The 72,089-nt window shown below is 48.0% G+C and overlaps 1 protein-coding gene across 1 annotated transcript; it reads left to right on the top strand.

Moving 5' to 3' along the window:
* The first annotated feature begins 22,173 nt into the window (after window positions 1–22,173).
* On the top strand, window positions 22,174–52,262 carry LOC119388201 (AP2-associated protein kinase 1). Its single transcript, XM_037655863.2, has 2 exons — window positions 22,174–22,359; window positions 48,598–52,262. The coding sequence occupies exons 1-2, from the start codon at window positions 22,349–22,351 to the stop codon at window positions 51,026–51,028; spliced, it is 2,442 nt and encodes an 813-aa protein (XP_037511791.1). The 5' UTR covers window positions 22,174–22,348; the 3' UTR covers window positions 51,029–52,262.
* Window positions 52,263–72,089: the final 19,827 nt, after the last annotated feature.

Here is a 72,089-nt window from a genome sequence, read left to right as displayed (position 1 = left end):
CCGCATATATCTGCCAGTCGCTGTATATCATCTTGACTGTCCGCAAATAAGACAATATCATCAGCATAAAATAGACCTGGAAGCTTCTGCTCAACCATCGCTCCGACCTGTTTGTGTGACAAATTAAATCCAATGTTGCTACCTTCTAGCGCTTTTTCCATCCTCGCCATGTACAGCATGAATAACAGCGGGGACAAAGGGCATCCCTGTCTCAGCCCCTTGCTAATTTCAACGCTGTCCTTGCTACTTATTCCTTCCCATTCTATACAAACTGTATTTCCTCGGTATATTTCCCTCAAAAGCTGTACACAGTCGTCACCTATGCCCACTTCCTTCAATATATCCCACAAAATTTCCTGATTAACGTTGTCATACGCCCCGGTGATATCTAGATAAGCTACGTATAAGGGCCTGTTTTCTATTTTAGATATTTCTATACACTGGGTAAGAACAAACAGATTATCGTCTAACCGCCTGTCGATTCGAAATCCATTCTGAAGTTCTCCCAAAATATCATTTTGTTCTACCCACGCTTCTATTTTTAATTTTACTGCCTGCATCGCCAACCTGTATAGCACCGATGTAATTGTTAGCGGTCTATACGAGCGAATGTTATCCTTTTCTCCCTTGCCTTTATAGATTAAGTTCATTCTACTTTTTCTCCAACTGTCTGGTATTTCCCTCTCCTGTAAGCACTTTTCTACGGCTTTCAGCAGTGCTTCTTTAGTGTTATGTCCGAGTTCGTTAATGAGGCTGACGGGAACCCCATCTAAGCCCGGAGTAGTGCGCTTAGGAATTGTATCACATGATGAGCGCCACGAGTGGGACATTTTCGAAGTGATCCCGATGACGTAGGGAAGTCGGCCTACAATAAAACACTAGTAATCAAACTAGCAGCAGTAAAAAAAGAACATTCCGAGCATCAAAACACGTAATAAAATGCTGTTTGTTCGTTTCCGCTTGATTCATGGAAAACAAAACCTCCGTGGCGTTGCCATGGGGAACGGCGCGCGTGGTTCAAAGGTTCCGTTTTCGCCGAACTGTGCCTCGCCCGTCTCAGTGGTAGTTTCGGGATCGCGTACTGCCGTGCGTGTTTTGCGCGCTCGCGAAAGTCGCTCTGACAGAAAGTTCGACAAAATGCCGCATGCGTGTGATATTGCCGGATGCCCGAATGGTGCACAACGCCAGTGCTGCAGCAAGGAAACCGGTGTGTCTTTTCACTGGGTGCCGCGGAATGAACCCTTACGCTCGAAGTGGCTTAGTGTCATGCCATTGCGCCAGTGTGCTAAACAGTCAAAACCTCTGCGTGTGTGCTCGCTGCACTTTCGTACTGAGGATTACGAGACCAACCGCAACTTGGGGACGGCTTTGAATGTGCCTATCCGAGCAAGTCTTTGCTGCCGCGCCGTTGTTGCTGCGGTGGGTCCCGCTACTTCCGCTCGGCTGCTACTAGTGTCGGCGGCCGCGCAGTAAAAGCGGGCAACGTTGGGCACGGCAGCAGTGACGTATGAGAGTCGTATTTTCAGGCGGGAGATTTGAAGCGCGCTAACGCGATGCGGACCACTGAAAACGTGATTTTATTTCAAAATAAGCACTTCCTTGGCACAAAAGCAGCGCTACGAGGTTTCTGGACCGCTATTTCAACAATCAACGTCGACTTAATATTTGCCTTTAGTGTCGGCAATCCATCCTCATTATCTATGGGGAGAAATCTGATACCATATGTTTTCTTTTGTTGTGTATTTACGTTGTCCTCGTCTGCGTGATGTACAATCAGAGCCATGCCGGTGCTTGAAGCTACTTTGCAAGAAGTATATATATATATATATATATATATATATATATATATATATATATATATATATATATATATATATATATATATATATATATATATATATATATATATATAGCGTGGCAAAAGAGTAAAATAACAACCAGGCGTCACACAATGCGTCACACAATGCGAATCAGCCACAGCGTCAACAAAGTGCACCTAATGCCTTACAGGTGTTTAGCGGGTACCACGGTTCTGCGCAGAATTACGGAAAATGGCAGAGCGGCTGCTTCCCTACTTCACAAAAATTATGACGATTTATAGCGTAGTGGGTTTCTCGCAAGTGGACTTTTAGTGGTTGCCAATGAAGCCCATAAGGCCCCCATGATCCATTTCCTCATGGTCTCAATAAAGTTCCTTCGCCATCTCTCTCTCTCTGTCTCAGGTTAACATATGTTATAAAGCGTGGTGGGAGAGCTAAATAATGAGTGGGCGTCACACAATGCGAATTACGTAACTAGCAGGTCGTTTAAACATTCCAACCCATTACAAAGGGCTTAGCCATAATTCTTCATCGTCATCAGCCGTCGCATCACTAGAGTGCACATAATTCCGTACAGATATGCAGCTGGTACCTCGCTTCTCCGCAAAATGACGAATTATGGCGTAGCGGGTGCTTCCCAAGTTCACAAAAATTATTATTTATGGCGTAGTGGATACCTTGCTAGTGTACTTGTATTAGTAGCCACAATAGAGTTTATAACGGGCTCTAGAAATGCCGCTCTTCCAGCTTTCGCTGTGACTGTGCTGCGCTTTCCACGCAGACCTGGAGTTTTCTTTTTATTTCTTTCTTTCTTTCTCTACCTATTACTTTCTCTCTCTTTCTATCTTTCTGTCTATTTCCCTCTCTCTCTCTATCGCTTCCTCTTTCTTTCTCTCTCTTTATTTGTTTCTCTCTATTTCTGTCTTGCTGTCTGTTTCTTCTATCTCTTTTCCGTGCCTGTGTCTTTTCTGTCTCTTTCTCCGTCTTTCTATCTTTTTATGCCTTTATTTCCTTTATACCTCTCTATTTTTCTATTTCCTTCAATCGCTTTCTTTCTCTGTCTATTTTCTGTTTCTCTTTCCCTCTCTCTTTTACTTATAGATTACAAGGGCTATGACCACAGGGTCAAGAAAGGCACAGCACTCGCTCTTTCACGTGCTCCACTTGGCCGAGCAGAGTTTTCGTTTAACGCTCGCACCTGCTGTACTCGATAGTGGGGCTTGACCAATTCCTGTGGCGCATGCCCACCTGAAGAGCTTTGTACGACAGAGCACAGGTTACCGATAGCTTAAAAAGCAAAATTCGCAAAGAATAAGTAGGACGTTCACGCTAGTGCTGTGTGGAAGGCCAAAATTTTGTTATGTAGAAAAAAATTTTTGCTCACTGATATTCACTATGTCCACACGTGTAAGCTTATAGTAAAAAGCACGTTCAGAATATTATGTCAACAAATATTCAAATTCAAGCTCTATGTCATTCAATAACACTGCTGTTCTCCGCGCACACACCTGCAGTTTGGTTTACATTTGGTTAACAGACAGTGGAGGCACATGCGGGGACTTTACAAGCGTTAGCCGGAGGCACTCGGGACTGACGGGCGCTTCGAAAACGCTGGAAAAAGAAATCGCTTAGATCAACTCAGCGCGAATACGCCATTGCGCCAGAGTTTTTTTATGGCGGCGCGAATACGTTCACGAGAAAGGCTTTGCCTGGCTGCATAATTCGACGGGGATATCGGATTGAGCACAATCAGATGGGGAGATCCACTTCCGTGTTTTGCGGCTGATCTCACCTGTTACGTGCAGCGCCGCAAAAGCCAAACTGGTTTACCGAGTTCAGCAGCATACTATGCGGTCTATACTAGAGGCGTATATCTTGGAATATTCTTTACCACAGCAGTTTCTGCGGCCAATGAGAGAATATTTTCCAAATACGATGGCTCTTTTTTCCGGCATCGGCCCGTTTATCGGATATGTCGTGCTTAGTTTTGGAAAGATAATTCGGCGCCGGCCGCTCTTTTCTCTTCTTTCTCCGCAGGCTATACTCTGTCTTTAAAATTTGAGGTGCCCGAACATACAGGTGGTGCCGCTCTGTACAAGGTTCTCCAACTTACAGGGTGAGGAGGTCAGAAGGTAACTTTACCGAACACTTTGAAGAACGTAAACAGTACGGACGACAAGGAAAGAAGACACGGCGAGCGTTGACACGCAAATGGAATTTCGGGGGTGTGAAATGACGCAATATATGCATGTTGGGAGCTAAATATTCAGAAAGCAGAATAAGGCAAACAATACCAAATAAACGAAAGTGCGCGGAATGAGAAGCACTGTCTGGAGATATATAATTTAAAAGATCCGAACACTACAATTTTCCGGACACGCTCAAGCGCCGCCATCTTGGACTGATAACGTTGCAGTTTTGTATCCGTATCAAATAAACAGTGCTACGGTGAACTCGCACGCACGAAAACGCTTGGGCCGGTACATTAAACGTTTCATGACCATGATCATATTATATTACCACAAAGAAAACAGGCAGAACAATCGCTTATCAGTCCAAGATGGCGGCGCCCATGAATAGAAAATAAAATCGTGTTTGCGTCGGTCCTTGATGTCTGTGTTGCGAAATGACGTCGTGACGAAAGTCATTTCAAGGGTTACTAAGGCCAGCTTGCTCATTATTTTTTGTGTGGTATGCCTTCATGACAAGGCGTGCACTGTTAGCCTTGTGGTTAATGGATTTCTTCCATTTGGCCGAGCGCAACCGCTTCGAGGCGGGCGGAGAGCATGCGAAAGGCACGCTTTGCGGAAACAAGATCAGAACACTTTTGTGCTGTGGAAAAGGCGAAGAGGCGACAGCGAGGAAGGTTTTAAAAGAACTCACAGAGTCATCTTATGAATTCGCCTAAGACGACTCGAAGGCGAAAGCCATCTTCTTCTCAGCCGATGTGTTGATCTTCCACCGTCACCCTCCTGCACTTAACGTGATTTTGCACCGCCTCCGGGATCATTGCAAACTTCCTGCACCCCACCTGGTTTTGCACTGCCTCCGTGATCGGCCCACTTTTGACCAAGCGACGATGTCACTGTGACGTTATGCGACGTCGCAGATTTTGGCAATCTATGACGTCACTTGGTGACGCCATCGTGTGATTTCTTGCGTCACTCGTGTTGACGCCTACGCCGTGGGACGCCGCCGACGGTAAATTTTCGCGTTTGATAAGGCATCTAAGGCTTTCGCCTTAATGCATTGATGACAAAGAAATGCGTGGTTGACAGGACAAATTGTTAGGAGCTCCCCACACGCACACGTGCAGGGCATGGATGGCATCCCGGTGACTCATAAAGAATATTTTTGGCCCGGTTGAAAAAGGGCTCGCCTTCGAACACTTCCTTATGCATGCTCGTAGAGTGTCCAGCACGAGGCGGGTTTAGCGCGCCGCGAATGCTCCTCGCAGCAGAAAAGAAGAACGCACAAACATTCGAGGCTTTATTTATGTCGAAAAACTCGCAAGCAATACCCTTTCTTAAGCGCGACCAGTGTGGGCGGTAATATAAGCAGATGGCATCCGTCTGCCTCAACCACTGGTTGGCTCCCTTCTACCGTGACTTATTGCCAGCCAAGCGATGACTAAAGCGCCGGAGTACCTTTGCGGACGCTGTCAGCTGCTGCGAGGGATCGCAAGTATCCACAATGTGAAGATGAATGGTCTGCGTTTTTATATTCTTGGACAGGAAGCGGCAGCCTTTGAACCCTATCTGTTCGCGCAGCGATGAAAAACGCGCAGTTCGCATGCCTCCATATTTCTTCAAGTCGTGCCGGTGTAAGCGCTTGGTAAAAAAGTTCTCGCTGAAAAGTTCCAGCGCATCAAGTAATAATAAAAAAAAGGTTTGCCACCATTTTCTCCGCTCTATCTTAGTCTTTCTGTAAATAAATAAATAAATAAATAAATAAATAAATAAATAAATAAATAAATAAATAAATTAAGATTTTTTATAGAAATAGTTATTTATTTACTTAAACATACTGAGGACCAACACTTTGATACAAGCAGGAGAGGCAAAACAAACATCAAGTTACTGGTGACAGCAAGAACACGAGTACCTATTAGAATGCGAGCGGCGGTGGACATCGACGGCGCCAAAAACGGCCGTTGTTGTGATCTCATAACAGCTATCGCTGTTAAAAAAAAAAGAAAAAAATGAGAGAAAAAAAAAGACACCTTAAAAGGCAGCGCGCCTAGCGTCCACAAGCCAGCAGCTGACAGCACATCACGTATACGAGCCGTCTAGTGATATCTATCGAGCTAGACTGCAGACAAGTCTAAACTACGCGAAGAGAACACGCAATAACATATAGAAACACGCACGCATACGAAGCGCATCGCGTGTGTGCCTATTTCTATGTTCTTACGTGTTGTCTTCTTCGCGCAGTTTAAACTTGTCTGCTGGACGATACTTCACTGCAAAACGCTGATGTAAGAGAATACGACCACTCCAGACAGAGAAGCGGTTTTCGAAAGTGCAGTCTGCTGTCTCAACACGAAGCGGTGACAGCACAGCACGTAGAAAGGTATACGAGGCATTTGGCGACGTTTGCCGAGATAGCGCGTGCGCCAGCGCTCGGGACCGCGCCCTTATGATCAAAGTTCGAAGTAGCTGCTCGAGCGACGCAGCCCCCTTTCCCAGCGGGGGCCCTTCAAGCTCCTTCACCCTACGAAAGACGGGCAGGGCGTTTCCTATCTGCTTGACGAGTCGTCGACGCCAGGCCTTTCACGCGGGGCATGTGCCCTTCGTACAACGGAGACGGCCGGCTCTTATCGTCTCTGCTTCAGCCGCGCTCGTCCCCAGCGCTTGCGCGCTTTTACTAGCGCGTGGAACATACGATGCGAGCAGCGATGTTATCGATTTGGACTTCATACGGAGCATGACGGCAACAGTGACGGCAAAAACCCGCCGAGAGTGTCCATATAATTGCTATCGCAAAAAAAGAGAGAGAAAAAAGAGAAACCGTCGGTGGGATCGCGCTTACAACGCCAACCGCCTCCGATTTCCTCCATGAACGCCGATCCCTCCTCGTGCTCAATGTTCATGGTAGAATTCCCAGCATGCTTCTGTTTCATTTTTTTTACAGCAGAGCTGTTATGATCGAGGTTTGCCGTGTGTCGTAGATAGAAAATTATCGCCATCATTAATCGGCACGCGCTCAATCACCGCTTAAGCATTCTGTACAGATGGTCGCGCGGCCCCGGTGTTTGAACCGTGCGGTCCCGGTAGTGGGATTTGAGATAGATAGATAGATAGATAGATAGATAGATAGATAGATAGATAGATAGATAGATAGATAGATAGATAGATAGATAGATAGATAGATAGATAGATAGATAGATAGATCCGCTTTTCGTTCGCCAAGAAATGCTTTGCCTATACATATACACATGCATGCAGCTCTTAATTCCGGAAGCACGGTGCTGCTACTCGACACCACACCTGTGCGTATCGCAAGGTATATGCCGCGATGCGATCTCGTGGCTCCAGCGTGGGACCTTAGCGACTGGGTGTGGCCCGTGTGAAGCGCGAAGGGTCGTGTCAATTTGGTCGGGCCGTCGGCAGCGCGCTGACGGCTACAGAGTGCTGCAAAGCGACGCGGCCAATTACGCACCAAGTGGGTGACACCTTCGGGGTAGCGGGTGTCGCAGCACGACATTTTCAACGAGGCTGTTGCTAGGGTTACGTCCAGACGTAACTGTAGTCACCGCTATCGTTACGTCCAGACCAAAGTCCCTAGATTTTTCCCTGTTGAAGAGCAGGGAAAATCTAGGGACTCTAGTCATGTGGCTTTCCACAAACGTGAGTACATTATTTTCCTGTTGCTCAGTGAAGGCCCTCTGCGCCCTTCGGGCGCGGCAACCTAATCGTGGCTTCGCCCTCGCTTCGCGAGTGCGGCCATTTCGCTAACGCTCAATGGCCGGTTGGCAGGATCACGGTCACGCGCTACTGGCCGCTGTCGCGGCCACGCGCTGTTTAGCCCGCGCAGCCTGCCCCTTCGGGGCAGGCGGAGGCGTACGTAACCCAAGAGCCGCGTCGCGCTTCTCTGGCAACAGACTTCAGCAATACCTAAGACAAAAAAAAAAAAAAAAAAAAAAAAAAAACAAAAAAACAGCAGCAGCGAGGTTCGAACCAACGTCCTCGCAGTTCCGAGCACGACACGCTAGCCGCTGCGCCACCGAGGCCAATCGGTTCGATAGGTCTAACGGGCTGTATTTGTATTGCCACGCTGGACGTAACTTCTAAGACTCGTTATTCTTACGTCCAGACGTAACTGCAACGGCTCCTACTGTTACGTCTAGACGTAACGCTAGACACTCCCTTTCAACGACAGCGATAAGGCACCGGCAGAGGCCGGTCCGAGGCCGAACACACACCGAGGGAGAGAGACTGGCATTTCACCGCGGAACGCTCTAGTAAGCCAGAGGTCCCATTCGCGCGTAGCCGATGTCACTTTTGGTGGAAGCCGAAGGGAGAAAGGCGACGTCGATATGAAGCTGCTGGACGTCAGCTTCTCTCTGTCAAGTGTTATTCGACGCGAGATTCGTTCTTAAATAACGTCGTACCGCGCTATTAAGACACGTCTGTCATAACTGCATTGAAGGAAAACAGGACTGCGCTGATTGGTTCAAGAATCAAGCCTGCAGCCACTTCGACTTCCTAAAGCTATATTCCCTGTGAGTCTTCAACGAAGTTTTCCATCCATCCATCCACCCTTCAGCGATGGCATATGAAAATTATTTTGAAAACGATATATGATCAAACACTTATATAGTAGACAATCCTGTAAAAAATGCAAATAATATAATCTACTTTTCTTGTTTCAATCCGCATAGAGCGGGCGTGATCTTAGGATCTACACGTGAATCTACATCAACTTCTGTAGATCATTATGCAACGGTAAATTGCTTGTTATACGTAAAGATGCAAGGGGAGAGCGGCACGTGAGTGACGCATCTCATACAGATTATCTCCTTGTTGGTAGGCGGATAGAGAAAGAGTGGGAGAGAGAAGGCGACAATAAACATATTTCTTATAAAAAAGGCTCCCGAAAGGCGTTCGCATTCCATGACGCCTTGAGTTTGGGTCGCGTCCTGGGCCCTCTCGACCAGCCGTAGGCTTGAATTACACGTCTCTGTGTCTACCTTCGGAGAACCGGGATAACCAAACAAAGGTGGCTCCATGCATTGCGCGTATTTCGGCGCATCTAATAGGGAGGATATGCCGCTACTGACGTCATTAGATAAAAGAAAGCCTGCTTGCGCGATTCCGTGCGTTTCGTCGACAAAAAAGGGAGAGATGGAGCAGAGCGAAGCTGAGGAATGCCAGCAGAGCAGTGCTTTCCCCGTAACCGGGGGGCCCACGCCGCATCGCCGTAGGGGGCCCCCCAACGAGGAACCGCAATGCGTACACTTTCCTTCCTGGCCCGCTCTTCGCAGCTGGAGGGGTGCACAACACACGGAGGAACAGCCGAGACGTGCGTGTCCACTTTCACGCCCGGCGAGCGCGTGATTGCGTGCTCCTGTTCCCGCGCCGTTCCTGTTACCCTGGCTTCCCGCCGCCGCCTGCAACGCCGAGAACGATCCGCGCTGTGCGTGAGGGATGATGGCGTCCACGCAGCCGTGGGAAGAACGACATCCGCGCACGCCGTAGACGACTGGCCGAGTTACAACACGCCACCAACTGACGACAACGCCGTAAAACACGGCCAACCAGGAATCGAACAGGCAGGCATGGAGGAGGTTAAATGTTGTGTGTAGAGTACAATTAGTATACACTGCAATTTAACACAACCTCCTGTACGCTTTCCCTGGCCTAATTGTCTGTTTGATTCATTTGGTTCTGTCTAACATATAAGCGAGCCCCTCGGAGAAATTCCCCTTTCGTTCAATTATACTACAGGAGCCGCTTAAGAATGCTGAGCACGTATATTCACTAATATTCGTCTTGTACCGAAGCGCCCTAAGGCAGGGGCGTATCCAGAAATTTATTTCGGGGGGGGGGGGGGGGGGGAGGTTGTCCGACCTTTCTTTGTGCATGTTCGTGCGTGTATAGCTGCATATATATATATATATATATATATATATATATATATATATATATATATATATATATATATATATATATATATATATATATAAACATCCCCCGAGGAAGGGCGGCCCCCTCCCGAAACTGTTGGGAAATAAATATTTATATCAGTGTTGACAACGCCTCCGTTGTATTATACCATTACCCGAGAAGAACTGGCCCATCGAAACATATCTACACTCTATATATATATATATATATATATATATATATATATATATATATATATATATATATATATATATATATAATATATATATATATATATATATATATATTATATATATATATATATATATAAGATATATATATATATATATAATATATATATATATATATATATATAGTATATATATATATATATATATATATATATATATATATATATATATATATATTATATATATACTTTGGGGAGCCCTGCGCACGCCTATGCACAGACACAGCAGGACATGGTTGATCCCAACGTAACGTTGGTGTATCCCTCCGTCATATGAGAATCGGTATAACACAAAAGTGACACATGTCTTTACAAAAGTAGTTCGATGTTCATTGTACATGCATTGATAAACGAGAGCTTGCACAATGTCTGTTGGTGTTTGGTGGCTATATAGCACCTCCTTAATCGTCAAGGGGAGCGCCAATTCTGCCCCATACCTATACCCAGTCGGACCTTTCGCGTCATTTTTTAATCCTGCGCATGTTTTTTGACGTCAATGACGACCAAGGACCACTGCTGTTGCAATCAAAGGACCGCTAACTTCCCACTCACCCGGAAAGCCAGGGACAAATGGCAGGCCTCCGTGAGAAAACCACGCCGTCGCTTCATTTTCATTTTTGCATCCATTCGGAACTTCCTTCGGACACTTGACCTGGGGGGAGGGGGGGGGGTGCTGTCAAACTTGGCCCTCCTAATGGAGAACCATGCGCACCTGCAGATACGCAGGCTACCTGTTTGTTGTCAAGCCAATCGTCGTATCACTAAGCCCGTCATCTTAACCCAGCTATCAGCACGATTGCCGCCGTGAATTCCGCGTCCTGCATATGGCCGGAATAGGCTTAAAGGAGTACTGACCAAAAGTAAAATTGCATTTTGTTTGCTCTGTTGCAGTAAGTGGCTAAATAGTAAAGACCCATAGTTATCGCGGCTGGAAACTTCATTTGCTCGAGCGCACGACGGTTAATTTTTTGGAGACGTTTTTGTAGCGCCCAGTCACACGTTCGATTTCAGACAGCGCCGAGAGAGGCTGGACCCAGCAGGGTTTTTGAGTAGACACAGCTAGCCACGTGAGTACCGCGTTAACAACTACGAGTGGGAAAGAGTGCGCGCAACGAGCATGGCAGCCATCACAAACTCGTAATGTGCATATTAGCCGCTTGCCGTAGAGTTCGTCTTCAAGCATAACAGATGCCTTACAGCCATAGCCTTATGGTTTTCGAAAGCTGCGCTTGTCAAAATATATATATATATATATATATATATATATATAATATATAATAAAATAAGCCCGGCATACATGAGCTAAGAACGGCATTCAACTGTTTACTTGTAGAGTTGATTAGTGATAAGTTCTACAGACCGGTTTTTAGGCAAACGCCTATTTTGTTCCTTGCGCTCCTACGCGCCATTTTGATCATGAGCATGAATTAGAAGTTAAGAAGGGCTTTGATAGATTTCTTATAGTGCCTATAAACGCCTATTTTTGGCGTTCGTGCCTAAATGCTTACAAATGCCTATAAATGCTTTTTTTTTTTTTTCAAAATTGGCGCTTATAAGAACACTATTAACTTAGCCTCAAGTTTCGCTCCCGGGTGCGGTTTGAGACCGTTATTCATGTTACCGCGTAACATTGACTGTTGCGGACTATGGGGTTCAACCTATAGTTCTCTAGTTCCACCAACTGCCGGAAACAACCGCTAGCGGCAGAGAAGTGGGACAGGCCGGCGAGCATTCGCCGCCACGCTCACATGATCGGCTGACGAATGCGAAACCGCGGAGAGCCGTCAGCGGGAAGGAGAGTGAAGAGCAAAAAAGAAAGAAAAATGTGATGTACACGAGCTTTTGTTTTGTTTGTAATTTGATTTTTAAGGTGTCCACTGCAGTATAGAGCGCACATATTTTTTTCCGGGGGGGGGGGGGGGGAGAATAGAAAGAAAGAGAAAAATAAATAGAAGCAAAGAAAGCCACCCAGCCCCGCACTTCCTTCAGGCTCGGTGCCACTAGTGCGAAGATGACAATGTTTTTTTAACACTGTCATTAAACAACGCTTTCACAAGAGACTGCAGCTGCTTTTTTGAATGGCAGGCTGCAGGTAAAAGAGAGAACGAGATGACATCATTACGGTGCGACATCAGACTCCGTGACGTATAACCGAGCTACCGTGATCCGTTTGGCTCGCACCAGACGGCCAACGGATGGATCATTTGATGCCGTCATCTTCTTCAATCGCCGTCGACACGAGGAAGTTTTGTCGTGTGTATACTCAATGCGAAAAAAGTAATTGGCGCACGCGATGCTGCCAGCATATAACAGGATGCCAGCGAGTTGCTGGTGTCACGTGTACATAGATGCAGCGCCCCTGCCGTGGGAACAAATTAAGCGCTCGCTCACGGGCTGTCGTCAAATTTCTACGATTTTCTTTCACTATTATTGCAAAAGCTATCGTATTTTGGCGGTTAAAAAATGGTTGAAGGCCAGTTGTTATGCGTAGTTTCCTTCTCTGAGCGTACGTGTTAACATAGTGACTACGCTGTTCTGCTACTGAGTCTGAGGTCACGGGTTCGATACTGACCGAGGAGGTCACATTCTGATGTGAATGAAATGCAAAAATGGCCGTGTACTTATATATACGCAGGTGCACGTTAAAGAACTCCGGGTGGCCGAGGTTAATCCGGAGCCCGCGTGCCTCATAAGCAGATCGTGGTTTTGGCACGTAAAAATTGAGAATTTATGTAATGTTCTTGTACCAAATTTTATTATTACACGTAAAATATACCAGTTATCGATAACGAATCATTTCAGCAATAAGGCATCGGTGACTGCCTAAATGTCCCGAACTTTCGCTCGAGTGCATTACTATATGATCAGAAACTCAACTTGCTCCTAACAGGCAGCGTCCAGCTTTAATCAGTGTCATTTACAAAGAGCTGAGGTTAGCAATGTTCTCAACCAAATATGAGGTGCTATGATTATAATCGTCAAGCAATAACGTTTACTCCGTGGTCCATTAAGTATTGCAGGGAAGTTAACCGAAATGCTCGAAAAGCTCAAAAGGGGGGCAGTTCCAGTTAGTGTGGATGAAATAGCCGGAAAAGAAGAGAGAGAAGAATATCGTAGGTTGACAGTAAAAGTAACACGAAGGACTGTTCTGCCAACGTTCTGGCACTTGAAATGCACTGGACTGCATGGGCAACGGAAAGAACAGAGACAAGTTTAGCAACAATGCGAAATTATCAGCTGCAGAACACGGTGAACATTATTTCACAGTGGTCTGGGTGATTCACATTATTATTTTATTTATTATTTCAAATCGCATCCATCCTTCATTATTGGAAATGGAATATTTGCTCCGAGAACAGCACCACAGGTGTGCGTAGCTCTATGCAGGTCCCGGAGGGATCACGTCATCGGGCGCGATAGACTTTTGCGCAGGCGCTGATGACCGTTCCGCCATTGTGTATCACGGTATATAGCGGGATCGAACACCGCGCTATCATGCCATTCCTGCATTTCACTAGAACATTCGGCCGTTTGCGTAACCTGCGTAACGAAGCGGGAACACGCGGACGCTCAGTATCGACGACCGCCTCGCTGTCCTCAAAAGCGGGCACGAGGTTGGACAATCTTCTCGGCCACGGACTATGCGCGCGTCGACCAAAAGACATGTCCTTGCCAGGCATCGCATGGCCGACCGCTGATGTTATGTATGGGGCAGTGGTAAGGACGAGATGCAAGCAACGCCCCTGCAAGAAGTCTTTCATCGTCGTCGCAATCGTCTCGCTGCACAGCTCTCCGCTTGGCGGGCAGTAAATGTGCGTCGGAGACCGTTTGCATGACGAGCTTTCTGGGTGCTTGCAGGAACCGCAAAGAAATACTGCCGCTGCGAAGGCCACGCATGCAAGATGCTGGGTACGGTTCAACCTCCGCCTCCTACGTGATGCATTCTCAAATCCACGGACGTGGGGGTATCCGGTAAAGCGCGAGAAATAATAAACAAAGCTTCTCCGTTCCCCGCCCACACTGAAGAACGTAACGTAGGGCTAGTGCGCCGCAGTTTTGTAATTCCACTTCGCTCAGTTTGTCTGAATACAGTATATTTCGCAAGAATATGGCTGGCGTCTAAACTATGACAGCGGTATTCTGAGTTAACTACATGGGGTTACCAGTGTACTTTCTTCTCAGCTTATACAAAAACGATATTAGGAAGCCCTTCTACCTCTGCAAATGGTGCATGGTTAGGTACACAAGAAGCGACCCTACTTAAATGCGCAGCGGTTTTTTTTTTTTTTAAATTTGCTCACGCACGAGTCAGCCCTTCAGCATTACAACGACACCCATGTACCGCACGTCGCTTCCGTGCTCGGTGCTAATACGACTGCGGAAGTACGCGTGCCTTCACAGTTTATTATGTTCGTGTTTGACCACTTGCCATCACTTCTCAGCATAGACCTGACGAGCTCTCCCATAGTACACAGGGCTCAAAGTTGTTTCCGTTTTGTTGAACACACCCTACGCAACTTTCAGCGCACCATGTGCTGCCCGTGGAAAGACATGCCAACACGCAAGCTTCAAGATTGGAGAAACTTGTTTCGAAGAAGTAAAGGCAAGTGGGAGGAGGGGGGGGGGTATTTGCATTGACAGTAACATGATAAAAAGGGGCTGGCATGTGCGATTACAAGTGCGTTCTTCCAGTTTACATGGACACGCTACTCGCCGATACTGCTTCAGCCCCTAAATCGCAATCAGAAAGGCTCTCGTAACGCGGGTCTGCTGTATTTTGCTACAGATATGAACTGACTTTCGGTTACGAAATTGCTTCGTCCAGGCCGCGAACGTCCAGAGATGTGGAAGCGACGCAGACTCGCTGCTTTCCTAAACAGTGGCAAGAGCTTGCCTCAGCATCACAAGATAAAAAATTCTGCAGATCCCGCGCATTGTGGGAATCGGTTTCATGCGAAGCAGCCGGCCAGTGATTGTGTATGCTGCATATTTGGGCTTTGGGCCAACCGTTACGAGGTGGATCGACGTCTTTTTGCATGTTTAGTAGTTGTGTCCATATCGTGGGCTTACCAGGAACGTCGACTGCATTGGCATTTAAAGGGTAACTTACGGTCTGACGTAACGTCAGAACTCACGTTAGAGCACAGACGTCAGCATTATCGAAACGAAGTCTACTTCACGATGCGATGATGTCACTTGATGTGAATATCATATGTAACTTTCGTTAGCGTACTCCTCCGAGGTCGAGCAACGCTTGAATATAGCTTGCTGAATCATAGGAACACAAATGCAATGTTTATTAGACTGCTATAAAAGCGAAGCCAACACTGTACCCACAATTGACGTTAACTCCAGATGACGCCTGCACGGTAGGGGTAAATATGTAATGTTTATCGCTTTGTTATGAAATTAGATAGCCAATGCTGCAACCACAATTAACGTTGCACCGACGTTACGCTTCCATAGGGTCTTTTTCCAAATCAGCTTCAAGAAATGGCGTGGCTCTGTGGTAGAATACCCGACTACCACGCAGAATGCCTGGGTTCGATTCCTGCTGGGATCCTGATTTTTATTCTTTGCATTCGTCGGGTCAACTCTGCCGAAGTCGGTTTTTCTTAACCCTCTCGCATTTAAATTACCAATGTCTGTTCTCGCCGTTCCTGGGCAGATATTGTCAATCTCCTGTGGCGCATACCCGCATACCGCGGCCCGTGGTATACGGGTATGTGCCACACGTGACTGGTTGAAAGGGTTTGCCGAGGTACGTGACAGGATTTTCACGTTATTCATGTCATGACCAGACACTCATATTCGCCAAACCCTCTTACCCTCTCATGCCAATTTTGGTCGACACCAAGTTAAGGAGGCGATCACGAGAGCACCCAGACGTCAGTCAGTCAGTCAGTCAAAAAACTTTTATTAAGGTCCAAAGGAACTACAAACTCATGGTTGCGGGCCGCGCCCACGTTGGGACCGGAAGACCATGGTCCTCCGCCCGTTCGCGGGCCCTTTGGACAGTACTTAGTTGTTCCTGGGGATCGCCGCTATTGAGGGCTTCCTCCCAGTCCTCTTGTTTATTAAAATGCGCATTTCGTAGCGCAGAACATTGCCAGAGCATGTGTGATAGCGAGCAATACTCTGCATTGCACTCAGGGCAGTGTAGGTCGATTTCCGCAGCAGACGTAGATAGATAGATACGTAGATAGAAACGCTGGAAGTGCCTTAGGTTTGCTAAGAAATGCTTCACATTTATTATACCGGCGCCGTGGATAACGTCTTAGAGACTCGGACTGCTAAATCTGGCGAGCCGGCCACTTATACAGAAAGAGTAGCGTATAGCCTGCGCCAACACCAAGTTCTTTTGCCCTTTGTTTTCGTTTCGGAGCGAGCGACGCCCACCGCGAGTAGCGCTCGTGCCAACGAGGTCTGCGATGCCGCTTCCTCCCTCCCCTTGCCGAATGCACGCGTACTGGCGCGCGCCGGAGATCTTCGCCGTTTATAACCGTGTCTGTAGCGCCACCATTACGACGTGTGGGTGCATCGCATGGCGCCGGTCGCCCGCGCAAGTGGCTGAAATGGGAAGGTGAGTGGTTCCATCCGAAACGCTTCTTCCGCATGGGCGACCTTAGCAGAAGGAAACTCAAGGCATACATTTGGACAAGAAAGGGGAAAACAGCGCCGCGTGGTCCCACACTGCCATTCCGGCAAGCGAAAGCGTGGGCTGGCCGCATACGCCTTGGATCCATGTGTGAGGCTTCCTCGGTGTCGTCGTGTTAGTCGGTGTTTAGGAGATGCTGGCATGTTACCTCGCGCGATGCCTTCCTGATAGCCATTCGCATTGTGTCGGGAATCGCGAAAACTCCGACGCGTGGTTGCTGCCGTTGTTCGCTCCTCAAAGGTCATCGAGGTGGCGCGTGAAGCCAACGACACGATGACCAAGAAAATAGTAACCACTGACGGTAATGATGAACGGGTTTACCAAGCATTTGTGGCAGGGGCAAGGAAATATCGAACGCTTATGAGTGCCGAACTGCGTAGTACATGCTCTCAAATGGCCAAGAGGAGATTGGGCAATGGAAAACATTATGCTGGACGAAACTCTCAAGGATCATGAGCCTAACGGAATCACGAGAGAGCGAGGCCTTCGAAATGAGGAAGTCGGGCCGGTTATATGCGCAAGGAGGCGTGTGTGAGACGCTGCGAACACTAAGCATCCGCCCAGCCCACGCGTTGTTGTAAGACAGTTTCAGCATGCGCCCTTGAGCAGCTCAAATAACGGAGAAGTGGCCGTTACGCAGAACGTCGCGCAGTCAGACGGGCGCCTGGCGTGGGAGGATGCGGCACAATACTTGCGGCGGTGAGAAGACGGGACGAAGAGGAGAGAGCGAGTGCCGGAAACCAAACTTGCCCCGTCGGGCAAGGCCGGATACAGCTCGACATGGTGGAACACGTTTGGCCACAATCTATGGGCGCAATCCGCACAACCAGAAGAGAGCGGGAAGAAAACACGCGCTCCACGTCATGTACAGCGTTGGCCTGTCGCAAAGAATCTGCGATGCCACACACACAGACACACCCGAAAAGAAGGTTTGTGAACGTAATGCGCGGCAGCTTTAGCGCGAAGTTTACGATGGCGACCTCACATGACCATTTCAGCAGCACTGGAAATGAATTTTGGTGCGCCGATCCCGATAGCCACACGATAAAGCACGCGTTATAATGTAGTTATTTTTGTATTAGTAGAGGTGGGGGACGCATGTGAGCCATGTAGATTAATTTTCCCACGTTTAACTCGCAGATTTAGGTTTTCTGCTTGTGCAGTCATATTCCTTCAGAAAAGTCAGGTACGTGTGCCACGTAGCCAGGGGGTGGGGGTTGCAGACTCCCCGAAAATTTGCTATGTGCGCATGTACACCACATACAAACGCACGCACGAACATACATAAAGCATGGCTGACCCCCCTCCCCCCCCCCCCCCCCCCGGAAAAAAATTTCTGGCTACGCCACTGACATGTGCACATGCTCATGTTGTTCTGTGCTAACTATTCTGCCGCTGCGTATGCCCTGCAAGCGGAGCACGATAGCACTGGAGCCGGCTTCAAGCCGCTATAGCTATATGCTTTCATCAGACGTTGACAAAAATGTTATTATAATCTGAAAACACGTGTAAATAGAAACAGCGCCTATGTACGTAAAAACCGGTATATGATAGAATTATTCGTAAGAGCCAATCCTCATACTGGACATTTTATTAGCGAAGGCGTTCGGCCAATAGCAAGTAGTGGTAACGAAGAAAGATGTTTGTGAATTGAGTCCCCAGTGTGCTTCGTTCGGATACGAATGTGCAGATTTTATATAGACATGCAGGAATAAAAGCCAGCCAAACTGGGATGTCACTAGTTTAAACAGAACGGTGCCTAAATACAGTGTACGAGCGGGCATACACAGTTACGAAAGACTTTATTTAAAATCGCGCTCCAAAGTTGGACTTCCGTGACGCCTTTTCGAATTCCGCTTTAGCTTCCGCCGCATGCAGAACGATGGCCTTAAAAGCTATATGACTTCATCACGCAAGCGCGTCGGTTATAGGATACCACCTTTGTCGAATTACATCAGTGGTCAGTGCTTTCTTCTTTTTTCTTGTGTGTTAGCGCTGTGGGGGGAGTAAATACCTTTGAAAAATAATTAGACGCTAGCGGGCACTCTTCGGGTAAGCGAACCACCCGATACATTTAGCCCTGTAATCTACTCACGTACAACAAAGCTTGGCCGACCGCTTCGAGCTATGCGCCACTTTGTGCGCGCATCGTTTTCTAGTTTCCAAGGGGATCCCTGACGTAATATTTCAACACGTCACACCGGTCTGGCAGCAGCACATGTTGTATGCCAAAATCTCTTGTAGGACGACGTTACGGACACATGTCACGCAGTGCGGCGAAACGATCGTGAATGAAGCAAGGCCAGAAAGACCCGGACGGCCGTTAAAGAATGCGGGACAGCACACGACCAGAATACGTCACCGGAATTGTGTTCAATTCCAAGCAATGGCTAAGCGCTTCAAAAGCTCCAAGAGAAGAACGCCGGTTGCGAAGACGTCGGCGTCATCTCGAAATTCGTCACTCCCACAGAGGCCAGCTGAAGTCGAGACCTTCATAAAGTGCTTTAATGGACGTTCTTTTCTGGTGGCGTCAGCCTGACGGAATGCCTGCAGCGACCGCGGACAAATTCAGTGCTCGATATATTTGAAGTAGTATTTTTTCTTTGAGCCTCGAGACTCATTTTACCTTTTCGCATATAAAGAACTTACTGCAGAAGCGTTCGGCCAGTGCATAGCTGCGTTTTTCTTTTCTCGGCTCTCCGCAGTAAGCCGTGTGCGGACTACTGACCGCTGTGCGAGGCGCTCAAGGAAAGGATGGCGTCACATCTGCGAGAGTAGAGCCGACCGGCGACGGGGTACCCTGATCCCGGGGCGAACCATCCGAACGCACGGGTGCACGCGCGGAGCAGAAGGGGAATGACCACAAAACCAGCGAGATAGCGCATTTCAGCCTCCCCGTCACACTTTTTACTTAAACAAACGTTAATGTAACTCCGCAAACACATAATATGCGGATATTCTTAATAGCTGCAAAGCCAAAACACAAAGACAATTAGCTACAGATCCTAAGACAAGTGCGTTTCAGGAGACCCGTTAATCTATGTAACCATCGTTATCTGTATTCCATGTTTCGTACTTATAATGCTATGATGAAATTATACTGATTAGCGTAAGTAAATGAATGCTTCTCGCAAAAGGATAAGACCAGACGTCGCCTCTCTTTCCAGATGTTTTAATACGAGCGGATGCCGTGCGTACGTTTACCGACCACCAGAGACCCCGTGCGAGAAATGGCTTTTCAAAAAAGCGGCACGTGAGGATATGTAAGCTCATGCTAGAGCAAAGTGAAATTGTGCAGAAATAGTTCGCGTTTGCTTCCCGTTTGCTTTCATCGGGCCTCGTGAGTCCCAGTGGAAGAAATAACATTCGTCTGCTGCCCAGGACAGTGCCGTAGGTAGCATTCTTAAATGAACGCCTTTAGGTGTGACGAAAGTAGCAACCATAAAACAAATGTATGAAGCATATTTACGTTGAAAAGACACTTGCGACTCCACGTGCGAGAGGTATCCAGGAGCTCGTGCGAGAGCTTTCTTCGAGATCCTCTGAAATTGCCCGTGTCCCTAACACTCAGCGTTGAAGTGTTCCGTCAAACGGCGGCGCTTTCTCGCTCTCTTTCGAAAATAATAAATAAATATATATATATATATATATATATATATATATATATATATATATATATATATATAATATATATATATATATATATATATATATAGTATATTGTTGTCTCCTTGCTCTTTACTACCTCGCGAGGATATATTGTAAACGACTACCTATATCTCAACAAGGAGCAAAGCACGGAAAATGCCTCAATAAACGAAGGCATGTTACCTGTCGTGCCGTGTATGGCCGTGAAAGCGGTCCATTCGGGTTAAGAATAGATCGTAACTTGAAAGCGCGTTTGCTAGGGCATGTTGGTAATTCATGTCCACTTTTTTAGCGCACTAAACGAACAAGAAAAAACGACGCGGACACAGCACTGTCCGCGTCGTTTTTTGGAAGAAAGAAAGAAAGAAAGAAAGAAAGAAAGAAAGAAAGAAAGAAAGAAAGAAAGAAAGAAAGAAAGAAAGAAAGAAAGAAAGAAAGAAAGAAAGAAAGAAAGAAAGAAAGAGAAGGGAAGAAAGTCACCGCTTCTTTTGCGTCGAACAAGTCAGCCCTGCAAAGACAGGCGAAGGTTATGCCATTATTGCTGATAAACATAGCAGACTTGACCTTCAGACCATGAGCGCAGCGTTGCCTTTCGACGTACGCGAGATCAGCGCCGCCATTCCCTTTCGACCCGGTCGGCTTACGATCGGCCAAAGCGTGCCTGAGGATACGCTCCCCGGGCAATGAAAATGGGCCACAACCAGTGAAACGTACACATAGACGCACACAGAAAAGAAAGCTCCACGCAGCCTATATGCAAACACGACAACGGGAGCTGAGAACGGTCGTATACCGTGAATCGAACGAGCGGCAAGCCGCAGACTACGCGTTCTGGATGCCTCGCCTGCGAACCTACGCTCTCCTAACTCCGACAAGAACGAGCGCGAAAAGAAGCGCGCGTGAGGCATTCCGAGAGAAAGAAGTCTTCGTACCCAAGCGTTCATAACGAGACGGACCTTTCTAGCTCGCAATAACAAACGACAAAGCGACCGCAGACGCGACGTCATCTTCAAAATTTTATTCCGAGCGAGTCCTTTTCCGCGAAGACCTTCTGCACCTTTCGTATTGCGAAGAGTTGCGGGCCTCGCTATTGCTACTCGAAGAAGAGTGGCAAAGAAAGTAGCAATGCCACGAGAAAGGGAAGTTATTTTCTCTTCACCGGCGCTGGAATTATCGAAAAGACAAGCAGCGAGGAGGGGACTGAGCGGCCACACGGAGAGGGCGAGCGATGTCGACGTCGGCGCCCCCGAAACCGGGTCAGCGCAGCGAGAGAGACTCTCGGTGGCCACCGTTACAGGCTGCGAAGCAAAATCCCGAAAGACCAGTTGTCGGCGAGCCAGTCTCGCCCGTATAAAACGCAAGCCGGTTTGCGCGGGCGTCTCTCTCCTTAGCGCTGCGCACGTCCGCGGGAGAGCGAGTGTGAAGCAGATACCGCTAGCCGACGGCCGGCGAACAACGGCATCGCCTTCGCTCGAAACCACAACTAGCCTCCGGCGAAAGGAGCCACGTTGCGACCAGATTTCTTCTCGTGTATCCGGGAAACATGGCGTCGACCTGACCGGCCGGCGTTCCGTCCCGCGTTTCTTCGCACGTAGTAACGAGAGAAGAGCCTGTGCCAGTAGTGAGAGTGAGTGAAGTGACGAGGTCTTGTGCAAGTGACACCACGACATTCGGCGCTTATCTGTCTGCGCCTGCAGGATTTTTTCGCTCCCATCTCGCTCGGCATCGCGTGCTTTTGAAGGGCGCGGGGAGGCGACACAGCCGTAACCTTGCCAGACCGTGTTCGTGTGAGAAAAAAGGATTGCATCGCTCTTCTTTCTTTTCTGCGCCGAAAACCGTCCAGGGACCGAAGAACGGCCGGATAATGCAGCTCAGGTAGGTGGCGCTGCTTAACCTCCTTCGATGGCGCTTCTCTTTGGGCACTTCCGGCCTGCTTGATTCGCTGCAAACGCTGTACCTCGGTAGCCGTCGAAATGTCGACGAACAAGGCGCAAGTTTCGTTACTGTCAGCAGCTTCCTTGTAACGTGCTGTAAAGATTACATGCGCGTCTGTTCGTAACTGTAAGAAATGGCACGGTCGCCACTTTCTTTTCCAAGCACCAACTCTGTTCCTGTTTATACATAGGCTGATTTCGTTCATTTATTTACTTTCTTTTGGTCGTGGTTGGGGGGGGGGGGGGGTCATATCTAAAATAATAAATCCCGCGGTTCGTGCTAAGATTTTGATTTTCGTACGTGCAATGATTACGCAGGCCCTTCAAGGTTGTGTCGTGCGTAATGATCGAAATAAGAGCTCTTCGAGCCAGACAAAAAATAACATAAAATGCCAATAACTGAAAGCTGTTTTTTCCTCATGTATAGTCATGATGCGGGAAAGCACCGATAACGCAAAGCGACGACCAGATACCTTCCATCTGAAGATTCTGATTTTTATACCGGGCAACCTAAAATCGTCTGTTACAGGCCTCACATACTTTGTCCTAAAGACAATTTTCTTGCCAGCAGCGTTGTCATTTCCAGACGAAGCCATGTATGAAGATTCGTGTATCTATATGAACCAATAAAACCGCGGTGCACGGTCAACTTTCGGGCTGTTTTAAATTTTACGCACTCGAACACTATGAAGAAAGTCCGAAGAGGATTACACGACGAGACCGGATTGACGAGTATTCAAATGTGCGCGGAGCCTTTGCATTTGAGATAATGCAATTACAGCGTCGTCGTCTTCGTACCGTCGTTGAGGAAGGACGGCGCAGGTGATCGCAACAGGGCACACAAATTTTTCTTACTTTTTGTCGCTTTGAATTTGTGTGACTAAGTAGCTAACAACTTCAGAAACGCATTACGACGTGTAAGTCATTTTATTAACAATGACAAATTTGCAAGGACTAGATTCTGCCAAGCGAGCTCTTAAATATATATCTATCCTCGTCTTCGGCAGAGTGTAGCTTGCACAATACTTGCTTCTGTTAGGTTTTTAAAACAGCGATAATTCTTAATGCTAATATTTTTTTTATTATTCAATACCTCGCCAACAGGCTGCAAGTCATGACTGACGTTCTGTCTTAACGCTAAAATTAAGGAGAAAACGTACACGTAACTTAGTGAATGTACTAATTAAAATACCAATCAAATACTTTAGAAATATCGAGGACAATTTGTGCCACGCGACATACAGGATGTGAGAGAGAGCAAATGGCCGTGTTGGTATTGCATGATTTGAAAAACTGTATGCAGAGGCGCCCTGTGTGTGTGTGTCTCCCTTTTCGTCCGTCGTCTTCTTTGCGCCTACTTTTTCGAATCGTGACATATAGCCACTGGAAAAATAAAGCATTGCGGCTCTAGCCAACGACTCACATGCCGGCGTACCAATTATAGTTATCATCAATAAGTAGCCATCAAAACAAAAGCAGTCATCCACAAATTTAGGTGTGTTGGTTGCTAAGGCATAACAGGCGCACAGGAACTATTTCGCTGACGTCATGACCAGGCGATGATGACAACACTGTGTGCCCCCCCCCCCCCTTTCTTTTTCTCATATGATATGGGAACTCTGCCAGCTGCATTATTATGCCAGTATACTATTTACGTTTAGAAGAAAACCTCGACAGTGCAATAAGATGTGGTCATCTCTTGTTCGCCTCCCTGGGAGAAGGCAGTGCGCGATATAGAAGTGCGGGCTCGATGGCACAGATCGCAGTGAACATCGCGGACGTTATTCCAGTGAAGGCTACGCATTCCACATTTTGCATACGGCCCATGTGCGGCTGAACTTGCTTCATTCTGTGCGTCAATGATGACTTTGTATTGACGCTCACGTGACATGAAGTGCGACGTAGTGCAGAAAACTTCACAAAACAAGACGAGCGCAGCAAGGGTTTTTCAGGGTCTGTTTGAGCTGAGGTATAGAAAGAGAGAGAGAATAAGAATGAAAGTAAGACGAGGAGGTTATAACCAGGGCTAAGCCCAGTAGGCTATCCTGCACTGGGGAAGGGGGGAGGAAAGAGGAGGAGAGAAAAGTCACTCTTTCAGCCGACGTAACAGTCCCGCGTTTGACATCACAAACGGCGAGTCAGTCCAGTATCCTTGAGAAAACGCAACAGCGCTTTCGTTGCCTTTCTGAACTGTGATGGGCAGCCCCATGGTCCCAATATCTTCTCGACAGTGAAAGCGCTTCCGTCCAGTTGATTTAGTGCAGTGCGGAGATGAAGCCTCTCGTTTGTGTGTGTCGGGCAGTAACACAGAAGGTGCTCAATAGTTTCCCCAACGGCACAGTCGTTGCACTCGGCGTTGTCGGCCATCTCAATCTTAAATGAGTCGGCGTTGGTGAATGCTACACCCAGACGCAGACGGCACAACACTGTATCTTCCTCCCGGGAAAGACCAGGTAGTAGCCGCAGTCGTAGAGATGGGTTGGGAGAATACAGTCGATGGTATGTGAACTGTGATGTTTGCCACTTTTGCAGTGTCATGCTCTGCGCCAGCTTACTTAGGTATCGAGCCGTATAATGTCGAGTACGAGGATGGGGGTCATGATGAAATGTACGGGCCGATAATGGCGCAGGCGCTTGGTTGCGGGCACCGCCGCATAAGTGAAACTTCAACAATGTCGGACGCGCAGGAACGAGATGCGAATATTTCGTGCCGTCGCAACGCCGTCTTTTGCAACAGCTGAGATGTCGTTGATGATGAGACCTCAGATGTGGCCATGCACGGATCGAGAACAAAGAAGCGATCTAGCAGAAAAATTAAGCGACTTAAGCACCCAGAAAGCGGAACAGCGCGGGCGTTTGAGAGATTGCCATTCCGCTTCCGAACTGTCCTCCTCCTTGGCTCGCTCATGGACCACCACGTCGAGTGGAGGCCAACGAAACAGCGCAGCTCCTTCCTCCTGCCATTTTTATCACTTCCCTCGACGCACAGATAATGGGAGAAAAGGAAAATAAAGGACAACGGGAGATCGAAACTAACGCCACAGAGCCCATGTCCAGTCCGCGTTATACGCACAGAGGTGAAAGCGAAAGTGGGCGAGGAGTCGTTGCCTCTCCGTTTTCTCCAGTTTGTGATGGGACTCTGGGATAGCAGCCGCCGGTGAAGGGAAAAGGCGATTACCGCCGTCGAAGAAAACAAACACGCAGCCCAGTGCCGCCAGCAGGAAACGAGACGTAAGTCTCTTTCGCGGTTCTATTTTCGGTCGACGCAACTCTTCTTTCATTCCGGCAAAGCGGGTCACACGCACACTTACGCTTCTTCGAGTATAGGCCCGGAAAGAGACCCCCCGCCGAGGCAGAAACGAGTGTGCAGCCGCTGACGCCACGGCTGATTTCCGTAACGCGGTGGGCATATTGCTGCTGCTTTCTGTACCGGGCGTCCACTTATAGCTGCCGGCACGCAGAACCAAATGCTCGGTGCATTACCACCTCTATCACTCCTTCTAGCTTCGCTCTGCGTCCGCCTCCACACTGCCCACCGAACGTTTCTTGTGCGCGTCTGTTGCTTAGCTCGATTTGCCTTGGTCAAATCTCCGGCGAAATTCTTTACTCCGTTTCTTCACTCCTTAAGACACCGAAAAAAAAAAGAAACGTTATCGGCCGTTCTTGTTCTCATCCCTGCCCTTTGCAGTTCTTTTCTCTCCGTTCCAACGCACGGCTCATAACTTCTTCCCATTCGATAGCTGCGCGCAATAAAACCCGCCACATGCGTGCACTGCTGGGATATAACACTGAGGAAACCCGGCGTCCGGATCAGCAGGAACATATCTGCGCGCCACCTCTCGCAGAATCCTGTTGCCTCCGAAGGCAACGCGTAGCGTCTCTTCGTGTTCCGTGCCACCACTTGATTGCTTTCCCAGTGGCGGCACTAACGCCGCAACACAAAACGAAGAAAGGCGGGGGATCAACGCACGCTCGGTCGGCTTTCCGAATCGTGGCCCGTAACAATAAAAGGCGATGTAGCCGTACGGGGCTGCACGCACTGCTACCGGATACGCAATATGCGACACGTGCAAGTTGTTTGTAAAAAAAGGCAATGTACGAGGAAAATATTTTCCGCCCGACCGCTTTTCATTTTCTTGCTGTATTTGCACCCCCCCCCCCTTTTTTTTTTTTTGCAAACGATGTTTCTGGCCCTTCGTTTTTGAGGAAGCGTGCACCTAGCTTCGCGCCTGGAATCTTGTTCACCCGTGTTGACCTGTGGATTGCTACTTCGGGAGTGTTGTGCCTTCCTCGCATCTGCAAATCCTTTGGCACAACCGCCCCGGATGCCATTTTAGGAGCACCGGTAAACGAGGAAGGGAAGGAATAAACATAAAAACGCTTAGAGTAGGGCCCGCACAACTTAACTAAAAGGGGGGAGAAAGCGTATTCAGTGCATGACTCCTAGTGGACGTAGGCGGAAACGTCGGTGCGTACGAGTTAACCCGCACTTCCGAAAACCTCGTGTTCATCCACTTATCTCACACGTTAAATGAGATCCATAAAGACAACTAATGAAATGGAAATTCACGCAAGCATTTGCCAGCGTACCTAGCTCTGTAAATACCTGCAAAACCTTGATCTGCGAGCCACAGGCATGCGTATGACATCCTTGGCGTTCGAGATAAACATCTTACTTTTCGCTCAGAAGTAAAGCTTTACGGCGTTCACACACGACACCGATAGTAAGATGTCCGATTTATTGGCAAGCAGAGAAATGCCTTAGTCCCGCTATTTGTACCAAACAACCTGACAGAAATATTGTGCGGGAGTTATTGCTTTTATTCGAAAGTGTAGAGACAATGTGTTCACCGAAGCCATTCATTCTGTGTTGGACGTTTATACCTTTAAAGCACTCGAAAAACAGCTGCAGGATGCCTCAGTGGAAGCTGACGCGCTGCAAACCACTCGACGGAGATCTCATTCGAGAGATTAAATATTGAGCCTGTGTAGCCGCGTGATAAACTTGGCAAGCGACATTCTTTTCTGAAACTTCTTAGTACTCGCTAGGCAACGAAATGGCCGAGTTCTAGAAACGTGATTAAAATATGTACAGCATTACTGCCTTGCAACGATTCGGCGGTAATGTAAAGGCAACCGACTAAGGAATCATCCGTACAACATTGAATTAATATGATACGTGCTTGCTTATGCGCGATTTTCCGATGAAAAGGTGTGCGCTACGCCAGACGAGAAGAGTTTTGAATTACAACAAGCGTTGGCAACTGCTTCAGCACGGAAGACTGCTGCAAATAATTCTTGACCAATTTCCATAAATACGCTATACGCTAGCACGCACGCCAGCGATTGCATTACTTAATATGTTCCTCCGCACAACTTGAGTAGTGGTGAGGCGGCATTCATATTGTATTTCTTGGACGTCTTCTACCCTATCCGGTTTTGCGCTATGCACACAAATGTACTGAAGTCCAATGAAAAATTAGGAAAAAGAAACCGCTAGCAAGCATTATGAATGTGGAATCTACTGCGCACGAATTAGCCAACGGCCTCAGCAATGGCTCGGATTCGTCCTGATGTACGAAAACTTTTGTCGACCAGCCTCCGAATCTCAATAGCACCTTGAGCGTGAAGGCGATGCCCTTGGAAGCTGTGTGGTGACGCCCGAACGGCCGAGCAGGAATAGGACTCGCCAAATATCACTGCTTTAATTTAAGCTGTGGATAATCAAGACGTCTAGAGTGTGCGTAATTAATTGTCGTATTCTATAAGCGTCAGAAGAGCTCAAACAAATGCAGAGATTTTTTTTTTTGTAATTACATGTGTGAACGTGTGGCCTTCCTCCTCACACGCCTCTACAGCTGAAAAGGTAGTCGGGGCTCTATATTCTTACATATTTATTTATTTATTTATTTATTTATTTATTTATTTATTTATTTTTTTATTTTTTTATTTATTTGGTTGCTTGTCTATATGCTTCATTGGAAGTGCTGGCAGCTTGCTTCCGAAAACACGTGCCATTTTTCCAAGCTCCTTACAAAGCAGGAAGCCACGTGACGCACCAAGGCAGCGTGGGGCTGAGCCGTGCTTTCATTGCAACGTCCACACAGCAAATTGATGGTGCCAGACAAGGAGCTATGTAGGAGCACGAGCTTTATTTTCGGCGACAACGGAGATCTTCCTCACTCTACTGCTTGACAAGGAGAGCTCTTTTGGAGCCGTTTTGCTTGTTCAACCACCATAATCGTGGTCGCTTGGCTCTTTTCGTTCTTCCCACGGGGCACGCACTCAACCGGCGCAGCCTTCACCCAGATCAGGCGAACGCTTGGGCGTCGAAGATGCGCTTCTCTCGCGCATTCCACGCGCCAGCCTTGCATGCTTCGCGCGGCATCGAAGAGTGCGCACTGATCACGAGTTCGATGCGAATCCGCCGTGCGGCAAGCAAGGTCGACCAACGACCGCCAGCCGGCCTCTTCTTTTGCTTCGTCGACGTAAACAGTTTTATGGCGCTAGCTCATAGCGACATAAGGCTCTAGCGGAGAGGTTGACCTCTATACAGATCCCGAAATAGTGCCACAGAAGGTGTAGTGTGATAAATGCAAAATAACCTTATAAAGAGAAGTAATAGTTCATGTTAATTGTTGTATAGGATAGATATTTTAATGAGGATTAAGTTGAGCGAAAAAATGTTTAGTTATCCCCGTGAATAGTTAATTGAAACCTAAATAAAAGGGCCGCTTGCACCGTGAAAGCACGGAAAAGGTCCGCCGTAGGTGAGCATAAGATACGAACTTGTCAAGCTGCCAAGAGAATCAGCTTCCCGACGCTCCTTGGAGGCCAAGGTGTGCCAGTTTTAAACATCAGGGGGGCATCTGCAAAGCGTCGGTCACGCCGAAATTGAATGTGCGGCACAAAGAGGTGCTGACTGCGATTTATCATCCACCATTTATGTGCATATGAACATCGTTACTAATGATTCCGTTTTGGTGGCGCGTTGGTGCCGTTCGCAGTATAGAGTCACTGTGTATATATATCGCTCCCTCAAGAGGAACATATAGCTCTATAGTTGGAAATGTACGGCTAAAAGCTTACTTTTCTATAGACTTATCGGCTATACACTTATTCAATAAGTGTTTGTCACGCCCTTCGGAATAGACAAATTCGAGCGGAAGGAGGCATCCACAGTCGGAGCTCTGCAAAACGGCAGCATTTTGAAACAGTCTGTAAACAGTGATTTGCAGGCTGTGGGTGAACTCACTGACAACAAGCGGCACATTTGCATCACACGACGCAAGTATCGCGGACACATATCCAGGATGTCTATCTTCTCGTCACGAGAGCGCCAATGTGTACGGCAGCCTGCGTTTAACCGTCACAACGGCACAGCCCACTCGGTGCCGGCCACATCATTCCTTGTCCGCACACTGCACAGAAAAACACGCCGAATTACAGGACTGGGCCACATTTCGCAACCATAACGCCTGGGAAGTTAGAGAAGTGCACGCTCCAAAACGCGTGTCAAGCGTGTGCGTTCAAGCAGCCCACCAGTGCGCCCCGGCTGCGTATAGGTCGGCCGCAAAAAGAAAAATGCGGCTGTGTGGCAGCGGCTACACCGGCCACGCAATCGGGTCAGCGAGCCAACACCCAGCGGCTGCGGGATCCGAATTACATGCAATAAGGCTCCGTGGGCAACGCTTTTGCAGCGACGAGAGGAGGAGGCGCGGGTGCAAAGGGGGTCGCGGGCTCAATTTCGCGGCCCTGTTGGCTGGGCTTCCACCTGCCGTGTTTACAACGAGCTTTCTTACCGCCCTCGCCTCAGAGGCCGGCAAAACACGCTCGTTGCTCACAACCACGCTGAGCTGTGTACTGGCAAGCCATGTTTGTATGCGTCAGCAGCCCAAGTTTTGCGCGCGGAGGAGGAGAGCGTCCCAGTTTGGCCAACTCTCGCCGCTGTTGCTCTCGCGCATCGCCGGTGTGTCACGCCAAGGCCACGTGCCGACGCTGGGAACGACGTCTAGGGAAACGGTGTCCACTGAGAGACGAGAATATGACGCGTGACAGCGAGAATTATGCGAAATATCAATTCCTTCGGTGCAGAGCGTCCAGGGCTTTGTCAAAGAATTCAGGAACCCGCCAAGGTGTTCTATAGTGGTTATGGTGCTCGACTGCCGACCGGAAGGTCGCGGGATCGAGTCCCGGCTGCGGCGGCCGCATTTTCATGGAGGCAAAATGCTAGAGCAGGGGTTCTCAAACTTTCTGCCCTGGGGAACCCCGAAGGCTTTTCCAGAGTGCCGTGGAACCCCCAACTTTTTCTTGAGCATGAAGGCAATTAAAAGCGAGGGGGGGGGGGGGTGATAACGCCTCTCGACGCGCGCAACCACAGTATTAACACTGCCCGCGTTGGCCTGTTCTATTTTTAACAACGACGGCCATCGCCGTTGATGTAGAACTCCCGGTAATACAGACGATAATACACAGACTTGCGATTTCCCCCCGCGCCGCTCCGCGAGTCGCGTAATGCGCCCGCTGACCATGAACTGCACGCTTCAGGCACCCCGCATCGTAGCAATGTGTTCACGCAAACGAAGCGCTGAAAGTATATTTTGCAAAATAAAAGAGGAGGCATGCCAGTCGCGCAGCAAAACGGCTGTCGACCGATGCACCGGTCGTATAAGCTAAGCCTTAATGCTCGTGTAACCCACAGCCGGCACGAAGCGACGTCTCTTACGCGTATCAGAGCGCTCGTTGCGCGTTTTGATTACAAAACCGACATAGAGCACCGACGTAAAGCCCCAACAATTATTATTATATTATGAAATTGAGGAAGAAAAAAAAAAGAAAAGGGAGCGCAGCTAGCGCAATGTGACGAAGACGAAAGAGATCTACGATAGGTCTAGCTTACGAGTACACGAAGTACATTTAACGACTCTGTGTCGCTTGCGCAATAGGATTGGCTGAGAACGGGCATGCGCGACACACGGCTCAGCTTGTCATTCATTCATTCTCTCTCGCTCATCCTCCTTGTGTACTAAGAAACACATAACACGTTGCTATTTTCTACCACCAGCCTTCACATGTATAGTGTATTCGCTATGCAGCGAAGCTCTATTGTGCGGCCCATCGACAAGCCAAGACAGAGCCAACGCAGAATGCAGTAACCAAAATAGCACCACCGACAGAATGATAATACGTTTGTATTCGCGGTACCGCTTCTTTCGGCCACTGGGTGTGTGGCGCATGCCTGTTCTATTGCGCAAGCGACACAGCGTCGTTAAATGTACCTAATGCACTCGTAAGTCCTATCGTAGGTCGCTTTCGTCTTCGTCACATCCCTGCACCTACGCCACACTGTGCAGGTGCCGGATTGCCTGTTGCCATCGAGATACAGCTTGAGACAAAGACACACCCCTAGGGGAGTGTGCGCACACCACTGTTCTAAGTGCGTAGCACTTACGAAGTGCTATACGAAGCTATACGAAGTGAGGCTCGCCAATGGATACTCTCAGTTTGAACAGCGCTCCTGTTGCAAAGGCGGCCCAGTGAAGGAAACTATATAGCGCGCTTCAAGTGTCGAGCTGTGACACCTGATAGTTCGCGCTCATCTTCTGTTTGTTCGTTTAGCGGCGTCCCTTGAGCTCGAATGACTTTCGTACGCTCCGTAACATGAGCGCGGACATCACGGTGAAAGCGTGAAACATCCCTCTTCCCCTCAGCACGAGAAAACCGCGCGAGCAGACAGCGGAAGGGCAAGGTTCTCCCTGCGCAAGCATAACAAGAAGCGAGCGCGCTCGCCGACGACTTTTAAATCCACCCGTCTAAAACGCGCATCAAGGCACCCTACACCCGTCTCACCCGTCGCGCTCTTAACGCCATCTCGCTGGTAATGAAGAAACGCTTATAAGCGCCTAGCGTCTCTGAGTCCGTCCAGCGGTAGATGGCGTGTATATAACGCTCGCCGTTAGCTACGTGGAGGATCTGCGTTTGGTGGCGTAGTGGATAGCGCCACTCGCTGCGGAGCAAGAGGTCCCTGGTTCGATTCCGCGCTTCGGAAGCATTTTCTGAATTATTTTTCTTTGGGACTTTTATATATATATATATATATATATATATATATACATACTATATACATATACGGTGCATGACGGCAAAATTCAGCCGAGACTGTCCATATAATTGCTCTCGCAATAACAATATAATTAACAGAACTAACCAAAAAGTAATCGCAATAATGAACTGAACATCGCTAAAAACGCTTCGGAAACATGCGGCGAAACCCGCGCCGCGCAACAGCGGCGCGGGTTTGCGCTAAAAGCATCGCAACGGGAATCGCTGGGTGCCCGTGCTACAAAGCCACACTTCCTCACGTTTCGCAGTACATAGTGAAGCTGCATTTAAAGCAGGATTTAGAACTGTACCAGTTGCTACACAAGAACGACAGGAGCGCTGGATGCGATTTTTTTTTAAGCCACCCCCTTAATTTGTAACAATTATTTCCTTGCGATGGGAAATTTTGTTTCGTATAGAGTGCGCGGTCCCTGTGTTGGTACATATTCGACTAATTTTTGCGTGTAGCAGCCGTAAATTAATTAATTTTAAATGTACATGATTAGTAGCCTCACGTTCTTCAGTTTTGCGTGTTCATAAGTACGGCTTTATTCCTTGCATAAAGTGAAGTAATAACTTTCCGTTGTCGCGAGTGTCGGAGTCGCAAACGTTGCCAGTCCTACGCAACCACATCGACACAAATAAAAATAAAATCGAAATAACATACCCGCCCCCCTCTCCCGCCCCTTATGTCTAGACAAACCCCCTACTTCAGTTCCCCTTGCTTGAGAACGGTGTAGTGCACAAAAGCAAACAAAACGTGAGATTACAGGTTGCATAGGATGAAAATAAGTGCAGTAGGATTTGTCACAGTGTACTCAGTGCATTCTACATGAGTGTTCCCTTTCAATAGCACGCCAGGCGCACCCGCCCATTAAAATACTCCTACCAATCTCTTGCATGTGTTTAGTGCACACAAACAAGCAAGCACGCACGCTTACACACACCAAACAAGCATTTCATGGGCTAAAGTTATTCGTAAGAACAAGCGCAAAACGAAAAGTAACGTCGGAACCGACTGCGTCGCAGAAACAGAATATGAGTAATTTCTCCTGAAACATGGACCGGCTGCTGCAAGGCTGCAAGAGGTATTTCTATAACGAGATATTTCCATCAGGCACGTTCGGTCCTTGCATTCTTTTATTCGCAAGCAAACTCTGCTTCACAAAGCGCGAAACGAATATAGCTCGCCGGTATATGAATGTTTGCTGTGACTGTACACAGTCCTATTCGTGTTGCTGGGATTCAAACAGAAACAAGGTGATATAAAGAGGGTCCCTATAGCCTTACTTTTGCCTCCCTGCTTCAATGGATTCAGAAACCTTCGAATTGCCTTCGAAGAAATGTGGGAATAGAAACTGCGCCGCGCCGTGCATTCCGTGCAGCAACGTTTCTTTGAATTGAATAGGCTTCGCTGCACGAAAATGCGTTGACGGGGGAAAAGAAAAAAAAAGAAAAAAAAAACCGAAGAGACAGCAAGCGCAGGACTATTCAATTTCCGAGTAAAGTAAGACAAGAGAGAAGGTGCGCGCTTGATGATAATTCTTCCGGGTGTGCAATTCAAACTATGTATTTATGTCTACATTCATAATGCGCGTAATTGCACAGGTTTTCGATAAGCACGACTTAGGATACTTAAGGCATCATTCACACAGAGGTCAAACGCTCCGTCGCGCCACCATCACGTCAAGAAAACGTGCAGCAGGCGCGACGGATCAGTGTACAAATAGGCGGCGGCGGTGGTAACGTCGACAGTAGCACGTTTCTGTGCATTGTTGACTGACTGGTCCCATGGTCGTCTAAACCTACACAGAAACGAAATCAGCATTATGCATTAAATAAGTTAAATGACTTCTTGTCTGTGTAATGTTTGCGTGAACTAAGAATAAACTGTTTATTAGTACACCACGAACACGACGTTGATATTATTTTAACGCACCAAATTGAAGGATATTCATCACATCGGCTGCCATGACAACCACACATCTGCTTTCGTGATGCTGAGCGGTTTTATGATTCTGTTGTTGCATTGCAAGCGGGGAGAGCGACGACCGCACGAAGCTCGGCGACGAAGAAATACGTGGTTGTGCAGGCATCGCACTGAGTGAAGACATCTGATTTGTCCATTGCGTAAGGGCGGAGCTCCGTCACCGTGCGGGCGGCGGAAACGTAGAGCACCGCTCTACGTCGTTGTCAAGCCGTTTTTGTGGAGAAAAGGAGTAGGAAATCATCTCCCCTGACGAAAAGCAGCGCCGTGACGGTGACGCGACGGAGCGTTTGACGGCTGTGTGAATGAGGCATAAGGCTCAAAGCTATTGTAAAGACTTATAGTCAACGAACACATGAACAACTCTGACACTTTAGGCTCTCGCTTGATAACGGAAGTTCGCCTCAATTGAAGCACTCACTCACCTCCACAAACGCAAAAAAGCTCGTCAGGATGCTTCCAAAATTCTTTCAGTGCTCCTAAACGAACCTTGGCGATAGGCCCCAGCAACTCGAGGGCTTCGAATAAATCTTGGAGATCTTCAGTTCCGATTCTGACTTTTAAGGTATTCCAGTGGGGACCTGCTTTTAGCGGTGTTTGACGACAATCTGGCGTTGATCCACCGAAGACGTCGCGTTAGGTCGAAAGCTAAAAGGGCCAAGTTGCGCAACGCCGGAGAAAGCGACAGGCCTTTTTAAAACGCGTGTAAGGAACGCTATGATCGCCCGTGTCGCGCCGACGGGGCTACGGTCCGCAGCATGCACTTTGTGATTACTTTCGCTGTTGCTGCTGGGCCTCAGGTACGATCATCGTATCTAGTATCATGAACAGTCCTATTTTATTTTGTTTTTCAACGCATATCTTAGAGGTTTATCTTCGCGGAAAAGCTGCACGGTCCAAGTTATGTTTAAATATATTACAGACGTTTCGAAAAAGAGTCAGACAAAAGTGAACAAAAGAAATTTTTGCACGTTTAGAAAACGAAGGAAGGGACACCAAATGCCAGCAAAAAACGATGATGATTGTAAAGAAAAAAAAAAAGAAAATATACACAGACGCAAACGCGTGTGTGTGCATACTGCAGAAGACAAGCCTTTACAAGATGAACAGCGTGCAACACGGCTTCTGATGCATTGCCAAGAGCACGCACCGAGCAAGGAGCAAGGTACTCGCGCACAAGATAACGCAACGTAGCAGAGCGCGCACTTCGTTCAACTAAACTATTCGCCCCGAGATCGGGCTAGAGGTGGCAGCACTGTCGCCGCGCTAGTGTGGATAGGCGGCCGGCAGCGTGCATACAAATGTACACAGCGGCGCTTCGTTGTGAGCAGCTTGAGCTGATTGCCGGCGAATAAAACGCGTTGACTGCAGTCCTCTGGTAATATGTACGTTCTCCATTGCCGAATCGATGCACGAAGCCCACCGAACGTTACTGTTACTTGTGAGCAGGGTGTCGGAACGGAACGAAAACCGAAAACGAAAAACGAAAAAAACGAAATTTTAGACCGGAACGAAAACGTAACCGAAACTTTATCTATTATTTCGTTCCGGAGTGAAAACGAAATTTTTTCAATCGTTTTTCGGTTCACAAGAAAACTTCGCAATCCGGAGCAACTGAGCTCGTGCAATGTGAGCATATCTCAGGGTACGGTATTAGGAATTCCAAAGCAAAGATGTGTTGAAATTGTGCGAAAAACGAAAACAGTGGCAACCAGAGATGTTTATATTAACGCAAGTGGATTTTGGCGCGCTTGTCACGCAGTCCAGCGTACAGGGGGCATTGTCGGCGCTGAAGTTTGTTACAGCGAAAGCTGTTATGAGATCACAACAGCTGATTTTGGCGCCATAGTTGTCCACCGCCGCCGGTGTCCGTGACCGCTATCGCGTGATATAAAAAAAAATAAATGAGAAACACATTTCTAGGATCGGATGGCATTTCAACCCGCGCCCTCTGCGTGGCAGTCGGGTCTTCCACCACAGTGCCACGCTAGTGCTTATATGCTTGCGAGGAGCGCTTGACAAGAGTGAGTGCTGACGAGCAGTGCGGCCCAGTGTTCCGTATTCGATACAAAGGCACAGGGTGCCCGAGCGGTGCACTGTTCCAACTAATACCAGCAGATCTAGAGGGTCTTATTCCTCATTAATCAAATCTTATTTTTCTCCATATTCACAACCGCTCCAGACGCGTGGCAAAACTGCTTGGTCTTCTTGAATACTACTTTTGTCAGCATAAAAATACGCTACGTCGTCATTTAGCATTACCACATTTAAGCATAAACAATATTAAAACACCACCATTCGTTCAAACATGCTGACCATGCAAATACTATAGGTAGCGGGAGAACTGCCCTTATGGGAATTAGTAGGGTGGTTGTACTGCACGAGATATGTAACCAAGCTACTATCCCTCGACCTTGGTAACCTGTTTTGCGTATTCTTGCAGTTCTTAATGCATCTGATGACATCAGCTTTATAGGGCGTTCATTCTTAACTCAATAAAACTATCAAGATGCCTTTATTACGTGGAGGAATTACATTGATGGAATGGAACTGCCCGGCCATTCCCGGAGTGCGAATGGGCTAAGTTTTCTCATTCCGAGGAATTGAAAGGAATGGAATTGTGGCAAGTTCTAATTCCCCGCAATGGAAATGAAATGGAATGGAGGCGCCCATTCCGCAACACTGCTTCCCACCCACTGCGAAGTGCTCAGCCATAATTCTTTATCATCATCAGTCACAGCGCAAAGTGCACATAATGCCTTACAGACGTGTAGCGTGTACCACGAGACTCTTGAAGAATGACGAAAAATGGCATAGTGGAAACTTCTCTACTTCAGAAGAATTGGGATGATTTATGGCGTAGTGGGTGCCTTGCATGTGTACTTGTATTATTGCCCCAAGAGACTCTCCAGCGGGCTCTACAAAGTCCGCTCTTCCAGATTTCGTTGTGACTGTGCTGCGTGAGTCGCGCAGGCCTGGCGATCTCTTTATCAGAACAGCGGTCTCGCGCATCAGAGAGTACACTCAATGATGTGCTGCTTCTGAGATCGTGCTCACTCCCTTGACACAAAGCATTGAGCCCACTAAAAAATTCGCATTTGTCTTTTTGAGAAAATAAATACTATGACTTTGAAATTAATACTGGTTTGTGCTAGTTGGTAGGAATTCGTAGTACAGTTACTTCCACTCCTCTGAAGAACGTGTTTTACCATTGTCCCACTTTCCTAAGAGCAGGGCAAGTAACTACATCACAAATCCAATGTTCGTTACGATTACCTTAACTTCGAATTTTTCCATAAAGAAAACCGTTACGAACCGTTACGGAACATTTTTTTTTCGTTCTGGAACAGAAACGGAACGGAACTTTTTGCGGTGGAACGAAACTAAAACCGAAACGAAAAACATTTCGTTCCGACACCCTGCTTGTGAGAGAAGAGCAACCTGCCAATGAACGGGATGCTCCTCGGCGACAGTCTGAGGTTTTGCACTTGACATTTACAGCGAAAGCTGTTATGAGATCATTTCACCGGCCGTTTTTGGCGCCGTAGTTGTCCGCCGCCGCCGCCGCTGCCGCCGCCGGTGTCCGTAACCAGCATCGCTCGAAATAAGAAAAAAAAACGAAATAAGAAAAAAACTCCAGGATGGAACGAGGTTCGAACCTGGGCCCTCTGCGTGGGAGCCCAGTATTCAACCTCTGAGCCATGCCGGTGCTTGAAACTGCTTTCCAAAAAGGTCCTATACAGGCTTCGTGTCGGGAAGGAACCACATTAGCATATGCAATATAGCGTGGTAGAAGAGTAAAATAAGCACCAAGCGTCGCACAACGCGAATTCTGTAACCAGGCGTCACACAATGCGAATTGCGCAACGAGTAGGTTGTTGAATGCTTCCAACCCATTACAAAGGACTCTGCCATAATTCTTCATCGTCATCAGGCACAGCATCAACAAAGTGCGCATAATGCCTTACATGCGTATAGCAGGTACCAACGCTCTCCGTAGAATGACGAAAAATGGCACAGTGCCTGCTGCCCTACTTCTCAAAAATTACAATGATTTATAGCGTAGTGGGTTCCTCACAAGTGCACTTGTATTGGTTGCCAAGGAAGCCCATAAGCGCATGATCCACTTCCTCGGGGTCTCAGTAAAATTACACTGATTTATAGCGTAGTGGGTTCCTCGCAAGTGCACTTGTATTGGTTGCCAAGGAAGCCCATAAGCGCATGATCCATTTCCTCGGGGTCTCAGCAAAGTTCTTCGCCCCCCCCCCCCGTCCTCTCTCCCACGTCAACGTATGTTATACAGCATGACGGGAGAGGGAAATAGTGACCGCGCGTCACCCAATGCAAATTACATAACTGGTGGGCCGTTTAAAGATTCCAACCCATTACAAAGGGCTGAACCATAATTCTTCATCGTCATCAGTCGTCGCGTCAACAAAGCGCACATGATGCCTTACTGACGTGTAGCTGGTGCCTCGCTTCTCCGCAGAATGACGAATAATGGCTTAGTAGGTGCTTCCCAACTTCACAAAAATTGTGATTTATGGCGTAGTGGGTACCTTTCTAGTGTACTTGTTTTGTAGCCCCAAGAGAGCTTAACGGGCTCTAGAAACGCTGCTCTTCCAGCTTTCGCTGTGACTGTGCTGCGGTTTCAGCGCAGGCCTGGCGTTTTTTTTTTTTGCTGTTCTATTTGAACGCGTTTAGCTGGTGTCCCGCCTAGTATACGCAGTGCTGTTGCGCGACTGAACTAATTACGTATTTACTTCTTGCCTACCTGGCTACTGAATAGCACTCGGTGCACTGTGTGCACGAATACGCACCCGCGTTTTTTTTTTTCTTCTTATTCAGCTCTCCATGATATGTGGGACAGTTGATAAGGAATTTAGTCACAAAAGCTACGTGGCTGACAGCGCTTTAGCACTATGAAGATCTTTCATACGTAAGCGCTTGATTTTATTCCAGTAACAGTGTAAAAAGGAAACAGTTCAGCACAGAGCTTTCTTCGATTCATTACCTGCATGACAATGATGCAACAAAGGAGTGGTTAATTTTTCGGACAAAAGTGAGTCATTTTTTTTTCCTTTTCAAGCCAATGATGCTCACTGCCTTCATCAATATATAGAGGCCGCACAAAAGCTCAAGGTAACGTAAAAACAACAAAGATAAGGTTTTGCGTGAAATTACAACGATTTGACTGTAAGGCACGCCGTATATATGGATTAATTTTTGACCATCTGCGTTCTGTAACGCGAACCTTAATGAAAGTACACCAGTGTTTTAGCACAGATATCGCCCCAAGTTAAAACAGCGCCCGGCAACTCAGTTTTATCACTTCGGTGTCATTCCATTTTTTTGTTCTTTTTAGGGGATTACTTAAGTACCGAAGAGTCAGACTTCACTTGTGAAAAATATCACTCTGTAGTGACCAGGACCGTACACTAAAAGCACATCTTAAGCACAACTAAAGCTCCTCACGTAACTGATAAAAGACAGTCACACAATTATACGCCAAGCAACAAGTGTCACACTCAAGTGCATGGCTTAGAGCTTTGTTGTTGTTTACCACTGAGTCGCTAAAGCACTGCATTCACACGATAGCCAATGCTCCTCATGCACAGGACGACACCAACTGCACTTTACGATGTGCTTGGCCCACAAAGCAGCACCCACACTAAAATGATCCTGGCGAAGGCAGGGTACGACGACCACACAGAGCACTCTCAACAACTGCACTCACTGATCTTTTTACAATGCATATATACAGCCTAGAAAGGCCAAATGCTTTTGTACATCGTGGTAGATACACGTACGAGCATTTAAGGGTGCGCTAACACAACAGACAAGCTGCCCTTTGAAGACGTGCTTGACGTACGTGCCTATGCAAACACGCCGCGGCTAGCAGACGACGCAGGGAGCTATCCACACTAGGCGCGCTTCAGCCAAGCCGCCAGGTGGCGACTCCGCTCGATCTCGGGGCGAATAACGAACTTGAAAAAAGGAAAAGAAACTATTTCCGCACTGCAGTACTGTAATGCAGACAATGCGAGAGAATTTCTCGCGAACATTGGCGCACTTGGCAAACTTGTAAGGGGAATTCATTATTAATGGAACAAAGGGCGCGGGCAGCACGTACTGTTTCAGCAAGCAAGTAAATTTCCTTGCTCCATTGCGATTCACTGCGTAGCATCATATTGTTCTCCTCTTAAGGACACACAAAGATTGAAACAGCTAACAGCGCAGCACGCACGCACGCACGCACGCACGCACGCACGCACGCACGCACACACACACACACACACACACACACACACACACACACACACACACACACACACACACACACACACACATATATATATATATATATATATATATATATATATATATATATATATATATATATATATATATATATGGAACTAATGACAGAACTGCATCTCGCTCTCATTCGCTGATACTTCGCGCACAACGACTTTTCATTCCAGACGCGTTATTTCTTGCCTTCACTATATGTCAGAAATGCAAAACATAAAAAGAAGCTGACTAAGGTATACACCAATATAAATTATAAATACGGAGCAAATCGCAGCCGAATTGAATAACAAGACCTGGAACGGCTCGAACTTAGTCTGAATAGCTGTGATTCATTGATAAACGTGCTCTTCAAGAATTAGCAAAGTGCAGCCAAGCGGCAAACATAGCGGGGATAGAATAAGGACATCCTGTGAGAAAGCGCAGCGCATTGTAGAAGTTGAAGCTGTCTCCAGGCAGAACTCTTGTTCGTAAGCGTGTGATCTTAGCACGATACCCCCTGTATTTGGGAATGCAGTGCGAACAATGACTTTCTGAGTTTTTCGGTGAAGAAACACCACGTTTGTATTCAGGGAGTCCGCCAGGCTGGTGGAGTTGGTTACGGTGCTCGGCTGCTGACCCGAATGTCGCGGGTTCGATCCATGGCCGCGGCGCTCGCATTTCGATGTAGGCGAAATGCTAGAGGCCCGTGCACTGTGAGATGTTAAAGAATACCAGGTGGTCGAAATGTGCGGAGCCCTCCACTACGGTGTGCCCCGTAATCATATCGTGCTTTTGGCGCGTAAGACCCCGAATATTATTATTATTAGTACCACTGTAAGTCACTTTGCACCCTTAAGGCGGTTTCAGGCAAGCATAACACGCTTTCGCCTAACCAAAATTTGCAAAAGTTAGGGTGTATACGGGTGTATACGGGTGTTTTCCTTCCCCAAATAGCCTTTAAGGGGTGATGTTCTAACTAAAACGCCCTTTAGGAGTTAAGGGTGTTATGGGTTATCGAAACAACCATGGCCCATACCACAGCGTGCCAGATGACAACTGGGACTCGTTGTTAAAAAAGTCGTTGGTTCTTCGGCGAGTTTAGATTAAAAGATATTTCTCTCTTAGGGCTATGTACAAGCATACCATAAATTTACGCCTATTCTCTTAATGTTTAATGTTCATTTACGCGGAACAGGAATATCTCCACCGGCATTGAACGGCGGCTTAAGGTACTATGGCTATGTGTACCAGATGGTCAGTGTAACAGATAGTCAGTGTAGTCAGTGTAAGATGGTCAGTGTACCAGATGGTCAGGTATTTACAATACGCTGTTGTGTGTACTGTTTCACGCGTGCGCGCTGATGGTATCTGTAATTGCATGTTCCCTGACTGGTAGATTTTATTTTTCACGTTTTTTTCAGTGATAACGGTGTTTAGACAACTGGAAACACCCCATGATAAGGGTGTTAGGCCAGTGGCAACAACCTATATATATATGGATGTTTTGATACGTGAAAACACCCGTTTCCTAGGATGTAAGGATGTTAGTTATAGACACGGCAACACCACCGTAATGGTGTAAGTTGGTTTACTGTGATAGAAGTAGCAGTAGGATGTAGCGGCTTGCGACTGCTTGAATGCTTTAAAAGAAAACTCCGTTAGTCTATCTTTACCCATAACGCTGCGGTCTGGCTGCAAGCACGTACAGGTTTGAGTTTCCTTAGCGAGCCATGCGTCTTCAAGGCCGTCATCGTGGCCATCAAGCTGGTAAAGACAAAAAAAGAAATAATAATAATGCCTTGACAGTAGATAAACGAAGAGTCCTTTTAATTTGAGATGACCTTATCGTAGATGTTGTGCCATCTGTTGTCGAGTTTCATTACGCATCGATGCCGATTAAAAAAAAAAAAGGAAGAAGAAGAAGAACACACACTCTGTGACGAATCTTCCGCGTCGTCATCGACATTTTGGACTCGAAAGTGCTGCCAGAAAAGTTAATGACACCATCTGTGCCCGGACGCGCCTGCAATAACGGGATTCGTGGTCGTCATATATAGTAACGCAGAAAGAAGACGGAAGACCTTGGCATATGCATCATTGGCTGCGCGTATGACCATACTAGAAAATCAAAAAGTGAATGGGCGTCCACGGTAACATGTTTACAATCCGGTGCCACGAGGGGAGGCGATAAAGAACCGTTATGTTCAGCTAACCTTGGGAAGCGAGATCCGCTTCTCTGCGCGTGAATTCTTGGAAGCATCCAGCTTCCTTAACGAAGGGCGAGGCGAGTATGACAGCGTACGCTCCTTAATTGACGATAGACAGGCTAGAAGCAGGCTGTTGGTGCCAAATCGCGATTACGCGAGCGACGCCCGGTGAACGCTAACGGACCCGGCCAGCTGCCCATTGAGGCGTCACCCTTTATGCTTCTTGAATATTTATTTTATTTTCAGCCATCTCGTCCTTTTCATGATCTTGTGGTTGCCAGAGGGAAGTGAGATTGGCGCAATTAACGAAGAAGAAGAAAAAATACAGGAAAGTTAAGCTAAGAAGCAGGCAGGAGAGACAACAAAGAATCACCGTATCTTGGCATGTTTTGCGTTTGCAGGAAATATTATAGGCAAACGAGTGGAGATGAGTTGAGGCACCGGCAGATGACTTCAAGCAGCTGAGCATAGTTCGTGCACCTTACTTGGCATATCGGGTAACGCTTGTCTTGGGAGACTGAACTTAGATCCGGTGTAGTCGATAAAGTGAGGAAAAAAAAACGTACAGTAAGTACAAATAACCTCAAAGCATTAGTTTTAAATGCGAAGCATTTCTTAGCGAACCCAAGGCACTTTCAGCCTTTCCATCCATCCATCCATCCATCCATCCATCCATCCGTCTATCTATCTATCTATCTATCTATCTATCTATCTATCTATCTATCTATCTATCTATCTATCTATCTATCTATCTATCTATCTATCTATCTATCTATCTATCTATCTATCTATCTATCTATCTATATCTATCTATCTATCTATCTATCTATCTATCTATCTATCTATCTATCTATCTATCTATCTATCTATCTATCTATCTATCTATCTATCTATCTATCTATCTATCTATCTATCTATCTATCTATCTATCTATCTATCTATCTATCTATCTATCTATCTATCTATCTATCTATCTATGTAGCCGCCTACGTCTGGGTGCTCTCGTGATCGCCTCCTTAACTTGGTGTCGCCCAAAGTTGGTATGGGAGGGTAAGAGGGTTTGGCGAATATGACTGTCTTGTCATGACATGAATAACGTGAAAATCCTGTCGCGTACGTCGTCGAACCCTTGACTCCAGACACGTGTGACACATACCCGTTTACCACGGGCCGCCATATACGTATATGCGCCACAGGTGATTGACAGTTTATATCTACCCAGGAACCGTGAGAACATACATTGGTATTTAAATGCGAGAGCGTTAAGAAAAACCGACATCGGCAGCATTGACCCGACGAATGCAAAGAATAAAAAAAAGGATCCCAGCAAGAATCGAACCCAAGCATTATGCGCGGCAGTCAGGCATTCTACCACCGAGCAACGCAAGGTCTAGAAACTGTTTTGGAAAAATACCCTATGTAGGCGTAATGTGGCTGCAACGTCAATTGTGGTTGTAGTACTGGCTATCGAATTTTATAACAAAGCAATAAGCACTACATATGTACTCCGACGATACAGGCGTCATGTGAGGTTAACTTCAATTGCGGTTCCAGTGTTGGCTCCACTTTTATAGCAGTTTAATAAACATTGCATTTGTATTGCTATGATTCAGCAAGCTATATTAAAGCGTTGCTCGACCCCGGAGGAATACGCTAACGAAAGTTACGTATGATATTGACATCATCACACTGTGAAGTGCACTTCGCTTCGACAATACTGACTTCTGTGCTCAAACGTGAGTGCTGATGACACGTCATACCATAAGTTACCCTTTAAACGCCAGTGTAGTCGATGTTCCTGGTAAGCCCACGATGTGCACACAACTACTGCACTTACAAAAACACGTCGATCCACCTCGTAACGCTTGACTCAAAGCCAAAAAATTCAGCACAGAACTAATCGCTGACTGCTTCGCATGAAACCGATTCCCACAAGCCGTGGGATCTGCCGATTTTTTTTCTTCCCCCGAAATCCCCGTTAAGCCAGCAGATCGCTTTGGCGACTGATCCGGCTCAGCTGACTTATTTATCGCAGTAATTTTAATGCTTCGTTATGTGTATTTTATGAGTCCGCTTTTAGCGAATAAAAAAAAACATAAAAAACACAGGAATGACCTATTGCGACACCGCCTATGTGTGCCATATTTTTTTCACGCAAGAGACGCAGTGCGAAATGAATGCGTAAAAACGCTCGTGGAACACGCGATATCGAAATATCATGATAGGATCTACTATGCGTGACTCCGCCGAGCACTCGTTGGATCTTCGAAGAGAAAAAATATGCAGATCTATCGCACACGCTCGGACCTACGTGAAACGAGGCCTATATAGGAGGAAATGCGACATGTAGTACACTTACTCGTATGGTTACGTTTACCTCATGCAACGTCTTCTCTTATTTAGTTTTTATGTATATGCACCGCAAAGATCCGAACTGCAATGCAATGCGGCGTTTATATTGGTGAATTATACAATTCACAAGTAATGACGAAATCCGACTACCAAATCAGGCGTTCGCACACTGCGGGTACAGTACAACAAACAGCTTTTTCGGGGCAACTGCGATACAGATACGGTTGCTCGCAACTTCAGCGAAAAGAAAAAAAAAAGAATAAATCATGTGCATAGCAGAGCCTGCCCATAAGGAATGCGCAAGCGTTTATTCAAGATCTGGGCTTTCGGGTGGGCCAACAGCAAGATGGGCCGCTTTATGCTGGGAACCCCTGCTTTGGAGAATGGAATGTGTTCGGTATATATACTCTCGCTGTCGGCGTGCTCGGGAACAACAGCGCCGCGTGTCGCAATTTTACCGCTCTTGCCACCCGTCACTTGCGCTAATCTTTTTCCGTAGCGACGTTGAAGCAGTGACAATCGCGTGCACGAAGGCCTTGAGGGGTGGCATGCCGTGGGACATGATGCGCTATTACACGAAGATGTCTGTGCACTTCAGCGGTATACCTGTCAGTTCACATTATTTGCGTGAGTTTTCGGTCCTTATTCCTTGCTTTATTGCGCAGAACAAAACTGCGCTCACTGCCACTCCTTTTTCGGTCGAAATAATTTCCTATTTGAGCCGCAGCACCCAGTGGAACTTATCCGTGTCATAGGCTGCGCAAGTATAAGTTTACGGTTGCAGGCAAAGAAACATCGTTCAGCTTGAGGAGCCCAGCAGAACCGTCGGACATGCACACTATGGTATAAACAGAATGTATTACGAAGCGTGCTCAGATATCTCGAAATGAAAGAAGACGGTATAATATTCCGCTCGTGTTTGAAAAGTACTATAGAGCTGCGGTCAGTCTGCAGGCTCCTCGGGCGGTCATTAAGAACACCGACCAGCGCGGCGCCAGACACTTTAGTCTGATTGCGGGGGCAGTTTTGTTGAAAAATGACCGTCACACGGCAACTACAACACATCTACACGTACGAACATCGCCCCGAGAAACATTGCAGTCACGTGCGCAGAAACATTCAGCTGCCTCTCCAGCAGCGTGTTTTGTTCTGTCACAGCACGCAAACTCGGTTCAGAGCCGTCGAATAAAGCCACAAAAAAGAATGGAGAACCGAGAATGGCTTACAGCTTGCATCAGCATATATAGACGTAGGCAGTAATGTTTCGGTAATGGCAGACCACCGTCATTGCTCGGAAGTTAAACGCAATTGCACGGATCTCGGGGGGAAAAGAAAGAAACGCCAGAAAATCTTTGGCTCGTGGCATTATTTTGCAATAATCGTTCCTGCAAAATCTCCATGATGAAACAATAGCGGTTTGCCCGTTGCGTGGCTTCGTCTGAGCGCAGTTCCAAGGAGGTCATCATGCGTGAATGTATACATACACTGAACTGCGCAGCCTTAGGCGAAGGTGAACTTCCGTTCAGTCATTGTTTGCCTTCTTTTTCACAAACGTTTGAGGGTGGCGCAAACGAAACAGTTCGATGCGGGAAATGTTTGCATGTGCTTCAGGCACGACGGTCGCGCAAGGTTGCCCAATCAAGTGTACCAGCCCACCTACGTGCTCTTGGATTGTTCGCGTTGCAACGGCCATGTAAACAAGATCGCGCAAGCTAAACGCTATATGCAATCGTGCGGTTGCTGGATTCTCCGAGGCTCTCGATATACAGTTGCGCGCAGCATTTTCACCCATGCTTGTCTGCAGTGTTGAATCAATTATACCGCCAATGTTTATCCTGCTTCGCCGATGTCTCCCCATCGTATTTTTTGTGAGTGTAAAACATCGCATTCGAAGGGACCCTCGTGCGAGAATAAAACGGGTGGTCGATTTTCTTCATATAAGCCGCGGAAACGCTTCGATGAAATCATTGGAATTTATCATCCTGTGAAAGCGCACGTAACATGCCGTTTTATGTGATCACGATACGCACAACATCGCTGCTATTCACAGAGATCCACAGTAATGTTGAGCACATACACATGCTACGTGCATAGCAGTCATTACAACTACCTACAAAAATTATTCATAAGCAATATTTTTTCATCTGCTCGTAAGAAATGTGCGAATTCTATGATTTAGGTTATCATAGAATAGAACTTGTAGGTAGCCTACATAAAGCCTCTCACATTTATCTATATATATAGTCTACAGATTACTCATGGATTCATTTTTATGGACTCCGAGTAGTAAATGCATTCTCCAAAGGCAGTCTACGCATTTTAGTCTAGCACTTTTCAACTATTCTCTATACAAAGTATATTTACGTGCCGACAGGCGTAAAAAAAAACGTAATCTTGCGTAATGTTGCCCTTAAAGTATGCACAGGAAATAAGCCTGTGTTTTTTTTTTTTTTTTGCTCATATTTTTATAAACTTATACACCTCACTGTTTTCTTGTCAGCGCAACGGTGTATTGTCAGAAATTGATGCGAACTATGGGGCTTCGCAAGTAACAGAGGAAGGGTGTTGCACCGTTGAAGTGAACAGCATACCATAGTAGAGACACGTGATTTGCGTTCTGGGGTTTAACATGGGAAATTCGCGATATGATTACGGATAGTCTTTCTTACTTTGCATTCCGCCTCCATCAAACTGCTTCCCTCGTGGCTGGAAATCGACTCCGCGTCCTTTAACTTATTACAGCCAGGATTTTCAAGATGTGGTCATGCGATGATACAAAGCACGTATACGTTTTTTGTCTACCATAACTACGAAATTTCGAAACTGGCAATGGTGCTAGATGCCATCGAGTTTTTTCTGAAAATGATGTAACGAAAAGGTGCCCAGACTCCAGTATAAACAAAACTTAAGTGGTACCTTCAAGGTGCGCTGAGATGCCGAGTAAAATATTTTATTCGACGGTACGGCTAACAGAAAACAGCACCCCATCGCAGCTACTTTTCCAACTCGCACAGTTGTATCTATGCATATAGGTTTGACAGGTACCAGTCTTGACAAAAAATCTGCATGCGCATCACGTTTGTGACACACAGTTGGCAGACCAGCTTCGTTAATCATGACAACGGCATAAATATGCTTTTAAAGTAAGTGAACCGTAAAAGCTATAGCTTTGAACTAATAAGAAAGCGGTGTGAATTGCCGGAGTCGTCCTCTACAGCGTGTTTCAATCTCTGCGCAGGTGGGCCCTGGTGGCGATGGCTGCCGCGCTGCTGTCGGCGCCAGGCATGGCTGAAGACCTGGCACGTGTGCAACGCCAGTCAAGGCCACCGCAAGACCCTTCGCACGACCCCAACTACAGCGTGTTCGTGCGGGCGCTGCCGCCTAACGCGAACCCTCCTGCGGGGCCCCAGCCACCCAACAGCCCGATCCGGTTCGCGAACGACTTCGCCCAACCCGCGCAGCAGTCGCCGCCGCCGCCGCCTCAGTTCTCGGTGCGCAATCAACCCCAGCATCAATTCCAGCAGCAGCCACCGCAGCAACAACCGCAGCAACAACCGCAGCAGCCGCAGCCTCAGCAGCAGCTGCAATTCCAGTTCAACCGCCAGCAGCAGCAGCAGCAGCCGTCCCCGCAACAGCTTTTGCTTCAGCAGCAGCAATACCAGCAACAGCAGCAGCAACAGCAGCAACAGCAGTTTAGGCAGTTCCAGCAGCAGAACCCGCAGCCTCAGCCGCAACTATCAATTCAACAGTCGCAGCAACCGTTTCAGCAGCAACAGGTGTTCAACAATCAACAACAGCATCGCCAGCAGCAGCAGCAGCAGCAGCAGCCGCAGCAGCATTTTATCAATCCGCAGCAGCAACAACAGCAGTTTCCTCAGCAGCATCAGCAACAGGTTCCTCAGCAGCGCCAGCAGTTTAGCTTTTCCGACGGAAATCAGCAGCCCAACGTAGCCTTCGCGTTCCCGCAACAAGCGGCCGTTACGCCATCGACCACACCGCAGCCACCTCCGGCGTTTCAGTCGTTTCCGAGACACTCGTTCTCAGTGTCATCATCTTCGTCATCCGAGGATGCCCTGAGACAAGGTAAGATCGTCGGTTCTATTCAGCCACCAGCTCAGGTAATCCAGAAGTCGCCGGCCTCCGAAATCGAATCGAGCAAGCAGGCTGAGGCCAAAGACAAGGCTGCCAAAGGCAAAGACAAGGACAAAGATGAGTACGTGGTCTACTACTACTACTACTACGATGATGACAACAAGAAGAACAATCTGTCTCTCAATTTTGACGACGTTCCCAGCCTGGAAGGTTTCGACAAGACCGATGGCTCCAAGCTGAAGGGTAAGGGTTCCAGTCAAAGGCTGGCTTCGCCTAACCCGCAGAATAGGTTTGAACCCAAGACAGTTACGACGAGCCCTCCGTCAGGACAGCAACCAGCGCCGCCTCCTGCTTTTCCTCTCGAGCAAGGTGTCACGTCCGCTCCCCAGACTGTCACCCAAGTCTCGGTATCAGTGTCTGTCTCCGAAGGAACGCGCGCCTTGCTTCCAAGTCAACCGTTTGAGGCCAAGCGTCCGCCACTTGCGGGCCCACCGAGCTTAGAATTCACAGGAGCGAAGTTAGTCCCGGATCCCGGAGTTCCACTTGGTCCTGCACCTGACGTGCGTGGACTTGTCACACCCCAGGGTTCGTCTGTGTCTACGGTGTCACCGCCAACGGACACTCACGTAGCTAACGAGATCAGTGGCAGGAAAGGAGCCGACCTCTTGACTACGTCTGCCGAGACTACTACTCCGACAACGACCACCACGACAACGGAGGCACCAACAACGCTGGCCCCAACGACAACCACCACTGAAGAACCAACGACCACGACTGAGAAGACGAAGAGGCCTTTCGGCAACAGGAGGCGGTTCGGAGGAGGTCCGCACATTAGAGGGTCCGGTGCTCGCAAGTCTCACAGCACCTCCTCCACGACGACGACGCCAGCTACATCATCCACGCGAAGACTGCTGGGAGGACTTCGGCGCAACCGCCCGACTCCACGATCACCGTCTAGCAGGCTCCAGTTCGGCCGGCGACCTTCGCCGCTCCACTCGAGGCACCAGAAGGAGGAAGAGCCCGAGGAAGAGGAGGGCACGTCGCCGCCAGCGGACGCAGAGCCAACGACGACCACCGCTGCCTCTGCAAGCAACGGTAAGAAGCGCTTCGGCGGTAGCAGCCGCTTCGGTGGAAAGTCTGCGAGGACGAGGGGATCTAGCACGGCGGCGTCTTCAACAACGGCAGCACCGAAAAGGCCGGGAGCTCGGCCCAGCTCGGGAGCCCTGTTCGGACGCACCAACCGCGGTCCCAGGCCCCGCGCGCCGTTCACCCGCCACCGCCCTGGTCACAAAAAGGTCGACGAGGAAGAGAAGCCAGAAGAGAACGAGGAGTCTTCGCCAGTGACCACGCCGGAGAACAAGGAAGAGGCTTCGGCGGCATCGACAGAGACGGCCTCCAAGCACGAAGAAGCGGCGGCAGCTGCGTCCGAGTCGGAGGCCACGTCGGAAGACAGCCACGCCACGGAGGCGCCCGCCGTCACTCCGGAGAGCAAGCCGGCACACGGCCGGAATCGCTTCGGGTCCAGACCCCGACCCCCGCTCTTCGGAGGCCGGCCGCGACCAACCTTGGGACGATGAGTGGTGAACCGTGGAATGCGCACGTGAGATCACGAGAACACATGTCGTGAGACTCTCTCCTCCATTCACGCGCAGTGGCCGTGTCAATGGTGCGATGCTGCGATTACACAGAACGCGGTCGATGAGCTCACACCAAGTCGCCAGCAAGCTAGTGTTGTACTACTTTTTTTTTTCTTCTAACGTCGCCCCTTTCACAAGGCCGCAGTTCAGCAGCACCTGTCAGTGCTACGAATCGCGATCACTGATCGGGCAATGCGTGAAAGTAATACTTCTGTCTTTTCGTCCCAGTCCATCCGTAAAACTAGATCCTGACTTCCCGTTATCAGAGGAGCAATCGGTGGAGTACGTCGGAATAAGTCCATGGAGGAGGTCAAACACAAACGTAAAAAGAGTACGTGGAGGCACAAGGAAGGCCAACAATTTGTTGCATAAACGAAAAGCACTGAACTGTTAACTGCCGAGGGTGTTCGTCACGGGGAAGTAACAAAAATATTACGCAAGTTTCCTGAACCCTCTCAGTAAGATGGACTTACTAAGGACGTCGCTTCAGAACGTATGTATCACGACTTGCACCACCGGAAAATGATGGCAGCGAAAAGGAGATGCTACTGATTACATTTAAAAAAATACAGCTTTCAAATAGCACGAAAGTGAACATTCCTTTTCAACCTAAAAATATTCGAGACAGAGAGAGGCAATTTAGAAGGCCCCGCTTTAATGTTTCTCACCGTCGCGCTGCCCGAATCTATTCTCATCCTAAAGTTTCTCGGAGTAATGTGCAATGTTTCAAAAATGTTTCAAAAGCGGCAAGGTAAGGTACTAAGCTGCGGAGCACTCGAAAGTGCACTGTACCCTGTAAATATTACTGCATACTGTGCGCTGCTCTGCACGTATGTCACATTGGCCGCGATGCATGTGATGCAAGTGGCTCTCAGCGCAGTGGCCTACAAACGACAATTTAAAGCGTTGTCCGTTCGTTTCAGTGCCATGTTGAGACACACTTTCATTAGGTACCCGTGACGACGGTTTCACTGCAACGGTGACGACGCCGCCGGTTTCTGGTAGAAGCTTTACTGGTTTCTACCAGCGAAAAATCGCGTCGCGTCAAACGTATGCGCTGACGTCAACGGAAGAAAGCGGCCAACATTCTACGTATGACTGTACGAGTGCTTTGGTTGTTGTATGTTATTTTTTTTTTTTCGCAAGAGGATTTCATAAAGTGTTATTTTGCTTACGGCTTTTGTGCTTTTTATGTCGTTCTTACAATCTGTTCTCCTGCTAGGGGATATCAGAACGCTACTCACCGCGAGTGTTCTCTGAAAAAAAAAAAAAAGAGAAAACAAAGGGGCAGCTACGCTAGGCTTGATAGTCGCATTTCCACCAAAGTTTGTCAGGGGCGCTCCTGAACCGCCGAATATACCAGAGGCCCTAGAGTGCTGCGTAAATATGCATTGTTTGGAAACGAAACACCGAGTTAAAAAAAAAATAAAGTCGAAAGGCCCAGTGGCAGGGTCAAGGCGAACAGTACTGACCCTTCGGAGGCAAAGGAAGGTTAAAAAGCATTCTCAAGTTTTTTCTAATGCATAAGAGTTAAGGGCAAAGCAATGCGTGAATATCACGACGGCCTTCTCTAAAGTCTTCGAAATACTCCGCAGCCTCCATTACGGCATATATTTACACCACAGTGTACACACAGAACAGCCTGTTCTATACGGTTCGTTGTGCAAGAAGTAGGGGATTACTAGCCAGCAGACACAGCTGCCGCTTCCTCGTCATTTGCTGGCCATATACTTAGCACTGAATAATAATTTCTGCCGCCTTTTCAGAAATCGGCATGTGACTTGCGCCGACGTTGCGCTTTGAAAATGCCCGGCATTTTCTACTAGCGCCGAGCTATTAGTGAAACACGACATCCCTCTCGCCTATGCCTGTCCACACCCGCCCACTTCCAACTTCCTTGTTTATTCATTGGCTTCTGCTCGAAGTTACTGGGAAAGAGAAGGAGCGAAACTACACGCAGTTTAGCCAGGGAAAACAATAATAATTGTTGGGGTTTAACGTCCCAAAACCATGACATGGTCATGAGGGACGCCGTAGTGGAGGGCTCTGCAAATTTCAACCACCTAAGGTTCTTTAACGTGCACCGAAATCTAAGTACACGGGCCTCAAGCATTTTCGCCTCCACCGAAAATTCGGCCACCACGGCCGGGATTCGATCCCGCGACCTTCGGGTCGGCAGTCGCCAGAGAAAACATGTGCAGCAGGACAGGCAAAGGGGTAAGCAAGGTGAGAGAAGGAAAGATGCGAAAACAAAGCAAATCTGCACAGGCAAAGGTGGGTCGCTCTCGGAGAGCAAAGCGCCTCGCACTGACGTCGACCTTGTGCAAGGTCGAACAAGTTGTTTACGTTTTTCTTTTTGACGGTACACGGGGTGCGCACTTTGCCTAAAAGTGCCTCGTCTTAGTGCAATAATATATAAAGAAAATACGTGCACCGTGAGGAGCTGTACGAGACACGTCCGTCGCTGACTCACTGGTGGTTTTACGACCGAAAAAGAAAGATAGCCCTTTGAAAAGAAAGATAGCATGTCGCGAAACAAGATTGCCAAAAATAAGGGTCAGCATGGCCGATTATTTGGTGGCACTTGCGTGTAACTGTCATCGCAAATGTTTTCGGAGCACGGAATCGGAGAACGAAGAAAACTTGCGGCGCAGCCGTATGTGCCTCCATTCTTTAAGCTCGAAGGACCCCGTATACCGACTATCGCAGTTGAAACATGCGTTTCAAGCCGAGTACGGATAACTGATGGAAAAATGACACGTTCAGCGTGCTCCAAAAACATCGTTTGCGGTCACATTCGAGCGCACCCTTTCTACGTCGCGGCTGCAGCAGACAATGCATCGTCCGGCCCCAAGGTGCTCACTGTTCGGCGGTCATTACATGCCGAGGCAGAGCGCGGTGGCTGGAATCTAGACGACCATCCATTGCTTCACCAACGATACCGCCCAAGGTTCAGCGCACACGGTTGCGTGCGTGTAAGCACTCGCACCAAGGCTCCGTTTATTCCGCGTCGCAGCGCGGCTACGTTTGCCTTCTCGAGATCGGTGCGGCAGACCGTACGCGCGAGCCAGCCTCGAGCAGCGCGCGGCCGCGCGTAGAGGTTGGTTAATAAATACGCCTCGCTCCGGAATTGGGAGTGCGCGCGGACTCGAAGGCCGATTAGCGGGCCGGTCGGGAGAAGGCCGCCGCCACTTCCGAGCTGGCGAGACCGGACGCCTGCGAGAAGATGAGAAACAGAGCGGAGGCTAGCCAGCGAGGCAAACACGCCGAGAAGTGGAGCGCCGCTCGAGCCGAAATATAATCAGCAGAATGCGCGTATACCTTCGAGTCTGGTTCAGGCTGCAGCTCGTCCGATGCTAATGAAGTCAGGCTGGCTCAGAAGATGGTGGCCGCAAGTCGGTCAGTTGAACGCGTGCGCCACGGATTCTCTTCAAAAAGCGAGGCGCTACTCGTTGAATATGCAAAAAACGTGCGCCTGTTCACACGTGGCACGGGGAGAAGATAGAAGATGGCGGCAGCGAGAAGCGAAACGACGCACGCGTTGGCCGTACAAAAATTACGACACAAATGCCGGCTGGAATGGAGGGGGAGGGGGGGGGTGAAGATTACCAAACTCCAAACGAAATTAAACGTAATGCAATGTTGTATACGAGTAAAGAAAAGAAATGCAAGGATTTTAGAGGCCTTGTGCAGGTGTTTTCGACGAAGTTGAAATTGCGAGTAAGAAAGCAACGACGAAAACGTGACGCGATAAGCTTCTCGTACTGCGCCCTCAACAAGCAGTGAGAGGCGCAGAAACCACGTCAGTGGCCTGAACACTATAAATGAAAGCTCTGAGACGTGTGAATTTTGTTGGCGATTTCAGCAATATAGTCTATTCGTTTGATCAAAAAGATAAAGAAAAAAAGAAAATGAACTCCCGACTGAGTGATTCTGAAGCACGGCATAGCAGTGCAAACTCGAAAGCAGTTGGGCAGTCAAGTATTTCTTCATACTTATCTTGATTCGCTGAGCGTCGTTCCAGGCCACTGTTGTTAACAAGGAGGCGTTGACTGAAGAGCAAAACTGAGTGGGCGGGATGTGCGCTCTCCGCTTAGTTTGCGCCGTGGCTGCCGACACGTTGACCTGCAGACGACGCCTGTCAATTCACGTCAGCGTCTTTAGGGCTCACTGTGCTCCTTTCTCGTCGGATGATAAGCGGCAACACGGAAGTCGTTATAACGTCAACTCATCAATGAAGAGACCGGGCTGTCTGTCGCTCGCGTACAAAAAAGTCGGCAATTGCAGAAATGTGGTGTAGGCCGGCACATAATACAACGTAAAACCGTACACATCAGCGCGTCGTGAACTGGAAGTATTATATATAAACCCGGTGAAAATATTGGTTTTCAAGAATAAATGCAACCAATTGTTCAGAACCTTATTCATTTATCAAAACGCAGAAACTTTAATCTACTATACGCCGCTTATTAGCAAGGAAGAGTGAGCTCCATTGTCTTTAGCCCTATAAGTAAGAATATGGGCGCTGCTGTATCAGGGGCGAGGAGTTACGGAGTCGCCGTCTATCGGAAGCGCCTCGCTTGCGCGCTATGTAAGATAATGCCGCGTACACGTAGGATAACGCCGCGTGCCCTGCGTACACGTGTGAAAAATGACACCGAGCTCCGTTGCGTACGTTCTGCACTGCGGCACCGAGCAGTGGCCCACCATATGAGACGCCTTCGAAGGCAGCGACTACATATAGACTATCTTACGGACAGGTTTCGGTGCCGCCATGCTGGGCTGTTAACCTTGCCGTGTTTTATCTGTTACGGTGGGCGTATACACATGAAACCTGTTGGGTTGGTGCATTCGGCGTTTTCTGACTTCATCAGTTCGCGTCAGGGGATGCAAAAATAAGAAAACATTCGTTTAACAGCCCATGATGGCGGCGCCCATATTCCTTACGTAACATAGTCTATAGTAGTGCTTTCAAGCGCTGCGAAACGCCCGCCCCAAGCGGGAAAACTTCCTCTCTTAATCAGAATTACAGCGCAGGTGCACGTTAGTAAAATTTCGTTTTCAGCTCGCTTCGGCGCTCCCGAAGCAGACTACGTAGCCGCTGTGACCACGTGATTACCCAAAGCACGTCACGCCGACAATGGCGCCAGCTGTTCGAGTGGTGGCCCTCGCCCCCTATTTGAAACGGAAATCGAACCTGCAGCCCTGCATTCAAGAAGTCCATCTTACAGAAACAGCAGGAAAGGACGGAATTTATAAATACGACAAAAACAACTGTTATTACTATATACATAGTGAAGTTTTCATTGAAGAGAGAATGACATACAAAATGACTGATGATGATAATTATAACTGCAAAGAAAACAAAAAGAAGAAAGCCAGTGGCAACAAGAAACGCCGAAGCCTTTGGCACTTCCTTCCAGAGTCAAAAAGTTAGAAATCACGGGGTTTTACTCGCCAAAACAATGATTTGACTGTGAGACACGCCGTACTGAGAAACTCCGAATTTTTTTTTACCCCTTATGAGACCCTTTAACGTGAACTTAAGTTCACATATGTACTTGTATTCAGCCCCGCTCGAAATGCGGCCGCCGTCGTCGGGAAGAGAAATGCGGGACTCCTGATTAATCTTAAACTTCTGGGTCATCTAAATTAATGTGCGCGAGTGGTACTATGTTTTTCTCCCTTTTTTTTAATTTCGCGCTCTTCAAAATGAGGCCACTCCAGGCGGGAGCTGCAGCTACATAGCGAGCCCTCCCGCGAGGCGCGAGCTCGAGACTGCCCGGGTTTTGACCTTTTCATAGTTAGTTCAAAAGTGGGTGTCGCCAGAGCTCGGAGAGATTCCCAGTTTCGCCAAACTTGGGCCATCCTGCATAGCACTCCAGTACTTTGCTCGCTTTATAGTCCAATTTCCACTTCATCGCCCATGTAATCGAATAACTGTACATTACGTCAGCGGTTCGTGCTGCTTCCGGGGACGTTGTTCTGCTGCAGCGAAATAAACGCACGCGATCTGGTTCCTGTCCGGGCATTCCAGTGAGGCAGCGTCGTCTAGCCATCACATCTTCTCCGGACGTCGGAGCGGCTCACGACGGCACCAACGCAGTGGGAGGGACGCAACGTTCGCTCCACGCAGGGGCGGCCCATCCGTCACCCAGCGGGCGCACGTCGTGACGACAGGGAAGACAACTCGGAATCGGAACGAGGCCCAATTGGCATGCAGGGCCCGACCATCGAGCACTGTTCATCATTACAGACCGCACTATGATGGCACTGCATATTTACGCAACACTCGGCTCAACAAACCGGTCATTTGGCCATTCGGTCCCCGTCTGCGCGAGCTGCAAGGCCGCAATCAGGGAATCGAATTCGTGGTCGCGTTCGCTGTTAGGAAAAAGAAAACAAAAGAAAACTGGACGATCGAGGCCACGCGGTTCACCAGTAGCGCGTTCGTAATGAATACCTGCAGCCATTTAACTCGTTACGTAATAATATGGATATTCGTGACACGCGGCTGACATGTCGTTACGTATTCAAAGTGTCCTCGCTCGCCCCATTAAGAAACACATACTGCACGTTCTGAATGCTGTCACGAAAGGTCATGGGACATGCACCACGCAGTAATTGTACACTGGATACTTGCTGCACAGAACGAGGCAGCGAAATGCGGCCGATATGCGTTGAGTACACGAAATTAGGATCGTCTGAACAATTGCGCGATTGTTTGACTGCCCGCGCGCAATTACGAGCAATCGCTCACGAGTAATGCACGAACAAAAACATTTGGCAGATCCCACGCGTTGTGGGAATCGGTTTCACGTGAAGCAGTCAGCGAGTACTTCTGTGCTGTATTTTATGGCTTTGAGCAAACCGTTACGAGGTGGATCGACGTGTGTTTGTAAGTGTAGCTGTGTGCACATCGTGGGCGTACCAGGCACGTCGACAACACTGGCGTTTAAAGGGTAACTTATGGTGCGACGTAACGTCAGCCCTCAAGTTAGAGCACATACATCAGTATTATCGAAGCTAAGTGCATTTTATGGTGGAATCCTGTGAATATCATGCGCAACCTTCCTTAATGTATTCCTCTGGGATCGAGCAATGCTTCAATATAGCTTGCTTAATCATAGGAATACAAATGTAATGTTTATTAGACTGCGATAAAAGGGGAGCCAACACCGGAACCGCAGATGTCTGATATGACGCCTGTATCGTAGGATTACGTACGTAGTGTTTATTGCTGTCTTGTAAAATTAGATATCCAGCACGCACCACAACCACAACTGACCTTGCGCCGTCATTACGCCTGCATAGGCTGTTTTACAAAACCAGTTTATAGACCTGGCGTGGCTCTGTGGTACAATACCTGATTGCCACGCAGAATGCTTGGGTTCGATTCCTGCTGGGAACGTAATTTTTATTCTTTCCATTCGACGGGTCAACGCTGCCGATGTCGGTTTTTCTTAACGCTCTCGCATTTAAAAAATTCGGCAGATCCCACGTACCGTGGGAATCGATGTTATGCGAATCATGCGCGCGATGGTGAATGTGGCATAAGTTTTCATGTTGAGCGAAAGTTTACGGAAAGACGCTAGAGAAATGTGGAAGAGGTATAAACACACTCATATATGCTGAAGAGTCGCATTTGTATTATATAACCAGTTGTTTACAGTTGCGTAAAGATGCCAACAGCAATATGGGTGTTACCAACACCAGACGTGGTAAGCTGATATGTAGTGCTTATATTCTTCAATACTGGATAGCGCGAGTCCGAACAGCACAACGAAGAAACACAAATGCGCAGGACAGGCGTTGCTCGCAACTAAGTTTCATTCAGGAAAGTTCCCCTGGATATACACACAGCCGAGTGGCACGGGCAGGCGCACTGCGCGTACGTTACATTCACAGATGCAGTTATGACAGTTTCGTTACAGTTGTTATGCTTATACTTGTCCGTTATGACTGACAATGCACGCGACTTTCACGAACGCGTGTGTATGTGTAGAAGGGGTCCTTGACAGTTCTTGAACAAGGTCATCATCACCGTGATTAGTGAGCACCAGCAGCTGGACCGGACTTGTTAATCGGTTCCGTTCGTGATCGCGGCTACTAGGGGTCTAAGTGCATTGAAGTGCGAGGTATATTACAACTGGTGGAAATGCCATGGATGCCTCTTACGATGAAATCATCTATGGCGTCTCCTGTCCTGGATGTGCCAGCGAGGTCTTTCGATGCCCTGTCCACATCCAAGCCGTCTTTCACGCAGCCTAGGGACCAGGCGTTGTTGGGTCTTGATAAATCAATGTAGAAGTCACCGGTAATGATGAGAGGCCTTGTTCGCTCGGCAGGTTTATTGCAGGAAGCATTGACCCCGGTTTTTGCGTAATCGATGTGGTCCACATTGCGGACCACGTGAATGAGTGCATGGTAGTTGAGCGTCTTCCAGGGGTGTTCTGTCTTCAGCTTCCTCACTTTCCTTGTGTCCGCCACGGTGGTGTAGCGGTTACGGCGCTCGGCTGCTGACCCGAAGGTCGCGGGTTCGATCCCGGCTGCGGCGCTCGCATTTCGATAAATGCAAAATGCTAGATGACCGTGTACTGTGCGATCTCGGTGCACGTTAAAGAATACCTGATGGTCAAAATTCCGAAGCCCTTCGCAACGGCGTCTCTCATAATCATATCGTGGTTTTGGGACATAAAACCCCAACAATTGTTATTATTATCACTTTGCTTGCGTGTCACTGTGTGTGTTCGCGTTTACTGTGTCGGTTGAACTTTGTATCACCTGTGGCACATATCCGCATAACATAAACTCTGGTATGCGCGTATGTACCACACGTGACTGAGAGAAAGGGTTTCATGACGTACGCGACAGGTATTTTGGGTTATTCATGCCATGACCAGTGAATCGTGTTCGTCATACACTGATCCCCTGCTATGCCAATTTTGGTACATTAGAAGTTATGAAGACGACCAGGAGAGCACCCAGACGTAGGCGGCTAGATAGATAGATAGATACGTAGATAGAAACGCCCAAAGTGCCTGAGGTTCGCTAAGAAATGCTTCGCATTTAATAACCAATGTCTGTTCTCGCCGTTCCTGGGTAGATATAAACTGTCACTCACCTGTGGCGCATACCCGTACACCGCGGCCCGTGGTAAACGGGTATGTGACACACGTGTCTGGAGGAAAGGGTTTGACAACGTACGCGACAAGATTTTCACGTTATTCATGTCATGACCCGACAGTCATATTCGTCAAGTCCTCTTCCCCTACCACGCCAATTTTGGTCTACACCAAGTTAAGGAGGCGATCATGAGAGCCCCCAAACGTAGACGGATAGATAGATAGATAGATAGATAGACAGAAACGCTCACACTTCCAAAGGTTTCAACACGCGGCACTATCTCCAGTCTGTGGTATCTATTTGTTGTACGGTGTATTAAAGAAAGTAGCGAAATACGAATGAGCGTATGTTATCGCTTCGTTAGGAGTTAAAGAACGTTGCTACGCAAACTAAGCATTACTTTTTTTCCGAATCCGTTATTTCCCTCTCTCCCAACCCCACCCTACTTGATTATCTATTTTTCTTCAGATCCGCAATAGCTAAATAAAAAAAAAATGTGTCGAGTACCGACGTGACATACGTGTAGGGAGGGAGGAAGGATAAACGTCCTTATTTGAGGATACAGCTTGGGAGAGGCGCCGTTAGTCCAGAATTCCTTGAGCTCGGGCCGCATCCTGGACGCTCACGACCAGCCTCAGCTGATTCTCGCGGTGGAGCTGGCCGAGACTTCCTCCCAATAACAAAGAAACCCAAGAATACTTCGATGATAGCCATAACTCTAAGGGACAGGTAGACAGCAGAGTGGATCATAGAACAAACAGCGGTACATAACCGATGTCCTAGCAGATATTGAGAGGAAAAAATGAACCTCGGCAGGCATGTCGTGAGGAGGACAGATGGCTACCCAGAGGGGGAAAGCACGGCCGAGGACGGCAAATGGTTAGGTGGCGCGACGAAATTAAGAAATTTAGAGGCATAAGATGGAGTCAGCTTGCGCAAGACTGGGTGCACGGCTTAAGGTCATTGGGATTCGTCCTGCAGTGGACATAATTACGATGATGGTGACATTGTCATGCATAGAGTTTCCTACAATACTTACTAGAGGGAACTCTGGCGCTAGTGTCTATGGGAGCTGCAATGCATCGCGCTTCAGCCAGCATGGGAATCATGGGTAGTACACGGATTTGTCTAAACTTCGTTCTTTCGGCTCCGTTTGGCTCCGCGTCGCCTGCATCCGCTTTGTCGCAAAACGAAGTTCAGCAAAAGTCAGCAGTTCCACTTCACCACTTTAACTTCTTTAGCCTCACCGATTCAAATCTGGTCACGAAGTTCCCAACGATCCATTCTTTTATCCGTAAGAAAAACAAAACATAGCAATAAACAAAGCCACAAGTGCGTTCGAAGCCCACAAGCACGAAGACTAGGCAAATCCGTGTACTACCCATCATTCCCATGGTGGCTGAACGATCACAGCGCCAGAGTTCCCTCTAGGTCATTTTAGGGAACTCTATGTTGTCATGGATATTGCGCAGTCTTGTGCTGCCAAATACGCAAAGGCAGATGCCAGTCCGTTGAGATATCGAACATCGACCGACAAGTGGCTAGCAGTACTCAAGAACGAAAAGCTTTGCAAGTTAGACCGATGCCCAAACAACGAAAGGAAACGAAGGATAGATTCCTGCCTGCGCGACGCACTCTTAGTGCAACCGGTCTTGGCTGATCCCCCACAGGGGCACAAGTGCAGCACGTGAAGAACAGACATCGATGCCTGGACACGTGTCACTACGAAGTACAGAATGAAAACATTTCATTGACAGCAACATATGTCTTACAAACCGGAGGGAGCTGTGAAACACATTCCGAGGAGCTGTCGTCGCTGCGGACGCTCGACTGCAAAACTGTTTGCCATCGAGGAGTCAGATGACACACACAAGTTGCTCTAGCGTAGCGCTGCTGCCGGCCTGTAACCCACCTGCCAACATGAAGGGCCGTTGACACTTGTCCGTGGAACCAAGTACAAAAGAAGTCAAGAAGTAACATGTTCCCACCAGTATAAAGAATAACCGTAAAGCTATCCGTCCAGCGAAAATCACTCTCGCTGCGCCGCCTGAACTGAGCGCGTGTACCACGTCCACGTGGGTTGTTCGCAAACAACGATAAAGATTGTCCGAGAAACTCTTCTGTCAACTACTCGCAGCGACAGCCTCAAGTCTCGATCGGCTTCAATGCAAACAGCCTTCGGCTACGACGACGTCGAGGAGCTGCAGCGGCCGAACGACGCCCGCATTCGCCGTAGGCACACACACCCCGCGCCGAAACCTATCTGGCGAAGAAACTCTAAAAATACGGCGTCCCTTCTTCACCAGGAGGCGCCTTGTTTGCCTCCGTCGGCTCGACGGGACGGCGGCGGCTGTGTGCTTCTCGGATGTCATTGACCTGGGACCTGGTTCGAAAGTGACTGGCGCATTAACCCACATCGAATCAGGAAGCACGGCCCGGCAGCGGTGGCCACGTGCACCACTGTGTATAATGCACACACATACACTCTGCCTCGGTGAAAACGTGCAGTGCGGAGAAGGCGCCGAATCGGGAGCGTAGCGCTGGCACGAGTCATCCAGCGCGTGCTCTCGCCGTAGTGCGCGGCTGCACCGCAGCCAAAAGTTGGCTGTACTGCTCTGGGCGCTTTCCGAATGCCTCAGCGCGCCTCACAGCGTTCGAAACGCTGCACGGTACATGGCCAAGAGCGCAGTAGAGACAAGAAGAAAACACAGCACGCCGCCGGTTGGGCGCTGCGTCTTCTGCTGCAGCTGCCGTGAGCTTTCGATCGTATATATAACGATGCGCGCTGGTTACGCGGGCGGCGTGTACGCGTTAGCGGCGTGCGTGCGCGAGAGCCAGGAAGGCGGTCTGGCGTAATAGACGGCCGGCGCGGGCAACCGAGCCGAGCGAGACCTCTCGCTAATGCACTCACGCCTGCTCACTGCGAACGAGGCATTCGTCTGCAGAATTACCCGTAATCTCGCTTAATTGAGCACCTACGCGCAACGTACTTGCATGGTGTGGTACGATGGGCTTGTATGGGATGATATTTAGTATACAGTGTGTGTTGCTCAATACGACCAGTATAACTTACGACATGGCACGTTAATGCTAGTTTTGTTGCAGTTTGATCTATTATTATGTTATTGGTAACGACTAACAGTCGGCGAACAGAGAGAGAAAGAGCAGAGGAAGGCAAGGAGGTTAACCAGAAGTTTGCATCCGGTATGCTACCCTGCACTGGGGTTGGGGAATAGGGGGTTGAAAGCGAGAGAGAGAAAATAAATAATAAGAAAAAAACAATCACAACCACACACACAAAAGAGCGTTCCGCTCAGAGGCGCTCTGACAGGCCAGTTGATCGCAGGAAGGCGAGTAGTGCTTGTAAAGCCTTCTTCTGCGACGTTATGTCCGGACGGTGGCGTAAAAGTCTTTCTTCTGATAGAGGCTGGTCGTCTAACTTGTTGAGAGCATGGCAAAGAGATTGTCTCTGTGTTCTATACTTCGGACAGTCACACAGAACATGCCGAATCGTTTCTTCGTCGCCGCAGTGCTCACAGGCGGTGGTGTCGGCCATCCCTATGCGAAATATATACGCATGGGTAAACGCGACGCCCAGCCATAATCTACAGAGAACGGTAGCGTCACCTCGGCGAAGTCTTGATGGCAGTCGAAGGCTTAACGTGGGATCAAAGGAGTGTAGTCGTGCATGCATGAAATGTGGCTCATTCCAATTTGACATGGTGCATTGGCGAGCGAGCATGCGGAGCTTCTGAGCAGCGTCTGTCCTAGAAAGAGGTATCGACAGGTCGCGGTCCTCTGTATGGGCTGAACGGGCAGCTTGATCGGCCCGTTCATTGCCGATAATCCCACAGTGACTTGGTAGCCATTGAAATGTAATGCAGTGTCCTTTCTCGGTGAGGTGGTGGAACATCTCGGCAGTCTCAAATACCAACTGTTCGTGCGGACCGCGGCGTAAAGTCGACAGTAGAGACTGCAGTGCCGCCTTGGAGTCGCAGAAAATCGTCCACCTTTTTCTCATTTGGTCGTTAATGAAAAGCAGCGCGGCGCGAAGCGCTGTGAGCTCTGCTGCCGTCGATGTTGTTGGGTGAGCCGTCCTGAAATTGATGTCTTGGTATAGAGCCTTCGTTGGGACAAGAGAACATCGTCAGAGTATATATATATATATATAACGTTGCCATGACGACGAACAATCCTTATATCTGAATGTTGGCATCAAACTTCACTTGTTGGCTTCGAGTCTCCAACTTCCCGTAAACTCTCAGTCTTGCTTGTTTATTACGAAATATAACACGCTGCAAAAGTGTGCTGCGTGATGCGGCGCGAACCAATGTGAAAGCGACGTATCTGGGAGTCAGGTTGTCAGAACTGGAGCGCTTACCTACCAGCCAACCATACAGCCGTATCCATTTTGATGAAAGCTTGTTTCGATATACCTCCGATTTTTATTTTTTGAATACAGCACAAATGTGCCTAACGCCATTTATGAGAAAGCAGCAAAGCAAGGAAGCGTGACGACTTAATTAAACGCTGCCATTGCTACATCGTGCCTATGTCAGAGGACAACGAGCGTCCGAACATCTTTTGCGAGCGAAATCGAGCAAAAAATTGTTTTACGGGACTCAGTGGACCCCAGAACCTTGCAGCGAATCAAAACCACAAAAAGACACGCCCAAATAAATAAATAAATAAATAAATAAATAAATAAATAAATAAATAAATAAATAAATAAATAAATAAATAAATAAATAAAATTTTCCGGACATTCTTGGTCCACTAATTTGTGTCAGATTCTGCCTTTTTTGTAATGTATATATCTGAGTATTTGGAGTTTCTGAAAGCGCCAGTAGGACACAAGGTATATCCACATGATACCTGAGTCAATGGTTTTCGGAGCCCGAATGAAAAAAAAAAAAAAAGAAACAGATGCGCCTGCTCAATACTCTCTTGTATTTCTATATGTGCTTGGGTCATCGAAGAGAATTGCGCGAAAACGCGAGACGCGGAAGGAGAGTCTTGAAAGGAAAAGCTGGAATACAGCTTCTGTATACAAGCCGCACGAACGTACAAATTAAAAAGAAAAGAAACGCCATGCAAAGAGGACTCCTTCCTCTCCTTTCTAGAAGATCGCCCCAACAGGACTTTTTTAAAAATCGATCCCATAGCTCTATGCTAAGGGCAATAATCCGAGTGTCAACATTCCTGTCATCAATTATGCTTTCTATCTTATCTAAGCGTCGGAAGAATACAAAAATTTACGTACCCGTAAATGTTCCATACATTCTGACCACTTCACAATAGGCCAATCAATGGAAGCATCAATCTAATTCTTGCATCAATACCGAACAGGTCAATAAACATGGTTGATCCCTCTGTCATAGGAATCGGTATAACAAAACGTGTCTTCACAAACGTAGTTGAGCGTTTGTTGTGCATTGTTTCGGCACAAGGGCGGATGAATTAATGCTTCTAATGTCACGCGAACAACGGCAAGCAGCTCGAAACTCGCAACGCGCTGCTCGATCAGACGGACGGAGAGAACATACAAAGGATGAGCGCGAACTAACAACTGTCACAGCTCGACAGTTAAAGCGCGCTGCTCAAACACAGAGGAGGACGCACAAAATGAACGCACAAGTATACACAGGATGCGCGCGAACTGTCACAATTGTAACTTTATTTCTGTGTGAGAAGCGTGCTCCTCTCGCAAAAGCGGCCGCTGCAGTGAGCGAAGTGACCTTCGTGCTCTCTCTAACTTCAACGCAAACTTGCGGCGAGAGCACAAGACCTAAAAACCGCACCCCATCAAGAAATATTCGCGCGCACGAGCGACCACGCCCTGTAGCGGCGCGCGCACATCGCAACGCGCGGGGTGCGCCCTTCGAGCCCTTCGCGTCATTTCGCTAGTGATAACGAAAACACGCTGAAGTGCCACCGATCTCTGACTACCGCCAACGATAAATGGTGCATATATAAATAGCTCGTCTTTAGTAAGCTGAAGTATGTGCCGTCTGTGGCCGAGTAGGTGCGCACCGCGCGCTGCGGGGCTCGCAGGTTCGACTCTCGGCAACGGAACTTCTTTTTGTTGCGATAGCAATTATATAGACAGTCTCGGCTGGTTTTTGCCGCCGCCGTCATGCACCGTATATATGTATATATATATATATATATATATATATATATATATATATATATATATGTACACAAAAGTCCCAAAGAAAAATAATTCACAAAAATGCTTCCGAAGCGCGGAATCGAACCAGCGACCTCTACCTCCGCAGCGCGGGGAGCTAACCACTACGCCACAAAGCGCAGATCCCTCAGAAAGCTAACGGCGAGCGTTATACACCCTTTATCGCTGGCAGGACTCAGAGACGGCAGGCGCTTATAAGCGTTTCTTCTTACCAGCTAGATGGCGCGAGGAGCGCAACGGGCGCATTTAAAAGTCGTCGGCCAGCTCGCTCGCTAATTCTAATATTTGCGCACGGAGAACCTTGCCCTTCCGCTGTCTGCTCGCGCGGTAGTTGCTGCCAGGGGGCAGATGTTTTTGCAGCGTAGCAGCGCGTCCATCACGAGCCGCTTTTCTTGCTATCGCATTCACTGCTTTGCCCTTGCGGCGAAACTGTGAATTTTCTTTGCCATCTGTGAGTGTATATTCTACAACGTCCTATCCGTGACGGAAATACGTCAGTGGAGCCGTGGTGGACCCCGGCATAAAACACTTTCGTGTTAAAAGGCTAGACATGAACATGAAAAACGATAAGGATACTGGCGTCGCCGTTGTATGTCTCCCTGTTTATATACAGTGGCCCATTAATCATACGTTGTATGACAGACGTGCACAACCTAGTATTCCTATGTGGGAGGCCCAGCAAAAGGAATTGAGCGAAAACTTACTTGCCGGAACGCCGACGTTTAGACGCGAGAGCCAGATGAATATTTCAACGTTCAAACGGCTGCTCATCACACTTTGCTTTTACCATGACAGGGAACGCGCTTCACGGGCAAAAAGTCGCCCGCATCTTCCCACGGGGGGAACTCGAGTAAATACGTCGCAGAGTGGTGGGGGTATCGCGTGAATGTTGCGCAATTGGGTGTGGTTTGGGAATGCTTAATTGTTACACGATGCGCACACCAAGTACGACTTGAACGGCTCCAGCGTGCACGAAGTTCCGGGTCCGCAGCTCGCTTCAAACGCTTGCGTTCAGCGTCGTATGCTCGTCTCTTCGCAGCCTTGTCTTCTGCGTTGCTTGCTGTTGTTGACGCCGACGACGGTGAGGGTGGGGTAACGTTGCCTTCAACGAGTGGTGGGACGCTGATTGAAGGTACTGTTGCTTCCATCGCATCTACTCGAGTCAAGCAAAGCGTCAAGTCAAGCGAAAGCCAAGTAAAGACGCCCTTGACTGAATTCCGAACGCGCGCTCCGCCGCTTATATACACACCACCCGCGTTCGAAGGAGAGGAGGGAGGGAGAGGAGAGGCTTGCTGCCGGCACGAGACGAGCCGAGCATGCGCAGTGGGGGTGTGGTCGGCGCCGCGGACGCCGCAAGTGCGAATATAAGAAGTGCTCCACATTTAAAAGCGTAAGCTTGCGCTCACGGAGGAAAGAAAATCCATGCTTGCGCTGCACCCAGTCATCATCAACCAGAACTCGAACATAACATACCACGGCACGCAGCGTCCGACAGACGACGTCTCGCCGCCACTAAACGACACACTCAGCGGCTAGTAGGAGGCGCGCGACTCTCCGAACTGGAGTTGGGAAACCAATTGGCGACCCTTGAATAAGCCCAGCGAGCCGGAATGGCCAACGGAGCCCTGAAAGAGAGGCTGCACCCGCACTAACCAAGCACAGTTCAGTAAAGTTGCTCTCTCCCTCTCTTTCCGAAAATGACGAACGTATCCATACGACAACAAACTCTGCGTCGATGCAAAAAATTTGGAGGACGCTTGAGCTTCGCCTTCAAGTGTAGACTGCGATAGCGTAACCGGGCTCCGTTCGCATGGCCTTCTCATTCGCTTGCCATGCTTCTTCTCGGTGGACACCTCAACCATGCTGTGAGGGAAGGAACGTCTGTGCGCGTAAGAACTGGCCGTTTGATACTCTCCTAGAAGGCATGCCTACTGTAAGTACAGTTGCGAAGTGCCCACTACGTCATAACTCATCACCTTGCGAATTAGCGAAGTGCTCATTACGTCCATATGGCAATATGCACACCTATATGCGCAGCTGCACGCTTTGTCGATGCTGTGGCTGATGATGGCCATCAATTATACCTGAGAGCTTTGTAATGGCTGAGCATTTAAACCACCCACTCACCCACAGAGGGAAATAATTCAAAGATTCATTGAAGTCGGTGTGCTTGGCGGCGTGCTAAGAAGTGACCAAAATTCATGTGATGTCCATCCTAATGCTCAGCGCAACTCTGCGTGTTTACGATCAAGGACACCTCTGTGACATCCAGCAGCCTTAGGACATCCTAAAGGATGAAGCTACATGCCTCAATATACCCTTTAAGTCTGGAAAGACAGCACTTGAGGAAGCAAAAACGTGATCTGGATCGCTTCCTGCATCATAGATTGGAAATCGGACAAGTTGGTCCATCGAACACGCACGAATACAAATTAATTGCATATGAAAATTCTGGCGCTTTTTAACGTGCCGACAATTTTTTAGCCTTCAGGCTAAAAATTGAGGCCACCAGAAAGAAGTTAGCGTGGCACCCATTTATGCTGCCCGATTCAATCTAGGACATCTGTGAAACGCCACGGCCTGTAATGGAAGTATAATGCACGATCGTTGCTCTAACGCTGATGTCACCTGCCCATAAAACGCAACGTCAGCCGTATTCTGCGGCAATTGTTATGTGTTATACTGAAGACATCTAGATCGTGAGTGAAAAGCCTATGAGACGGGCTATGTGCGCAGGCCCTTAATCCCCGCTGGGAATCATTGTCACACGTCATTAGCCAATACAAGAAAGCAAAAATGCGGATTAGGAAAGCAGGAGCTTTTGTAATCTCGGAAGAATTCAAACACACACATCACCGATGAATACTTCGACGCAAATGGCAAAGAAAAAAAGAAAAGAAAAATCAAGGCATCTTCGCACTAGTGCCAAGCCTGAAGGAAGTGCGAAGCTGGGGAGGCCTTCTTTGTTTCCCTTTATTTCTTTTTTCTTTCTTTTTTCTCCCTTCTCTCTATTCTTTCTATGTATTTCCTGTATTTCTCGCTCCTTCTTTCTTTCTCTTTCTGTTTTTCTTCCATTTTTTATTTATATTTCTCTAATTTGCTTAGAATAACAGAGAGCTGAGCTAGTTGTTAAGTATTCATTCTAAAAATACAGGGCGTGCAAACACGGACACAAGAAAGAAGTCAGGACACCACAAACGACAACGGCGGAAAAGAAAGCAGGCACGAAAACTTATTTGCGCATGCTCATGCAACAGGCGCGAACCTATCAATCCGGCACGCGTGGGGGCCTACGCGAGAGATAACTGTTAAGGCATTTGATTTCATCTTTATGCAAGTTAATCGACGCTTGGCTCACGCATGCGCTACCACTATTCTCGATATGCCATGCCTCAATCATCAGACGTGTTTCTTCATTCCTATGTCGGTACAAAACTGCGCATTCATTGAATTTTGGCGTGCACTTACAATCTCGACAATGTAACGATAGATTAGAAGGTGAGCCTCCGGTTAGTGATCTTTTATGTTCTAATAATCTCTGGTTAATGCAGCGGCCCGTCTGTCCTACGTAGAAGCGGCCGCAACTGAAAGGAACCTTATACATCACACTCGTACGGCAATCAGTGAATTCGTTTGTGAATTCGACCGGCCAATTCCGGTGAAAGCGTGGGCCAAGAATAGCTCGGACCCCCGATTAATCGCGGAAAGGAATAGAAGGAAATCGTTACATAACGCCTGTCTAAGTCGCGTGTTCAAATGTACTGAATTGTAACGATTCTCATACAAGCATAGAAATTCTCACCGTCTCTACGAAATCTCGTTTCGCAGTTGAAGTGCGACATGAATCCGTGGAGTATGTGCACGGTAAATCCTGTTTTCAGCGCGCAGCACTCCCAATGCACAAGTGAAGGTGCTACATATAGAGGACATCCTTTGCTGCCTATGTTTGCAAGAAACTTGGACAACATGCGGGTTCGGGAATGTATGCAACAAGAAGCTAAATGTTTCATAACACTATCAGGCAAGAAAAACGAGCCATATTGAATGACTCGCAAGAGATTTGCGAGTCATTCTATATATAGCCCTATGCGCGTCAGACCGTGGCTTCCGACAAAACCGACTCGTACTGCTACGCGCCATTTGATTCAGTGGAGCGAAAGAGTATCGTGAATTATTATAAAAAATTCGGCAGATCCCACGTACCGTGGGAATCGATGTTATGCGAAGCATGCGCGGGATTGTGACCGTGGCATAATTTTTCATGTTGAACGAAACGTTACTGAATGACGCTAGAGAAATGTGGAAGTTGTATAAACACACTCATATGCTGAAGAGTCGCATATGTTTTATTAACCAGTTGTTTACAGTTGCGTAACGATGCCAACAGTAACATGGGTGTTACCATCACCAGACGCGGTAAGCTGATATGTAGTGCTTATATTCTTCAATACTGGATAGCGCGAATCCGAACAGCACAAAGAAGAAACACAAGTGCACAGGACAGGCGTTACTCGCAACTAAGCTTCATTCAGCAAAGTTTCCCTGGGTATACACACAGCCGAGTGGCACACGCAGGCGCACTGCACGTACGGTACAGTCACAGTTGCAGTTGTCACAGTTGCGTTACAGTTGTTATGCTTATACTTATCTGTTATGATTGAACTCATGCACGTTTCACGAACCCGTGTTTATGTGTAGAAGGGGTTCTTGACAGTTCTTAAACAAGGTCATTATCACCGTGATCAGTGAGCACCAGCAGCTGGACCGGACTTCGTTCGTGATCGTTCGTGATCGCGGCTACGAGACGTCTAAGTGTAGTGAAGTGTGAGGTATAGCACAGCTGGTGGAAATCCTGGATACCTCTTACGATGATATGATCTATGAGGCTTCCTGTCCTGCACGTGACAGTGAGGTCCTTTGATGCCCTGTCCACATCCAAGCCGTCTTTTACGCAGTATAAGAACCAGGCCTTGCTCGGTCTTGATAAAACAATGTTGAAGCCGCCGGCAATGATGAGTGGCCTGGTTCTCTCGGCAGATTTATTATAGGAAGCATTGACCCCGGTTCTTGCGTAATCGACGTGGTCCACGTTGCGGACCACGTGAACTAGTGCATGGTAGTTTAGCGTCTTGAAGGGTTGTTCTGTCTTCAGCTTCCTCACTTTCCTTGTGTCCGCCACGGTGGTGTAGCGGTTACGGTGCTCGGCTGCTGACCTGAAGGTCACGGGTTCGATCCCAGCAGCGGCGGTCGCATTGCGATGAATGCAAAATGATAGATGCCCCTGTTCTGTGCGATCTCGGTGCACGCTAAAGAATACCAGATGGTCAAAATTATTATCACTTTTCTTGCGTGTCAATGTGTGTGCTCGCGTTTACTGGGTTGGTTGAGACTTTGAATCACCTGTGGCACATACCCGCATAACTTAAACTCTGGTATGCGGGTATGTGCCACACGTGACTGAGAGAAAGGATTTCATGACGTACGCGACAGGTATTTTGCGTTATTCATGTCATGATCAGTGAATCGCGTTCACCATACAGTGATCCCCTGCTATGCCAATTTTGGTATATTAGAAGTTATGGAGACGACCAGGAGAGCGCCCAGACGTAGGCGGCTAGATAGATAGATAGATACGTAGATAGAAACGCCCAAAGTGCCTGAGGTTCGCTAAGAAATGCTTCG

This window comes from Rhipicephalus sanguineus, chromosome 3, assembly GCF_013339695.2.
Source record: "Rhipicephalus sanguineus isolate Rsan-2018 chromosome 3, BIME_Rsan_1.4, whole genome shotgun sequence".
In the NCBI taxonomy this organism is placed as follows: Eukaryota; Metazoa; Arthropoda; class Arachnida; order Ixodida; family Ixodidae; genus Rhipicephalus; species Rhipicephalus sanguineus.
This window is presented reverse-complemented; position numbering and strand designations above follow the sequence as displayed.